Below are 62,903 nucleotides of genomic sequence, written 5' to 3'. Positions count from 1 at the left end.
GTTCTGTGGGTGAAAATGGCTTGTTAATGAGGGAAACTGGAAGAGAATGACTGGACTGATGCAGGCTGACAGGAAGGTGACAGTAACTCAAATAACCATGCATTACAATATTGGTGTGCAGATAAGCATCTCTGAATGCACAGCATGTTGCGTTTGAAGTGGATGGGCTACAGCTGCAGTAGACCACAAACATGCACTGAGAGCCGACTTTATTAGGGACAGGAAGTACCTACTGAAGTGGCCACCGAGTGTTGACATACTGTACTTTGATAATAAATTTAATTTGACTTTGACTTTTTCTTCAGGCATAATGATCAACTTTTGGGGAAAATACCCATGTAGAGTATTCAGGGCAAGTATACACAGAATCTCCTTACAAGCAATTGGATCATCAAAATTTCTCATGATCCAATAAAGATGGACTGAATTGTTCTACACATTGATTATTAACCTCTGAGCATCTTGAAATGTAATCAAGGATATGGTCACAGTTCGTCATTATCAGAGTCAGAGAGTATGCAGTGTGGAACCAGGGCCTTCAGCCCTATGTGCAGCAATTTTGCTGAGAATGCACTGGAAAATAAATAATGGTACTGAAAATTAATGCAGAGCCTTCAGAAATCTTCAGTAACAATCCTGTAAAATGACTTCTCTCCATTTCTTCCTTTAACTTTTTCAATAATTTTCAACAATATTGTTAAGGTTCGATGTAAGCATTTCTCTATGGCTTGTTTAACTTCTCTGTTCCAACTTCCCTTTTTTTATATTCTTTGGTTTACTAATGTTTCACTAAAATCAGGAATTTCCAACCTCACTCTGTGGCAAAGTGATTCTCTTGGGGTCAATAACTAAAAACTAAGCACAAGAGATTCTGCAGACGCTGGAAATTTTGAAAAGCACAGACAAAATGCTGGAGGAGCTCAGCAGGTCAGGCAGCATCTACGGAGGGAAATGAACGGTTGATGTTTTGGGCTGAGATTCTTCATCAGGCCTGGAAGGAATTAGAATCAGAATCAGGTTTATTATCATCGTCATGTGTTGTGAAATTTCTTAACTGAGCAGCAGCAGTTCAATGCAATACACAATATAGAAGAAGGAAAATATATATATATATAAATAAGTAAATCAATTACAGTATATGTATACTGAATAGATTAAAAATCGTGCAAAAACAGAAATAATATATATTTTAAAAATGAGGTAGTGTTCAAGGGTTCAATGTCCATTTAGGAATCAGATGGCAGAGGGGAAGAAGCTGTTCCTGAATCGTTGAGTGTGTGCCTTCAGGCTTCTGTATCTCCTACCTGATGGTAACAGTGAGAAAAGGGCATGCCCTGGGTGCTGGAGGTCCTTAATAATGGACACTGCCTTTCTGAGACACCACTTCCTGAAGATGTCCTGGGTACTTTGTAGGCTAGTATCCAAGATGGAGCCGACTAAATTTACAATCCTCTGTAGCTTCTTCCCGAAGGGGAAAGATGCCAGAATAGGAATATTGGCAGAGGGGAAGGAGTGGTTAGAGAGTAGGAGATATCACAGAAGGGGAGCATTGAAAGAGGGTCTCACTGAACTCCCATTGAAGAGAATATTTAAACTTTATCAGGGTGGGCATATCTCAAAGATACATCACAGTGGAGCATTGAAACATTAAAGTGTACTCTGATCTCCTCCCTTGACCAAACTCCCCTATAGTCCCCTCTGGAAAATTCACCTTTACATTAATATCAGTGGTTTGAGCTGCCATAATAAACACAGGAGTCCATGGAAACACACAGCACACTGGGAATGATCCGTGGAGAGAGGAACAGTTAAAGTTTCTCCTCCACGCACCCACCTTCCTCACTCACCTGGTCTCACCTATCACCTTCTAGCTTATCCTACTTCCCCTCCCTCCTCCTGATTCTGGCTTCTGCCCTCTTTCTTTCCAGTCCTGATGAGGGGTCTTGGCCTGAAACATTAACTATTCACTCCTCTCCATAGATGCAGCCTGACATGTTGAGTTCCTCCAGCATTTTATGTGTTACTCTAGAGCAGGGGTGGGCAAACTTTTTGACTTGTGGGCCACAAAGGGTTCTAAAATTTGACAGGGGGGCCAGACCAGGAGCAGATGGACGGAGTGTTTTGGTAATACACCTCATAAGAGAAAATAAAATATCATGGGATATGTAGAAAACATGTGCTTTAATTTCAATTGAAAATGAACAAATGCATTACAACAAAATATCTGTCTTTGAAGTCCCATGGTATTTAGCTATTTATTGAAATGACTTTTAAAACACTGAAAATTAAATGAATAAAATACAGCTTTTTTAAATAGTAACAGTTATTATTTTAAAGCACTGAAAATTCTGTTATCCTTCAAGATATTATCATCATCACTCTCCTCCTGACTGTCTTTATTTCAAAAACGGTAGGAGATGCAGGTCTACTTGTCCTGCTCCTTCTTATTCAATTGTCCCCTGTGCCAAAACTCAACAACGACCAGCAGAAGGACAGAACAGTGACAGCGAGCCAGTATGCGGAGCGCGTTATTTGATCTGGAGCGCATTTTTTATTTTGAGAACGTACGTGCACCTGCGCACTACTCATGTCCATCACTTAACAGAAATGACATGTAACATGTAAGGCTTATTGAAAAAAATATTTTCAAATGCATTTTTTACATAACACAACGAAGGAACTTATTTTTAATTTCAGTGGGAGCAGTGTTGTTGGTCTCCCTTTTTAGCCAGCGCATCAAAGTCTGGATTTAGTTTTGTTGTGGCGATTCTCAGGATGGATCTGAGGTGTTAACAAGGTTTATTAATATAATTTCATTAAGTTCTGCGGGCCGGATTAAAAAGCTTAACGGGCCGCATATGGCCCGCGGGCCGTAGTTTGCCCATGCATGCTCTAGAGCAAACATCTATTCACCACCATTCTGCCACACAAACTGGACCACTTAAGGCTTATCTACAGTTGATGTTTCGCATTTCGTTCTCAGCTACAGGCTCCATTTTTGTTTTTGTGTCTGCTGCGGACTTGTTTATCTTTCACCTATGTTTAAATTTGGATGGTATCTCTACCAGAGGATGTGTAAGGCGCACCTCCCTTCCATTAACCTGCAGGTCACCCTTGGGCAAGATGGAGCTGCTTAGCACCCCCTCCCCACCCCGATTAGGGACACCTGAAGCCATGTGAGCAGATGGTGGATGGTCGTATGAGCAGCTGGTGCATAACCCAAGTCCTGGATATGCAACCACTGACGCCAGGTAGACTACCTCTGAAGAGGATTGAAAATGGCCAGGGTCGCCCATCTTGTAAAGACACTGCCCACAAGAAGACAATGGCAAACCACTTCTATAGAAAAATTCTAATCTTGATAAAGTTCTATTCGTTTAATTATATTTCAACTGTTAAATATCCTTAACCAAGTAGTTTAAAGCTGCAATGATAAAAAAGCTTTAAATTAGTTACCTCAGCCTCACAGACAACTGGTTAAGAAACTAGAACCAGTTCACTAAAGTCAGCTGACACTTGGGTGCTGACACTCCGGAAACTAAATTGGTGGTACCAGCAAAAAGCTCAATGTCTTTCTAGCACAGCAACCCGAGAGGACAGTTTTCATGGAATGTAGTTTTTGCTGACGGGACAGAATTAATTAAGTTTTATATAACTAAACAGGTTTACATAAGTATTATATAAGCATTTGAAGGCAGGCTTGCAGGGCAAATTGTATGTTATTAGAAGGCAATTTGAATAAGGATTATGGGAGTCATTGCAATTGTACAGGACTTGGGGAAACCACAGCTGGAGTACTGTGTGAGGATTTGGATTCCATACCTGCCATTAGAAAGAATGCTGCAGATGTTCACTTGATTGGTTTCAGCAATAGCAGACTGAGCAGAGTTGGGTTAGGCTCTCTCTGAATCCTATGGCTCAGAACCAGGCCCTTCAGCCCAACCCATCCATTCTACCCTAGATGCCAATCTATAAGCTGGTCCCATTTGCCGACTTTTGGCCCGTGTCAGAATCAGAATCAGATTTAATATCACCAGCATAAATCGTTAACTTTGTTAATTTTGTCCCTCTCAATCTTTCCTATTAACGTACCTGTCCAAGTACCTTTTAAATGTTGTTAATACACCTGCCTCAGCCACTTCCTCTGGCAAATCATTCAATATTCTCCAGGTTAAAACAATAGCTCTCAGTTCCTAGTATGTTTATCCCCTCTCATCTTAACCCTAAGCTTACGGTTTTTGATGTTCCCACCCTGGGAAAAAGCAATGTATTAACACTATTAATGATAGTCATGACTTTATGCACCTCCATCAGATCATCCCTCATTCTCGCTTGCTCCATTGAGTAATGTCCTCACCTCTCTACAACTCAGTCACTCAAGTTCTGGCAACATCCTCATTAGTCATTCTGCTTAATGGCATCTTTCCTACAGCAGGGTGACCACAATAGACAATAGACAATAGACAGTAGGTGCAGGAGTAGGCCATTCAGCCCTTCTAGCCAGCACAGCCATTCACTGTGATCATACACAATCAGTACCCCGTTCCTGCCCTCTCCCCATATCCCTTGACCCCGCAATCTATGAGCTCTATCTAACTCTCTCTTGAATGCATCCAAGAGACTTGGCCTCCACTGCCTTCTGGGGCAGAGCATTCCACATATCCACCACTCTCTGGGTGAAAAAGTTTTTCTGCATCTCTATTCTAAATGGCCTACCCCTTATTCTTAAACTGTGGCCTCTAATTCTGAACTTACCCATCAGCAGGAACATGCTTCCTGCCTCCAGTGTGTCCAACCCCTTAATAATCTTATATGTTTCAATCAGATCCCCTCTCATCCTTCTAAATTCCAGTGTATACAAGCCCAGTCGCTCCAATCTTTCAACATATGACAGTCCCGCCATTCCGGGAATTAACCTTGTGAACCTACGCTGCACTCCCTCAATAGCAAGAATGTCCTTCCTCAAATTTGGAGACCAAAACTGCACACAATACTCCAGGTGGGATCTCACCAGGGCCCTGTACAGCTTTACTCCTATACTCAATTCCTCTTGTTATAAAGGCCAGCATGCCATTAGCTTTCTTCACTGTACCTACCTCTGCAACTAGATTCCTGACTTCTTCACTGAAGTCCATAGCCTGTGCAAATCAGAAATAACATCACCTTGCTAATAATCAACACTGGGGCACCTCAAGGATGTGTGCTTAGCCCACTGGTCTACTCTCTTAACACTCATGACTGTGTGGCTAGGCAGAGCTCAAATGATATCTATAAATCTGCTGTTGACATGACTGCTGTTGGCAGAATTTCAAATGGTGACGAGAAGGCGTACAGGAGCGAGATAGATCAGCTGGTTGAGTGGTGTCGCAGCAACAACTTTGCACTCAATGATGTGCAAAGAATTGATTGTGGACTTCAGAAAGGGTAAGATGTGGGAACACACACCAGTCCTCATAGAGAGACCAGAAGCGAGCAATTTCTAGTTCCTGGGTGTTAACATCACTGAGGATCTATCCTGGGCTCAACATATCGATGCAGTTGCAGTGGCTATATTTCATTAGGAGTCTGAGGAGATTTGGTATGTCACCAAAGGCACTCACAAATTTGTACAGACGTACCATGGAGAGCATTCTAACTGGCTGCATCACCCTCTGGTATGGGGGGGGGGGGGAGAACTTGTAACAGAAACTTGTAACCTCTGTCAACTCCATCATGGATGCTAGCCTCCCCAACATCCAGGACATCTTCAAGGAGCGATGCTCAAAAAGGCGGCTTCCATCATTAAGGACCGCCATCGTCCAGGACATGCCCTCTTCTCATTGCTACCATCAGGGAGGAGGTACAGGAGCCTGAAAACACACACTCAATGGTCCTGGAATAGCTTCCACCCTTTCCCATCCAATTTCTGAATGGATATTGAACACACGAACACTACCAGACTAATTTTTTTTCTCTTTTTGTACTACTTATTTAACTTTAAAGAAGTTCATACTTGTTACTGTAATTTAGTTTTTTATTATGTATTGCACTCTACTGCTGCAACATAAATTTCACAACATGTCTATAATATTAAATCTGATATTACAAAGTCTATTTTTTTAATTTCATAGTGTCATCCATCCTATTTATAGTGCTTTTTTTGTTAATTAATTCCAGACATAAGGCACTGTTGTGACCTTTGAACAAATCAACCTTCGAGTGTTTATGGGCCTGCTCCGGCTCTTGTGCTGACTTCAGACTGCAATCTTCTTCACCACGACCCCCTTGGGCTGACTTGCACCAAGTATGTCCCTCAGCCCGCACACCTGCAGCCAGGAATGTGCCGTGTCGGCATTCACTCATGGACAGCTGGAAGACCAGCAAGAATCGAGAAGCCAACCGAGCGTCAGCCACCAATTTTCAGCAGCACTGCCAGCACCTGCAGATTTTCTCGTGTTTGTGTTTTGCATTTTAATTTAAAATGTGTTCACCGTTGCATCCCTGCAAAGCCCTTTCCAACTGTGAAAATGTTGATTATTTTGCATAATTATTATTTTTTCGTCTGCTCTGCATCTAGAGGCTAGATCAGTGAACGTTTCAAAGGGAATGATAAATTGTATTCTTTCTGCTGGATTTCTAACGGTTTCAACACACATCTGCTCCAACAACTATCTCCACCTTTTTGCTATCGCGCAAACAAAAGTGCCCAATTGTTACTGAGCGGGGACGCCACCGAGATCGGACTACAAAATGGTTTCAGGTTCTTGACCAATCACAGCCCTCTCTTTGTGAGATCAGAGGAGTGGTGAAGCCTAATTGGAGGAAATGATGTAAAGGCGTTCCATGCCAACTGGTGATTGACAAGCTGGGTCTTTACGGACGAGTGCTGAAAGCCCCAAGTACAGATTACACGAGCATCGTAGTCAAAGCGCAAGGCAGCGTTAAGTGATCGCGGTCCCACGGAAGCAAAGCGCACGGTAAGGATGCAACAAGTATAGTCCAATGCTATATTGCAGCTACGCCCAGGTATGGTCATTTTTTAACGGTACTTAACGTGCGCCTATTGATAAAAACAAGGGATCGTGTTTGCAGATGGTCCGTCTTTATGCCAGTAGAGTTTAACGCCTTCATCTGGACAAGATGCACTGTTTGCAGCGGGTTATATATGTTCTCTACATTTTAAGTGAGCGGTCAACCATTGTGGGGGTGGAGTTGGCTTGGACAGACCATGTATGCCCCCTCCCTTCGGGGCTGGACCGCGTTTAATCAGCGATGCGAAAGAGGGGAAGGGTTATAGAGAAGTATGTCATCAGGAGCATTGCTGCTGAAACCTTCCCTCTCCCCGTCCCCCAGCGGGAAATCGCGCTTCGGATTTAAGCCTTTGGCGAGAAGGTTTCCGTTTTAACATCGCGATGAAGACTAGTTCCAGAGGAGGATCTGCGGTAAATAAAACCGTCCATTTAAAAGCGTGGTTTAGAGCGGATCCTAGCCAACAGTTTCATTAAGCCCATGGGCATTTTGCTTCTAGATTTTAAAAAAAAAGTTACTCCCGAGGCAAGACAATGGATTTGTTTTTGGACTAGCAAATAAAAATCCTCAATAAAAATTCAGCCGAGGAAGCTATGGAATGTACAAAGCCAGTTATAAAAGTGAGGTCACTTTTAGTGTGATTGAAAAATAATCCTTCATTTCCTCAGAATGTCGCCCTTACTTCAAAATACCAGCAGCCTGGTTGACTCTTGAGAAGTCCTGCGAATGGCTGTGTGGGGGACTGGGATCAACTGGATGGCTCTTTCATCCAGAGCAACCCACACAAAATGCTGGAGGAACTCAGCACGGGGAATTTACAGTCGACGTTTCATGCCGAGACTCTCCATCGGAGCTTTTTCATCAAGTCTGTGTGGACCCAGTGGGTCAAATGGCCTCTTTTTCTGTTTTGTGATTCTGTGCTGGCTTATGTCCAGTCTGTTAGGGAGTGGAACTAGATCTTGCATCAAGTCGGTATGGCCTTTTTGAGCCAAATGGCCTCTCCTGTGGCTGTGATAGGTGGTTGTTGAGACCTTTTTGCAGCCGCCGCTTGTTCTCTGCGGCACAGCGGGCTTTTGAACAGATTTCCTCCAGGTTATCTATTGACTGCAGTGTTTAGATGGAGTTGGTGCACACAGTTGAAGTGGCTACCACCTTGTAAGGTTTTATTGTGTGCTTTGAGTCTTTATGGATCACTGGTTTGCTTTCACACTGATAATGATCTTGATTTGATTTTATAACTAATTTGCTGACTAATTTGACTAATTTCCACTTGGCAGTATTTACCTATTATTATTTAATTATTTATGGATTTATATTGCTATATTTCTACACTATTCTTGGTTGGTGCATTTGTAATGAAACCCAATTTCCCTCGGGATCAATAAAGTATGTCTGTCTGTATATTTGGTCTCAGCGTCTGATCATGTACTGATTGACATTGAAGGCCAGACCATCATCACTTCAGTATTGGGAGAAACTTTTTCTGCCATTTGTTACCTGAACAACACTCAGAGCAGAAGCTAGTTTGTGTTGGAGCCACACTGTAGTGAAACCAACTCGTACCTCTTGATACAGGGTTTACTGCTTACAAAAGAACGCTTTCTGGGCAATTTCTCAAAACGCAGAGAGTGATAACCAAGCAGTTTTAACTGCGTTCATAAAGGAGAGAAAATCTGCAGATGCTGGAAATCTGAGCAATCTGGCCTGCTGAGGTCCTCCAGCATTTTGTGTGTTTAACTGCCAGTGTGCTGGTGTGGTATACTGTGTCCGGTGCTCCTGGTGTGGCCTTTTATATATTGGTGAGACTGGGATACCATTTCGCTGAACACCTACGCTCTGTCCGCCAGAGAAAGCAGGATCTCCCAGTGGCCACACATTTTAATTCCATGTCCCATTCCCATTTTGATGAGTCTACCCATGGCCACCTCTACTGTCAAGGTGAATCCACACTCAGGTTGGAGGAACAACACCTTATATTCCGTTTGGGTAGCTTCCAACTTGATGGCGTGAACATTGATTTCTCTAACTTCCATTTTTGCCCCCTCCCCTTCTTACGCCATCCCTAATTTTTAATTTTTGATGATTTTTTTCTCTTTCCCTCTCACAATAACTCCTTATCTGTTCTCCATCTTCCTCTGGTACTCCCCTCCCCCTTTCTTTCTTCCAAGGCCTTCTGTCCTGTGATACTCCCCCTTCTCTAGCCTTGTATCCCTTTTGCCAATCAACTGTCCAGCTCTTAGCTTCATCCCTCCCCCTCCTGTCTCCTCCTATCATTTCGGGTCTCCACCTCCCCCTCCCACTTTCATATCTCATACTATCTCTTCTTTCAGTCAGTCCTGACGAAGTTGTCTCGGCCCGAAACATCGACTGTACTTCTTCCTATAGATGCTGTCTGGCCTGCTACGTTCCAACAGCATTTTGTGTGCGTTGCTTGAATTTCCAGCATCTGTAGATTTTTTCGTGTTTGCATTACCGAGATAAAGCAGCTGGATTCTCCTTTTAAAAAAATTCCTTTTTATGTATTGCACTGTACTGCTGCCAGAAAACAAGCTTCACATATATGTCAGCGATATTTATTGATTGATGCAGCATGGTAACAGGCCCGTCCAGCCTAATAAGCCCAATTACACCCATGTGACCAATCAGCTGACTAGCCCATATATCTTTGGAATGTGGGAGGAAACCAGGGCACCTGGAGGAATCTCACATGGTCACAGGGAGAACATACAAACTCCTTACAGACAGCGGTGGGAATTGATCCTGTGTCGCTGGCGCGGTATTGGCGTTATGCTAAGCACTACGCTACCATGCCACCCTCCCCGATTCTGATAAAATTATTTATTTTTATTCTGAAAATGATCCCTTTGGTCATCTCCATGAATTTCTTTAATTTTATTGCCAGAGAGTAGTGAATTTGTACGATCTTTCTTTCCAGTCCTGATGAAGGGCCTCTGCCTGAAATGTCAACTGTTTATTCATTTCTGTTGAGGCTGCCTGGCCTGCTGAGGTCCTCCAGCATTTTGTGTGTATTGCTTTAGATTTCCTGCACTTGCAGATTTTCTTGTTAGTGAATCTGTTGAATTTATTGCCACAGGCAGTTGTGGAGGCCAGCCTTATACATATATTTAAGGCAGAGATTGATAGATTCTTAAGTAGTCAGGACATGAAGGGATTTGGGGAGAAGGCGCTGAGAGGGAAATGGATCAGCCATGATCCATGATCCATGAAGACCATGGAGCGGCTGATAATACAGAATCTGAGGCCACAAACCAGGCACGCCCAGGATCCTCTTCAGTTTGCATATAAGGAGAAGGTGGGAGTGGAGGATGCTATCACGTATTTGCTGCACAAATCACTCTCTCACCTAGAGGGGGTCAGTTGTGCTGTGAGGATTACATTCCTTGACTTCTCCAGTGCCTTTAACACCATCCAGCCCAAGATCTTAAGGCACAAACTAACGGAGATGGGAGTAGACTCTCACATGGTGGATTGGATAGTGGACTACTTGACAGATAGACTTCAGTATGTGCGGTTGGGAGACTGTAGGTCTGACACGGTGGTCAGCAGCACAGGGGCGCCGCAGGGAACCGTACTCTCTCCGGTCCTGTTCACCCTGTACACATCAGACTTCCAATATAACTCAGAGTCCTGCCATGTGCAGAAGTTCGCTGATGACACGGCCATAGTGGGGTGTGTCAGGAATGGACAGGAGGAGGAGTATAGGAAACTGATACAGGACTTTGTGATATGGTGCAACTCAAACTACCTGCGTCTCAATATCACCAAGACCAAGGAGATGGTGGTGGACTTTAGGAGATCTAGGCCTCATATGGAGCCAGTGATCATTAATGGAGAATGTGTGGAGCAGGTTAAGACCTACAAGTATCTGGGAGTACAGTTAGACGAGAAGCTAGACTGGACTGCCAACACAGATGCCTTGTGCAGGAAGGCACAGAGTCGACTGTACTTCCTAAGAAGGTTGGCGTCATTCAATGTCTGTAGTGAGATGCTGAAGATGTTCTATAGGTCAGTTGTGGAGAGCGCCCTCTTCTTTGTGGTGGCGTGTTGGGGAGGAAGCATTAAGAAGAAGGACGCCTCACGTCTTAATAAGCTGGTAAGGAAGGCGGGCTCTGTCGTGGGCAAAGTACTGGAGAGTTTAACATTGGTAGCTGAGCGAAGGGCGCTGAGTAGGCTACGGTCAATTATGGATAACTCTGAACATCCTCTACATAGCACCATCCAGAGACAGAGAAGCAGTTTCAGCGACAGGTTACTATCGATGCAATGCTCCTCAGACAGGATGAAGAGGTCAATACTCCCCAATGCCATTAGGCTTTACAATTCTACCGCCAGGACTTAAGAACTTTTTAAAAGCTATTATTAATGCTTTTTGAGATAGTGATTTAGATGCATATCATATTTTTTACTGAGTTAAGTATTGTATGTAATTAGTTTTGCTACAACAAGTGTATGGGACATTGGAAAAAAAGTTGAATTTCCCCATGGGGATGAATAAAGTATCTATCTATCTATCTATCTAAAATGGCGGAGCAGACTCAATGGACCAAATGGCCTAATTCTACTCCTATATCTTATGGACTTGTAGTCTTATTGGTTAATTACTGAAGAACAGGTTTTACAATATGGTCTCCAAATATTGAAAGTTATACAACACCATTGAAAGGTTACAACATAAGTTGTTTACCATTTGAGTCATCAAGTCCATACAAGCTCAATGCAATTAATTCCAGGTCTCAATCACCTTTTATAATTGCTTTGTTTCTCTTTCAAGTATTTACACAGCTAACACGTGACCATGATTGAATTTACTTCCACTGCTACCTTGGTCGTGTATTCTAGACCCAATTTTAACCCTAAAGATGAAAAAAATTTAGCTTCAGCTTTCACATGCACGTTGCAACATGCAGTCCTGATGAAGGGTCTCGGCCCGAAACATCGACTGTTTATTCATTTCCATGGATGCTGCCTGCTGAATTCCCCGAGCACTTTGTGTGTGTTGCTTGGATTTCCAGCAGCAGCAGACCTTCTGGTGTTTATGATATGATATACCGGTATGTCAAATCAGATCAGCGAAGATTGTGCTGGTGAGTAAGTGTCACCACATGTCCAGCGCTAACAGAGCATCTCCATTCTTGTGGGCAGGTTTACTAGAGTTGCTGGGAGTGTTTTAAACTAATATGGCAGGGGGATGGGAACCAGTATGATAGAGCTGAGGGTGAGTCAGCAGGTTTACAAGTAATTGATGGATGTAACATGAACGTAAGAGAGTTCAAGCCAATGATTGGATACAAATGCGGACAGTGCAGAGTTCAATTGTATCACGGGCAAAATTCAAAAAGGCGAAGAATGCAGGACTGAAGGTGCTGTATTTAAATCTGCGTAGCATTTTGGAATAAGGTGGATGAACTCGCGGTGCAATTGGAGATTGGTCGGTATGATGTTGTGGGCATCACTGAGTCGTGGCTGAAAGAAGGCTAAACAGTAGTTGGGAGCTTGACATCAAAGGATGTACTTTGTATTGAAAGGACAGGCAGGAACACATAGATGGTGGTGTGGCTGTGTTGGTAAGAGATGGAATTAGATCTGTAGAAAGAGGTGACATAGGATCAGAGAATGTTGAATCTTTGTGGGTAGAGTTAAGAAACTGCAAAGGTAACAAAATCATTATGGGAATATATATATATATATAGGCTGCAACTCATAGGATGTGGGATTGAGATTGGGATTGAAAAGACATGTATTAATGGTAATAACACAATTGTAATGGGGGTGTTATGAGTGATGAATAGACTTGATGGACAATGGGGTACAGAGTTAACCATTCCCCTCCTGAGAAACACGAACTATTACTGTTGCTATGCTGACCATGAGAAAGAGAGACGGAAAAACAAGCAAGAACATCGGCGACAGGTAAGAGAGAGGAGGAGATTGCTGATTAACCGTATTGTGACTCCTTTTTGAATTATTTACTGTTTCGCTGCAAGGACAATAGTTTGCTCATAAACATTCCTCAGTGGATTGAAGGAGTGGCCTTATTTGATGGATACAGTCATTCAGGAGTGATGGATAGCTGAGTCCCCCGTTAGTCGGGATAAAAAGACAGGTCTGGAGAGATACCCTCCAGACACGCCAGTGGACACTGACTGAGTGTTGGAACCCACAAAAGAAGGTGGGGGCTTCGGAGACCGAACCAGGAGGTCGGTCATTAAGGCTATCAGTGTAAAAGCAGGCCCGGTGGGGACTTGTGTGTGTGTCCACTCATGCCAGAGTGACGAGTCCACCACAGAAGAACGGTATGGCTGAAGACCAGAGGGGGCATAACTGAATGACCACAAAGATAAGACGGTTTAAGAAAGCAAAGGAAGGTTTGGCTGCTGTAGCTGTTACATCTCTCTCTCTCTCTCTCTCTCTCTCTCTCTCTCTCTCTCTCTCTCTCTCTCTCTCTCTCTCTCTCTCTCCCTCTCTCCCTCTCTCCCTCTCTCCCTCTCTCCCTCTCTCCCTCTCTCCCTCTCTCCCTCTCTCCCTCTCTCCCTCTCTCTCTCCCCCTCTCCCTCTCCCCCCTCTCCCTCTCCCCCCTCTCCCTCTCCCCCCTCTCCCTCTCCCCCCCTCTCCCTCTCCCCCCCCTCTCTCTCCCCCCCTCTCTCTCCCCCCCCCTCTCTCTCCCCCCCCCTCTCTCCCCCCCCTCTCTCCCCCCCCTCTCTCCCCCCCCTCTCTCCCCCCCCTCTCCCTCCCCCCTCTCTCTCCCCCCCTCTCTCTCTCCCCCCTCTCTCTCTCTCCCCCCCCTCTCCCCCTCTCCCTCTCCCTTTCCAACAAGTACAATACAACAACTATATCTACATCAGCACTCATAAACTGAACTGAACTTTATACTTTTCTATGACAATTTATTTACCCCTAGACATCGATAGTGCTTGTTTATTATTGATTATTATTATTCCTACACTTTTAGGTTTATTACTGCTAACTTGTTTTATATGTATATTTGCATTATTGATATGGTTTTGCTTATTTTTTATTAATAAACACCTTTAGTATAGTACCACCAGACTCCAACAAATTCTGCTTTCTCTGCTGGTTAGACACCCAGTTACGGGGTACATAACAGGGGACTTTAATATGTAAGGGGATTGGAAAAATCAGGTCGGTGTCGGATTACAAGATAGGGAATTTGTTGAATGCCTACAAGGTGGCTTTTTAGAGCAGCTTGTGCTTGAGCCTACTCGGGGAAAGGTCATCTTAGATTGGGTGTTGTGTAATAAACTAGATTTTATTAGGGAGCTTAATGTAAATGAACCCTTAAGAGGCAGTGTTCATAAAACAGGCAGTCTCAGGGTTACGAACGAGTTCCGTTCCTGAGTCTGTTTTTAAGTCGGATTTGTACGTAAGTCGGAACAGGTACATCTGGTATTATTTAGCGTCAGTTAGTCAAATGGTTGAGTATATAGTATAATTTTATCTTTCTATGCATATAAAACACTTAAGAAACATATGTATTTCCATAATTAAACCACTGCGTTGCTTAGTAATAATTGTAGCTTTCATCAGGGCAGGGCCTTTCAGATGCTCCATCATTCTCACTTTATCTGTTACCTGTATCCTTTAAAGTTGTTTCGATCATTGATTGACTGTAGCCTAAAGCTTTTCCAATGACCAATGGCGTTTCACCTCTTTCCAATCGCTTTATTATTCCCACCTTATTTTCAATGGCAATTGTTTGGAACAGAAAACTGTGGATTTTATGTTCTATCACTGAGCAGCTGTGAACTGTGATTGGCCTGTCAGAGTTCTCTTTGGGAACTGGTTGACTTGGATCAGCATTTCTGATCTGGCTATTGTTCACGATCGCACTTAATTAAAAAAGTACAGCAGCAGCCACGGGTGACAGGTCTTGTGCTGCTCTGGGGCCTAAAGTCCACCTGCACTGAGACAGGTTAAATGGGACAAGTGGGGGTGGTGCTGACTGGAAAGGGGGGGGGGGGTCAGGATGAATCTTGCTAAGAAATATTTAAGCCAAATACAGGCAGTCCCCTGGTTATGTACAAATTCCGTTCCTGAGTCCGTCTTTAAGTCGGATTTGTATGTAAGTCAGAACAAGTACATCCGGTATTATTTAGCGTCAGTCAAACGTTTGTCTTAGTATATAGTATATATTTTACCTTTCTATGCATATGAAACACTTAAGAAACGTATGTATTCTGTTATGCCTGCAGCCCCCTCCTTTGTGAGAATTGCAAAATCACTGTTGGGTTGGGTCAGGGGGCCCAGGAAATGAGAGAGAGACGTGCAGAATGTCTCATTCCCCGGTGATGTAAAGCTACGGGACATACAAATTTGTGGATTGAGATACTATGCTACGTGAACGCCCTCAGGCAAAGTGGGCTGGTTGAGGGAGAGATTGCATCACCCCAACCTGATTGACATCTACGACCATGCGAGTCAGGATAAAAGAGGGTCTGTAGGAACAGCTTCCTCAGACGCACCAGAAGAAACGCTAGCGATCCCATAATAGCGGGAAGCCATTTGAAGGAGGCCACGTGCATTCAGTTCCGTTGCCTGGGACTGGTGGCTGGAACCACGGAAAACGGCTTTTAGCTAACAACGGGGAAACCAACTCCCCCGACTCAAAGGATTGGCATCATAAAAGACCTGGGCAAGTTTAAACCGTCTCTCTCTTAAACCCAAAACGCTGCAGCTTGAACGAACTAACAGTGACTGTTATATTTCCATCGGACAATACATCATCCCCTAGACAACGATAGAGCTTATTTCTTATTGATTATTATTATACCCGCACCTTTAGATTTAGTATTGACAACGTATATTATCTGTATGTTTGCATTGATATTATTTTTGTGAATCTTTACTAATAAATACTGTTAAAATTAGTACCATCAGACTTCAACGGACCTCTCTATCTTTGCTGGTAAGTGTCCCAGTTACGGGGTACGTAACAAATTGGGGTTCTCGTCTCAAGATTTGATTCCAAATTGGGGAGCCAGTGATCTGGTTACGCGGGTAGCCAGATGGGAAACGAGCAAAGATGGACGTGGGTGAATTTATAGAAAACCCGACTCTGGAGGCGCTAGAGGCGGCCACCAAATCAGACTTGATAAATTTGGCGAAGGGGTTAAACCTCACAGAGGTGAGGTTGTCAATGAAAAAGCGGGAGGTGCGAAGGGCAATAACTCAGTATTATATTGGGAAGAATGTGTTTGCAGCTGAGGTATTGGAAAATATCCCTGAAAAGGTACCAGCTAGTGGGACGGCTCAGTTAGAGTTGGAGAAATTAAGGTTGGAACATGCAATTAAGTTAAAGCAGCTGAGAAGGAGAATGAAAGAGCCGACAGACAAAGGGAGCATGAGCTCCAGCTAAAGGAGAAAGAAAGGGAGCATGCGCTCCAGCTAAAGGAGTTAGAGGTGAAACGGGAGCAGGAAAGAGCTGAGAAACAAAGAGAGCACGAAATTCAGTTAAAACAGCTGGAAGCAGCTGAGAAGGAGAAAGACAGAGCTGAGAAAGAGAAGGAAAGGGCCGAGAAGGAGAGGGAGGCAGAGAAACAGAGGAAACATGACTTGGAGATGGAGAAGTTAAGGCAAGAGCAACGAGTTCAGGGGTCAGACCGAGAGGAGCGGTTTAATGTTAGTCGGGAGTTGAGGGTGGTACCTCCGTTCGAGGAGACGGATGTTGATAGTTATTTCTTGCTTTTTGAAAAGGTGGCCGTGAATCAGAAGTGGCCCAGAGAACAGTGGATGGCGTTGTTACAAAGTGTGTTAAAAGGGAAGGCACAGCGGGCATATATGGCGTTGTCCATGGAGGAGGAAGAGGAGAGTTATGACAAAGTAAAGGCGGCCATTCTCCGGAGTTATGAGCTAATACCTGAAGCGTATAGACAAAAGTTCAGAAATTTAAAGAAAGGGTGGAATCAGACGTATACCGAGTTTGCCTATGAGAAGGGTGTGCTCTTGGACCGTTGGTGCACCGCAGAAATAGTGGACAAGGATTATTGGCATCTCAGGGAGTTAATTCTGATTGAGGAATTTAAAGGTTGTGTTTCGGAGGATATCCGGATGTATTTGAATGAGAAGTCGAATAAGTCCATCTCAGAATTTGCTAGATTCGCAGATGAATATGCCCTAACCCATAAGACAAAGTTTTCCTCGAATAAAAGTTCCCAGAGAGACCGTGGGAACGATCGAGAAAGTCCGCCGTCTGAGGCAGAGGTCCCGCCGGGAGCTAGTGGTAAAGTTGAGGGGGAAAGGCCAGACAGCCAGAGATTTCCGGGCTTGACCTGTTTTAATTGTGGAAAGGGGGGGCATATTGCATCTCGGTGCTTTGCTCCGAGGAAAGAGCCAGGAAAAGGGAAGCAGCAGTCCCTATCGGATGTGCCATGGTAATCAGTAAATCGACAAGAGAGCCCCGGGTAGACAGAGTACGAGAAGGGTCTGAGACTTGTCTGTCACACGGAACCGTGTCTGTGAGGGAGGGAGACACACCAGTTCCCGTACGGATCTGGCGAGACATGGGGGCTGAGCTGTCGTTGATCAGCAGTAAGGTACTAGAGTTTGGTCGCAAGACGAGAATGGTAGCTGTGAAGGGAATAAGTAAAGGGACAGAAATGGTGCCCTTACATAAGGTCATTATGGATTGTGAGCTGGTGTCTGGACCAGTTGAAATAGGGGTGCGATCAGAATTCCCGAGAACTGACGCGAACGTCCTTCTCGGTAACGATTTAGCCGGCAGTAAGGTTTGGTCGGCAATGACGCTGACAAAACAGCCTGTGAGTGTTGAGGCTCCGCCCCTAGATTCCAAGATCTATCCCGCGTGCGCGGTCACTCGCAGCATGTCGAGAAAGACAGCTGAGAACGAGAGCAGTTTAAATCTGGCCAGTATCGATTTGGCCGAGACGTTTTTACCGACTCTACACCACGAGGGTTTGGAGGGTGGTAAAAGAGGGTAGTAAAGTGAAAGAGAGTAAGGGAGAGGAGATAGACCTGCCCTTAGCGAGGAATGGAGTGCTAGAGACACAAAATGGAGATGAGGAACAGGTAAAGCTGTTAAAAGGTCCAGAGGTGGACATGGATGATCTGTCTGGTTTGGCAGAACTGTTTGAAGAAGTTGAAAATTCTAAAGGTGTTCCCGATAATGAAATGAGGGCAGTCCTAGATGAAAAGGGTGCCCTTGCCTTGAAGAAGTCTGCTGGGTTGGCAGATGAGGTTGTTTCAGCCCGCGGGGTTGAGTTTACTCCGGAAGGGAGTTGCCCAGAGATTAACTGGGAGGATCGGGGGAACTTAGAATTTGAAAAGGGTACGGGTATTGAAAGCCTGGAAGAGGCCAATGTCCCGTTTGAGTGTGTCCAAGATGGGGATGCACATGGTACTGAACCTAGTAACGGAGCTCAGAACAAGTCTGAGGTATTTGATTCAGTTGAACGAGACGGCCGTCCTTGTGGGTCAGATAGACTTGGTTCAGTGAAGAAAGGGTTAACCTTGGTAATAGTGGGAAGTGAGAGTTCCCAGGTGTTTGTGCTCGAAGGTGTGTTAAAAGTTAATGCAGAGCTCAAAAATGGGGAGATAAATATTACTATTGAAGGAAACGGGAAATATGTCGTTCCCAAATCGAATGAAGAAATTTAAAACCCTGCGGATCGCTTACAGATTAAGCCAGGAGATGACGGGGCCCCCCGTGCTATTGTTATTTCAGAGTGTGGTGTGAAAAGGCAGAATTTGAAATGCTGCTTGAGCAAAGAGTTCGAACTGAAAACACATAGCCTGAAGGGTCCTGACGAGAAGGCTAGCCACCTGTGTAAAATTAAAGAATTGGGTGGAAATTCAGAAGATGGTCTAAGTTTGGGACACGGTGTTGATAAAATAACCCCTATGAAAGAGGCGGGCGAGAGTTTACCTCGCCAAAGTACCCAAGCTCCCCACGTGGGAACTCACCGGAAAAGAGGCGACGGTTAAGGGGGACGCCATTTTTAAATAGCAAAGCCGGTTGTACGGGATTTCGACAAAGCATGTGAATAATAAAGACAACCCCATGGAAGCCTGCCTGTTAAGTTTGAAAACGACTGAAAGATTAGTATTTACATAAACTTTTGTAGATGCACGTAAGCTAAGATCCCAACTCCTTAGTTTTGTTGCTGAGGGGAGGAAATAAAAATAGGTGGTTATTAAATTGAAGTCTGATGCTATAAGACTTTAGTAAGGTACAAGATGTTAAGATATTAAAGGAAGTGATAATGTGCTCGCGGACTGTTTATCTAGATGCTGAATTGAATGTATAACTGTATTACTCTGCAGTGAAAAGAAAAGCTTTTGTATTGTGTTAGATTCCACAATCCTGTAAGACTCTGTACTACTTCATTTTAACCGCTGGTAAAAACGCATTGAAGAAAGGGGGTGTTATGCCTGCAGCCCCCTCCTTTGTGAGAATCGCAAGATCACTGTTGGGTTGGGTCAGGGGGCCCAGGAAATGAGAGAGAGACGTGCGGAATGTCTCGTTCCCCGGCGATGTAAAGCTACGGGACATGGCCATTGTCTTTTGGAGACAAATTTGTGGATTGAGATACTGTGCTACGTGAACGCCCTCAGGCAAAGTGGGCTGGTTGAGGGAGAGATTGCATCACCCCAACCTGATTGACATCTACGACCCTGCGAGTCAGGATAAAAGAGGGTCTGTAGGAACAGCCCCTCAGACGCACCAGAAGAAACGCTAGCGATCCCGTAATAGCGGGAAGCCATTTGAAGGAGGCCACGTGCGTTCAGTTCCGTTGCCTGGGACTGGTGGCTGGTACCACGGAAAACGGCTTTTAGCTAACAACGGGGAAACCAACTCCCCCGACTCAAAGGATTGGCATCATAAAAGACCTGGGCAAGTTTAAACCGTCTCTCTTAAACCCAAAATGCTGCAGCTTGAACGAACTAACAGTGACTGTTAAATTTCCATCGGACAATACATTATCCCCTAGACAACGATAGAGCTTATTTCTTATTGATTATTATTATACCCGCACCTTTAGATTTAGTATTGACAACGTATATTATCTGTATGTTTGCATTGATATTATTTTTGTGAATCTTTACTAATAAATACTGTTAAAAATAGTACCATCAGACTTCAACGGACCTCTCTATCTTTGCTGGTAAGTGACCCAGTTACGGGGTATGTAACAATTCCAATAATTAAACCACTGCGTTGCTTAGTAATAATTGTAGCTTTCATCGGGGCAGGGCCTTTCAAATGCTCTATTATTCTCACTTAATCTTTTAAAATTGTTCTGATCCTTGATCGACTGTGGCCTAAGGCTTTTCCAATAACTAATGGCGTTTCACCTCTTTCCAAACGCTTTATTATTTCCACTTTATTTTCAATCGTGATTGTTTCCCATCAATGGAACAGAAACACTGTGGGCGGCGGGTCCTGACCTGCGCTGGCTCCCGAGGTCCGCTGGGTCCTAAGGACCACCGCACTGAGACAGGCTAAATGGGACAAGTGGGGGCTGTGCTGGGTTTGGGTATTTGATCCTCCACGATATTCCACGTGGGAATTTAAACTGGAGGTGGCTGTGTTTTTTTTACAAGGTCGAGTTGAGAGCTTGAAATCAACCCGGCACAGATGGTACGGGAGTCACTGGATCGACATCAACCCGGCACGGGAGCAGTCTGTCACTGTATCGAACTCAAGCCTGGCATTGATCTCACTGCGCCACCAGCCGACCGGATCGGGGGGAGGGGGGGGAGGGGTGAATCTTACTAAGAACAATTTAAGCCAAATACAAAGTTAAACACTCAACACAGTGTCAACGGTAATGACTTAAAATGGCAGACGGCATTCTCCATCCTCGGTTCGTAAGTACGAGTTGTCCGTAAGTTGGACATTCGTAACTCGGGGACTGCCTGTACAAAGTTACACATTCAACACAGTGTTAACGGCAACGACTTAAAATGGCGGACAGCATCGTGATCCGTCTTCAAATGGCGGACAGCGTTCTCCTCCCTCCGTTCCTAAGTCGGACGTTCGTAACTTGGGGACTGCCTGTATGATTGAATTCATGCTGAAATTTGAGAGGGAGAAGCATAAGTCACATGTATCACTATTGCAATGGAATAAAGGGAATTACGGAGGCATGAGAGAGGAGCTTGCCCAGGTGGATTGGAGGAGGATACTGGCAGGGATGACGGCAGAGCAGAGGTGGCTGAAATTTCTGGGAATAGTTCACAAGGTGCAGGATAGATATGTTCAACAGAAGAAGTAGTTCTCAAGTGGTCGGGGTAGGCAACCATGGCTGACAAAGGAAGTTAAAGACTGAATAAAAGCCAAGGAAAGTGCATAGAAGTAGCAAAAGTGAGTGGGAAGTTGGATGATTGGGAAGCTTTTAAAATCCAACAAAAGGCAACTGAAAAAGCTATAAGAATGGAAAAGATTAAATACAAGGGCAGACTAGCCAATAATATAAGTATTTTTGGTTATGTAAAGAGTGAAAGGGATGTGAGAGTTGATATTGGACCACTGGAAAATGATGCTGGTGAGGTAGTAATGGGGGTCAAAGAAATGGCAGATGAACTTAATGGGTACTTCGCATCTGTCTTCACTGTGGAAGACTCTAGCAGTGTGCCAGAGGTCTGAGTGTCAGCGAGCAGGGTTGAGTGCCATTGCTACTATAAATGAAAAGTGCTAGGTAAATTCAAAGGTCTCAAGGTGGATAAGTCACCTGGACCAGATGGACTGAGAGTCCTGAGAGAGGTTGCTGAAGAGATAACGGATGCATTGGTCATGATCTTTCAAGAATTACTTGATTCTGGTATGGTACCCGAACACCGGAAGATTGCAAATGTCACTCCACTCTTTAAGAAGGGAGGAAGGCAAAATAAAGGAAATTATAGGCCAGTTAGCCTAACCTCAGTGGTTGGGAAAGTGTTGGAGTCTATTATTAAGGATGAGATTTTGGTGTACTTGGAGACTAATGATAAAATAAGTTAAAGTCAGCATGGTTTCTGTAAAGGGGAATCTTGTTTGACAAATTAGTTAGAGTTCTTCAAGGAGGTAACAAGCAGGATGGACAAAGGAGAGGCAGTGGATATCATTTACTTGGATTTTCTGAAGGCATTTGTTAAGGTGCCACACATGAGGCTGCTTAGCAAAATAAAGTCTTCTGGCCTTTCAGAAAAGATACTGGCATGGATAGAGGAAAGGATGACAGGCAGGAGGCAGCGAGTGGGAATAAAAGGGACCTTTTCTGGTAGGCTGCCAGTGACTAGTGGTATTCCTCAGGGATCAGTGTTGGGACCACAACTTCTCACATTGTTTGCCAGTGATTGAGGTAATGGAATTGATGGCTTTGTGGCAAAGTTTGCGGATGATACGAAGATAGGCGGAGGGGTAGGTAGTGCTGAGGAAGCAATGCGATTGCAGCAGGACTTAGACAAATTGGAAGAATGGACTAAAATGGTAGATGGAATGCAGTGTTGGGAAATGATGATACATTTTGGTAAAAAGAAGAAACGTGCGGACTTATCTAAATGGGGAGGAGGTTCAAACATCAGCAGTGCGGAGGGACTTGGGAGTCCTCATGCAAGACGCCCAGAAGGTTAATTTACAGGTTGAGTCTGTGGCAAAGAAGGCAAATGCAATATTGGAATTTATTTCAAGGGTGAATAGAACATAAAAAGCAAGGAGATAATGCTGAGTCTGTATAAGACACTAGTCAGGCCACACTTGGAGTATTGTCAACAGTTTTAGGCCCCATATCTCAGAAAGGATGTGTTGCCGTTGGAGAGGGTTTGGAGGAGGTTCACGAGGATGATTCCAGGAATGAAGGGGTTAACATATGAGCATTTGGCGGCTTTGGGCCTGTATTTACTGGAATTTAGACTGCGTGGGGATCTCATTGAAATTTACTGAATGTTGAAAGGATTAGATAGGGTGGATGTGGAGAGGATGTTTCCTATAGTGGGGGTATCCAGAACTAGAGGGCACACCCTCAAAATTGAGGGGCGACGTTTAAGAACAGAGTTAAGGAGGAATCATTTTTTAGCCAGGGAGCAGTGAATCTGTGGAATGCTCTGTCACAGACTGCAGTGGAGGTCAAGTCAGGAATTTTTTTTTAGCCGGAGGGTAGTGAATCTGTGGTATACTCTGCCACGGATTGCAATGGAGGCCAAGTCCATGTATATATTTAAGGTGGAAGTTGATCATTTCCTGATCGGTCAGGGCATCAAAAGATAAGGTGCAGATGTATGGGGTTGAGTGGGATCTGGGATCAGCCATGATGGAATGGCAGAGCAGACCGGATGACCAATTCTGCTCCTATGTAATGATCTAAACCTTTCTGTGTCTTATTTAAAAGTCCATAAGATATGGAGGCAGAAAGGCCATTTGGCCCATCAAGTCTGCTCCATCATTCTCTCATGGCTGATTTATTATCTCTCTCTCAACCTCATTCTCCTGTCTTCTTGCCCTCTCCTTGTAAACCTTTGACACCCTTGCTAATCAAGTACATGTCAACCTCCACTTCAGATATACCCAGTGACTTGGCCTCTGCAGTCATCTTTAGATCGTATGTGATTTTCAGTTTTAATCACTTTTTTTCCCACAACTTGCCCCATTATTTCAAATGATCCTTGCAGATGTACCCTGGGATCTGTCGTCATCCCATTTAGAATTGCGTTCTCATGTTTATATTGCTTCACTTTCCCGTCCTTTCAGAAAATACCACTTCATTTCTCTGCTTTGAATTACACCTGCCATCTATCTGACTATAGTAGTAGATTTCAGAATTTCTGAAGGCTGGAGGAATAGTCACATGAAATGTTAACCAGTCATTCTAAGGTGAGTGTGAGGCCTCCGTCGGTCCAGGTTGACCATGGATAGTGCATCCTCGCTATCTAGGTCTGAAAGCCGGGGTAGTACAATGTGGGCAGCAAGCTGTTGCCCACGTAGCAAGCGCCCTCTGCACGCAGCTGATAAACCCAAAGCAACAGCAGAGACTGATACCGTTTGGCATTGAACTCCATGAAGGACTGCCTTAGGGGATCCAGCTTCGAATTTTTTTTCCCTCGGGGTTTACTCCCGAGGCCTTCCCTATGGGTGGGTACAGCCGCAAGGCAGCAGAGGTTTGAGATCGGAGTTTTCCTTCTCCTAGATGAGCTGCCAGCCAGGGCTGACGAACCCCATCTGCCCGAAGTGATTGGTTTTAAGGTGCCAATATCCCACCATTGCCCCTTCTACTGTCAGTAGAAAAGATTCCGCTGGGCTTAGTAGCTAATCCACACGTGAAGGCCAGGAGCTGGACTTGGTTGTCAGAGGCTACTTGAGGTGCACACCATTGCGAGCATTTAATTGTTAGTGGGAACTTGGATCCCCACTGTCACCCCCCTTCTATAACAACATTGAGGAACCATCCACTCTAAGGTATAAATGTCAGACTGGTAATAAATCATTACTGTTGCAATTAAAGTCTCTTGGTACCAACTAAATCTATCGAGTTACCTGAGTGGATGTTAACCTTACACTCTGTGGCATGTATTGCTAAAGTTATAATCTTGTAATATAGAACAATACAGCACTATAACAGGCCCTTCAGCCCACAATGTCTGTGCTGAGCATAATGCAGAATTAAACTAAATCTCTTTAACCTGTATATGTCCTATATCCCTGTAAAGTCATGCCTTTATCTTACAGCCAATGTCAGATCTGCTTCGGCCACCGTCCCGGCAGCTTATTCCAGAAACCTACCACTCCCTATAGATAAATAATACCAAAAATTTGTCCTGCATATATCCTTTAAACTTTTTCCCCATCTCACCTTAAGTGCACACCCTCTAGTATTTGGCATTCCTACTCTGACTCTCTATCCTGTCTCCCATAATCTTTGAAACTTCTTTCAAGTCTTCCCTCATCTTCTGACGCTCCAAGGGAAACAACTCCAGCTTGTCCAACCCCTCCTTGTAGCTCATGCTCTCTAATCCAGGCAGCATCCTGGAAAACCTCTTCGGCACCTTCTCCAAAACCTCCACATCCTTCCTATAACTGGCGGGGGGGGGGGGGGGAGGTGAGTGCAGAATTGGACACAGGATTTCAAGACTGGCCAAGCCTAAGTTTTATATGGCTGTTACATGAATGTTGAGTTTTGTTCTGTGTCCAAGAGCGTGGCTGCGTAGAGGTGCTGATATTTCCTGTGAGGTTTGTAGCTGTTTAGTTGGTGGAGATGTATGCCACATGCTGTGGTAGTGACTCACATCTTGCTTATTTTGTGCATTTGTTCCATTCATTAAGTACACTGAGAAAGACACAACCTATATAATATCCCTGACTAGAATTGTGAACTATCTGGATTGATACTGATCTAACATCTGGGTAGAAAAATCAAAAATACTAGAAATACTTAGCAAGTTGGGCAGCATACACATGGGGAAAAAAAAATCAGTAAATGTTACAGGTTGGACTCTTCAAAATATGGCCCTGCCAACACTTTCTTAAACTTAACATTTACCTTTTTATAATCTCCATCCCAATTCTGATCAAGGCTCTCTGACTTGAAATGTTGATTCTGTTTCATGCTCCATAGATGCTGCCTCACTTACTAAACATTTTGTTTGTCGTTCAGAGTCCTAAGATGTACAGCTTCTTTGATTGCCAGATCTGTGTTGCATGATTCATCTTTTAGTCACGAGATTTGACAAAACACTTGGCAATGAGTTACCAGTTTTAATCTGACAATACGTGTAAAGGTATGGCATTGGAAACAGCGTTGATAAGTTGATCTAGCCCTACTGCTAATCTTATCTCTTGGTGTTTTTGAAGATGAATACTCTTCTAAATTGTAGAACAAAACTTTTGTTCATGAAGATAGACATGTTGGTTGATTTGTTGGAAGAAAGTAATGACATTATAATCTGAGCTACAAGTACAAACAGGTGCCATGTGTCAAGAGTACAAGCTGATTTTGAGCCAATAGATAACCATGATAGCAATGGCACCTATGGACTTGACTATTTTTAATAATCTTATTGAGATACAGCACGGAATTGGCCTTATGAGCCATGTCGCCCAGCACACACGTTTGTAAGTGGAAAACAAGCAGCCATCTTTCCAAGCTTCAGACCTTCCCAAAGTCTGTGAAGTACTTTTAAAGTGTAGTCAGTGATGTAACTTGCTATATTTTACACTTTTGTACATTCTGACCTTGTTCAGATTCAAGGGTGCTGTTAATACCCCTTAAGGCCTTAAGGGGTTTAAAATGCAAAATTCCACCCCTCCACAATCCCTGGAAGCCCCTGTCCCATCACCCCATCACTGTTCAAAGTGTGCGGGAATCATTGCTTACCTCAAGTTCATGGAAGCCTTGATTAATGGCATCGAGGCTGTAACAGCTGACAGATCATGTACTTGCCTGCCTTCCCAAGCACTTGCTGTCCATCTGTAGTAGAATGTGCAGGGTTGACGTTGATCGTTACCACAGAGCCAGAATGGGAGGAAATTACCTTTGATCCTGAGCAGCAATCTTGAGAAAAATTTATTAGTTCCTTGTTAGTATAATGCACAACACAATACTGCACAATGCAGACGCTTTGGCCCATAAAGTTGTGCCGAACATGTCCTTACCTTAGAAATTACCCAGGGTTACCCATAGCCCTCTATTTTTCTAAGCTGCATGTACCTATCCAAGACCCTATTGTATCCGCCTCCACTGGCAGCCCATTCCATGCACTCACCACTCTTAACAAGATGATACTAAGCTGGGTGGCAGTGTGACATGTGATGAGGATGTTAGGAGAATTCAGGGTGACTTGGATAGGCTGGGTGAGTGGGCAGATACTTGGCAGATGACGTTTAATGTGAATAAGTGTGAGGTTATCCACTTTGGGAGTAAGAACAGGAAGGCTGATTATTATCTGAACGGTGTAGAGTTAGGTAAGAGAGAAATACAAAGAGATCTAGGAGTCCTTGTTCATCAGTCACTGAAGATGAATGAGCAAGTGCAGCAGGCAGTGAAGAAGGCTAATGAAATGTTGGCCTTTATTACAAAGGGAATTGAGTACATGAGCAAGGAAATCCTTTTGCATTTGTACAGGGCCCTGGTGAGACCACACCTGGAGTATTGTGTGCAGTTTTGGTCTCCAGGGTTAAGGAAGGACATCCTGGCTATAGAGGAAGTGCAGCGTAGATTCACAAGGTTAATTCCTGGGATGTCCAGATTGTCTTACGCAGGGAGGTTAGAGAGACTGGGCTTGTACACGCTGGAATTAAGGAGATTGAGAGGGGATCTGATTTAAACATGTAAGATTATTAAGGGATTGGACAAGATAGAGGCAGGAAATATGTTCCAGATGCTGGGAGAGTCCAGTACCAGAGTGCATGGTTTGAGAATAAGGGGTAGGTCATTTAGGACAGTGTTAAGGAAAAACTTCTTCTCCCAGAGAGTTGTGGGGGTCTGGAATGCACTGCCTCGGAAGGCAGTGGAGGCCAATTCTCTGGATGCTTTCAAGAAGGAGCTAGATAGGTATCTTATGGATAGGGGAATCAAGGGATATGGGGACAAGGCAGGGACCAGGTATTGATAGTAGATGATCAGCCATGATCTCAGAATGGCGGTGCAGGCTCAAAGGGCCGAATGGTCTACTTCTGCACCTATTGTCTATTGTCACTCTGTGTAAAAAAAAAAACTTACCCCTGACTTCTGTGTACCTCATTCCAAGCACCTTAAAACTGTGCCCTCTTGTGCTAGCCATTTCAGCCCTCTGACTATCTACTGTTATGACCCTTCGCACTTCCTGCTTTTTCATTGATGACCTCACCTCTGTGAGGTCTAACTCCTTTGCCAGATTTACCAAGTCTAATTTGGTAGCCGCCCCTAGCGCTTCTACAGTCGGATTTCTCATAAATTCATCCACATCCATCTTTGCTGGTTTCCTGTCTGGCTACCTGCGTAACCAGATTTAAGTTTGGACTTACAGCCCGATTCACTGACCCTCCCCTTTGGTTTCAAATCCCGGACGAGCCCCCACTTGTTACGTTCCCAGTAACCGGGTGACTTACCAGCAAAGATAGAGAGGTCCGCTGAAGTCTGATGGTGCTATTTTCAAACGTTTTTTATTTATAAAGGGGCACAAACGTATGGTTAATACAAAACATTCAGATCATATACATCGTCAAAACTCAATCTAAAGCACAGGTATAGTAATAATCAATCAGAAATAAGCTCTATCGTTGTCTAGGGGATAATACTGAGTCCAATGGAATATAAGAGTCACTCAAAATCTGCAGGCTTTCCCGTTTTGGGAACCACTGGCATTTCACGTGTTGGTGAGAGAGAGTGGTGAGAAAGAAGGAACACTTGCCCGTCGTCTTTGCGAAGCAAATCCCTGTTGTTAGTTAAAACGGTTTTCCTTTGGTTTCAGCCACAGACTCCTGATCCGGAATCTAACGCACGTGGCTTCCTTCAAAATGGCTTCCCGCTCCGACGGGAAGCGCTATCGCGTCTTCTTCGTGTGTCTCCTTGGTGCGTCTGAGGCCCCGCCTCAGCAGTCCACCTTTTATCTGGACTGGCAGGGTTGTAGATGTCAATCAGGGTGGGGGGGTGAGGCAATCTTTCCCCATCACCCAGCCCACGTTGCCCTGAGGGTTTGCACGTAGTCCAGTCCCTTATTCCACAAAGGTGTCTCCAAAGACAATGGCCATGTCCGTGGCTTTTGTCTGGCTGAGAGGCCAGACCACATTCCAAACCCTAAGGCTGCTCTCTCTCTCTTGCGATTCTCACCAAGCAGGGGGCTGGGGGTCATAACACAACACAATCAATGCCTCTCATCATCTTATACACCTCTGTCAGGTCACCTTTCATCCTCCATTGCTCCAAGGAGAAAAGCCCGAGTTCACTCAACCTATTCTCATAAGGCATGCTCCCAATCCAGGCAACATCCTTGTAAATCTCCTCTGCACCTTTTCTGTGGTTTTCACATCCTTCCTGTCGTGAGGCAACCGGAACTGAGCACAGTACTCCAAGTGGGGTCTGTGGGAGACCAGGGTTCAGTTCTCCCATGTGGAGGTGGTGTGTGGGGCAGACTTGATGGGCCATATGGCCTAATTCTGTTCCTATACTTGAAGGTGCGGGGTTGATGGACTAGGCAGAATAATAGTTTTGCACAGTCTAGGTGGGCCGAAGGGTACTGTATGCTGTCTCTATGTGCCTCCTTGATCATCATCAAAATCGATCACTCACCACCAGTGGTGAGTAGCACCCTCAGGGCATCAGCTTTCAGACAAAATGCTGAAGCAAATCTTACTCTGTTCTCAAGTTTTCATTCAAAACAAGCTGAAAGTAGAGTTGAAAAACAGGGTAATGACCCAAGATGAAAGAGTTCCATTTAACCCTGACTAAACTCATCTTGTTTCTGTTAATGGGAGCCTGCTGTTCACAAATCACATGCTGCTTCCTACCTTAATGACAGCTCATGCACTTCAAACAACTTCTAGTGCTGTCTTCCAGTTTGGAGCGTCCACCAAAAGCAGAACGTTTTAATTCCAGTTCCCATTCCCGTTCTGACATGTCGGTGCATGGCTGCCTCTTGTGCCAAGATGAGGCCTCCGTCAGGGTGGAAGTGCAGCACCTGATGTTCTGTCTAGCTGACCTCCAGGTGGATGGCATGTATATCAATTTCTCTTTCCAGTTAAAAAATTATTTTCCCTCCCCCTCCCCTCTTCTTCTGTTCCCCACTCCAGCCTCTTACCCCTTCTCGTGTGCCTTTCACCTCCCCCTGGGTTCCCTTTTCCTTCCCTTTCTCCCATGGTCCACTCTCCTCTCCTATCAGATCCCTTCATCGCCAGCCCTTGACCTTTTACCTGGCTTCACCTATAACCTAGCTATCTTCCTTCCCCTTCTCTCCCCCCCCCCCCCCCCCCCACTTTTTTATTCTGGCATCTTCTCCCTTCCTTTCCAGTCGTGAAGAAGGGTCTTGGCCCAAAGTATCGACTGTTTATTCATTTCCATAGATGCTGCTTGACCTGCTGAGTAACTCCAGCTTTTTGTGGGTTAGTTTTGAGCACGTTATAAAGCTGATATAAATGCAAATCTATTCCTTATCCTTCTGTTCAATAATTTGTTCTTGCTTACTATTTCCTTTTACCATGGTTATTTTAAGCAATTCCTGATGAATGAAGACAGAACACAAAGAACCAAGCAAAGATTAAAGATGGGATGAAGATTAGTTTTATTTGTCACATGTACATCGAAACATAGAGTGAAATGCATCCTTCCACCTCAATGGCCGACACAATCCGACTATTGTGCTGGGGACAATCTACAAATGCCACCACAATTCCATTGCCCAGAACTTACTAACCCTAACCCATACGTCTTTTGGGAGGAAACCAGAGTACACGGAGGAACTCTGGAGAGAAGGCAAGAGGATGGGGTTGAGAGGGATAATAAATCAGCCATGATGGAATGGCAGAGCAGACTTGATGGGCTGAATGGCCTCATTCTGCTCCTGTGTCTTATGGTCTTAAACCAACACAGTCACGTGGAGAAAGTGTAATCACCTTACAGACAGGAGGTGTAAGGTGTACTTTACACTGTAAAGTGTTGTGCTAACCACAACGCTACCGGGCTTTCCAAACTAAAGTGGCAAAGTCCCACCTTTTCTCAACTCATACCACACCACTTGAGTCACTCATTCTTTCCTGCTTTAGCTTTTGTTTGTTCTGCCGCCCACCCCCCTCCTCTGAAACAGACTAATGAAAGGTTCGTTGAGGAGTGTTGTGATATAATCACGTAACTCTAGATATTAATTCAAGCAAAAGCCAGTTTTCAGTTGTTATTATAAACTGCAAGCAGTAAATTGAAATTAAACTGGCCCACACACTAAGAGATACGGTTTGCAAAAGCCTGCATGTGTGACAGACAGTGGGGTTGTGTTATTTGCCCCATAGCAATCCTGGCAACTATGGATTTTAGGTAATTTGCACCATTGCAAGTGAGTTCAGGGAAGCTTGCTATTAGCAAAGGTATTTGAACATTGAGGTTTCTCCCAGTGTAAATATGTAATTCAAAGGAAGCATTGTCAACGCAAAATATTAAATAGTATCATTGTTTATTGAAACTGTAGTGAGTCACCTTTGATATTAAGGGTATAAAAATGTGATGTATTTTTGGGTTTGTGAGCCTCTACCAAGAGCGTCTTCAGAATGATGTCTGCTCGTTGTGCTGAATCAAGACTCGTACGTATAAATCACCAACTCCAGCATCTCTCCAGTGACCTCAGTCACTGTCAAACAAGGTTACCAGTGTTAACTATTAACTCTTATTTCTTTCTCCACGTACCGTGCTTCACTTGCTGAGCACATTTACCATTTCTATTTTTTGGTAGTTATTTCAGATTCTTCAGTTATGTGCTTTTGTGGTACAATACTTTGGCATGACATCACTTGTTGAGCCAAAAAGCCACTCAAACAGGGTAAGGACTTGCTTTGGGTACAAAGTGTCCCCCCTGACTGGGAGTTTGAAGAGATTTGATGTATCACCAACGACTCTAGCAAATTCCTACTCATGCACCAAGGTTGTCAAACCGAGGAGTGGTAGTGGGGACATGCTCCCACTACCTAAAAGGGCACCTCAAATAGCCTCTGACAACCAAGTCCAACTCCTGGCCTTCTCGCGTGGCTTAGCCTGTAAGCCTGGCGGAACTGTTTCTACTGACAGGAAAAGAAGCGAAGGCGGGTCCTGGCGCCTTAAGACCAGTGCTTTGGGTAGATAGAGCTCGTCAGCCTGGGAAGGCAGTCCACCTAAGAGAGGGAAAACTCTGATTTCAAACTTACGCTGCCTTGCGGCCATTCCCACTCATGGGAAAGGCTTCGGGAGTAAACCCTGAGGACAAATCCAGAGCTGGAGTCCCTGAGGCAGTCTGACGTTGTCTTCAACCTCGTTCTGGCAACTCCTGCGACGTCACTGGTGCCAAGCTGTGTCGGCCCTTGTCCTTCCCTTGAACAACATTGGTGGCGTGAAAAGGGGAGACTTGCTGCTTGGGCAACAGCCAGTCTTCCATACAGCCTTGCCCAGGCCCGTTGCCTCACCACAACACAGACTGAAGCAAGACTTTTCATGCGCAGATCCATGGTCTTGCGAGACTAACAGATGCCATCACATCATCACTATGATCTATGCACTTAGTGTCTGTGAGCTTTGTGACGATTTGCCCATGATATGATGATCTGAGACTGAGGCTTTGGGCCTACTCTAGCTGCTCCAGGATTCAGATCTGTGGACACAATTTGGTTCAGATTGCTGTTGTTGCTTCTATTATTTGCATGATTTGTGTTTTTTTTTCTCTTTCTCTATCGGGTGTTGGTCTTTTTTTTAAAAAATTGGATTCCTTCTGGTTTCTTGCTTTGTGGCTGCCTGGAAGCAGACGAATCTCAAGGTTGTATTATTTACACATACTTTGATAATAAATATACTTTGAACCCTTTGAGAACATTCTAACTGGTTGCATTACCATCTAATGTACAGGATTGGAAAAAGCTGCAGAGAGTTGTAAACTCAGGCAGGTCCATCATGGGCACTAGCCTCCCCACCAATGAGGACATCAGCAAAAGGCAATGCCCTACCACACAGGGTATGTCTCCTGTCATTGCTACCATCGGGGAAGAGATACAGAAGCCTGAAGGCCCACACTCAGAGTTTTAGGAACAGCTTCTTCTCTACAATCAAATTTCTGAATGGTCCATGAACACTATCTATCTCACAGTTTTACTCACTTTTGAACTGCTTATTTTTTTCAATATATTTCTTATTGTAAATTAAAGTATTTTATGTACTGCTGTGCAAAAGAACAAATTTCATGACATGTTAGTGATAATAAACCTGATTTTTGATTCTGTTTGTTGTTTTCCATTTACTTTAGGGATATTGACAAATATAATTATTTATCCGTCCTTAATTGCCACTGAACTAGGGGGCTCTTAACAGTCAGGTATGTTGGTGGGTCTGCTGTTGCATCATAGCCTGAAGGATGTTGGTGTACCAGATAATTTTTATTATGGAAATCCAATCATTAACAAGAATAACGTTTTTTTTTTAATTCTGAAGTAAATTACTGACATGAATTAATTTAAATACTTCACTTGCCATGATGGGATTTAAGCTCCTCTCCAGAAAATAGTCCAATTTTTTTTGTTGCTTGTCCAATAACTAATCCTCTGCCCAACCATGAAGATACAAATGTCTACAGATGCAAAAATGTGGAACAAAAAAATACAAAATATTGCAGGAACTACAGTAAGTGGGTCAGGCAGTGATTGTGAAAGCAGAAGAACAATTGACGAATTGGGCTGAGACCCTACGCTGGGCCCTGAAACCATCCTTTGGTCTCCACAGACGCAACCTAACCCACTGGGATCCTTCAGCAGTTTGGCTTTCACTCTACTCAACCATACTGCTCAATATCTCCCATAATAGGTTGTCCACACCACCCTACCTCCCTCTGTTGATACTGCCAGCTGGTCATCCAGCTAATGACCGCAGTCCCATCTTCTTCTCTACCATACCCCACATGGCAATTGTTTCCCCAAAGCGCCCCGTCCTACAATTTTCTCCTCGATCCCAACCCGGTCAGTTCTCAAGCTGAACTTCCAGAGCCATTTGATCTTCTCCTCAGCTGTCGCCACTTTCTGCAGCAGTGTGGAGCTGTGAAGGAAAGGCTTCATAGTGCAGGGTGCTAAGGACCTGGTGCTTCTCAGATTATTTGTGTCTTCCCCTTCGGGAGTGGATCAGGCAAGATTTGCAATCCTCAGTGTACTGTGTAATGAATTGATCTGTGTGAACAGTATGCAAGGCAGGTTGTTCACTGTGCATCGGACAGTAATTCAGATAGTTGTATTTATAACGTCTAGATTTTAGGATTTAAAGATAAGATTTATTTGTCACATATGCATCCAAGCATAAGGTGAAATGTGTGGTTTGCACCAGCGAGGTTCGTGCTAGGCGGCCAGCAGGTGTCGTCACGCTTCCAGCACCAACATCGCATGCCCGCAACTCACTAATCCTATGTGGGAGAAAACCGGAGCACCCAGAGGAAACACACACAGTCACGGGGGGAGAACGTACAAACTCCTTACAGACAGTGGCAGGAATTCAACCCTGATCTTACAGCTGGCGCTGTAGTTGTCTTGCGCTAACCACTATGCTGCAATGACATCAATTATAGATTAAGTTCAACTGAGCATTATGTTGCAATGTGTCTCAGGCTGGTCTTCCACTGAATTCCTCTTACATATCAAATTAGCGATCACAATGACCTGTTTATGCAACAAGCTTCTGAAGTTGTTGTGAATAATAACTGTTTCCACACAAGCCAACCTTCAGCTCTCTGTCCTTCTTTAACAGGCACCATGATAACTACAGAGTCTTCAGCTGCTGTGAAAAGGCAAAGGAAGGATTCAGGAAATGGAGGTGATCCCGATGAGAAGAAACACCTGGGGCAATGGGGCAGGGCCTGGTAAGAAAATGTATATAATAGTCAAGCATGCAGGAAATTGGCAGCTGTCGTTCTAGGCTGGGTGTAAATGGTAATATTAAACGGACTTTACTGTGAATTTTCCCTTAATTGAATTTGGAAGTATTTTGTACTTCAAGTAGTGGTTTGGTGTTTTAAGAGTTTTTATTTCCATTGGACCTTTCCTGTATATCGCAGGAGGCCCAAAAGGCCAATCCGGAGGAGGCTAAATGGAGAGTTAGAGTTAATTGAGGTGTATGAAGTTTTCAAAGGCGTGGTGAAGATGAAAGGAGACCTGTTTCCATTATCAGAAAGATCAGTAATTGAGGAAGGAGGGTTAAATTGGGTTAGAGAGGAACTGAAGACAAATCTTCCCTGCTATTGGAGAGTAGGAGCATGAGAAACGGCTGAGGCAGAAACTCTTGCAACATTTAATGGGTACTCACCGTTACGGATACGGATCAAAGCTGGAAAGGGGCTACCTTTTGAGATACAAATTTCAAAGATCCTGTAGGCAGACTGGTGGACACATCAGAACTGATAATCGGAGATACTGGATAAAGTCACAGATAGGAAGGAAAGGAGCAATAAGGAAGGGCAAAAAAAACAGAATGATGAGAAATCTCTCTTCACTACTGAGGCAGCGGCTGCATGCTTCAAGTGAAATGTGACCACAAAGACTGAGATATTTTTAACTTAATGAAGGGTTATCTGAATTGAAGCCCCCTTTAAGTCAAAGCACTAGTAGCTTTACACATAGGACCAAAAGACATAGGAGCAGAATGAGTCCATTTTGGCCCATCGAGTCTGCTCTACTGTTCGATCACGGCTGATTTGTATGCCCTCTCCTGCCTTCTCCATGTAATCTTTGACACCCTGACTATTCAAGAGCCTATCAACCTCCAGTTTAAATATACCCTGCAACTTGACTTCCATATCCATCTGTGGCAATGAATTCCACAGATTCATCACACTCTGCCTGAAGAAATTCCAACTCATCTCTGTTCTAAAGGGATGGCCTTCTATTCTGAGACTGTGCTCCCTGGTTATACACTCTCTCACTATCAAATTCATCCTCTCTACGTCTTCTCCATCCAGACCTTTCAACCGTTGCCTCCAGACCAGTGACACAATATGTAGAAGGAGATGCGTTATTAACTTCAAACTTTCTGCACAATCACTCAAAGAGTTGACCTGCTTGTGCATGTAACGAGAGATGTGTAATAACTCATCTCCTTCTACCTTAGGCCACGAACTTATCAATCACCCATCTGTGGACACTTTCTGGAGGTCCAAGATCCGTATGCTCCACGACCGCTGGACTAAGTGTGTAAATGTAGGAGGGGACTATGTTGAAAAATAAATGTGCTAGGTTTTCTAAAATTGACTCCTTCTACCTTAGGCCACAAACATATCAATCACCCCTCGTAATTTCTCCTTCTGGTTTAAAAAAAATCTCTCCTCATACCCTCTTGTTCTATTCCCCACTCTGCCCCTTATCTTTCTTCTCACCTGCCTGTCACCTCTCCCTGGGTACCCTTTCTCCTATGGTCCATTCTCCTCTCCTATCAGATTCCTTCCTCTCCAGCCCTTTTATCTTTCCTACCCACCTGGCTTCATCTATCATCTTCTAGCTATCCTCCTTCCCTTCCGTCACCTTTTTATTCTGTCGTCTTCCCCCTTCCTTCCCCGTCCTGAAGGGCCGAGTGTTTTTTTTCATAGCTGCTGCCTGCCTGCTGAGTTCCAGCATCTCGTGTGTGGTGCTTTCAATATTCGATGACTGGAAGTACAGGCCCAGAGCTATCAAACACTCCTCAGATGTTAACCCTTTCATCCTTGGGATCATTCTTGTAAACTTCCCCTGAACCCTGTCCAACCCAAGACTCTGCTAATACTCAGGTGTTTTATTGTCGGAACTAAGCACTTCGAATATAGCCTCAGGCCTTGTCCAGTGTTTCTTTTTTTTTGGTATCATTGCTGTCCAGCAAGCAAACTGTTGTTTGAAAGTTAACCTCACAAATGTAATGAGGAATGAAGTGTGAAATGAGTTTGATATAGTCAGCAAACAGAAATGATCAATCTATTTCAGCTCGTCCATATTCCAGTGGTAGTGTTTTTGAAAACCCTACGGACAACAAAACGGATGTTGCTGGAACTGGAGGGCCTGAGGAAATACTGAAATTGTGTAAGACGTTGGTTAGGCCAAATTTGGAGCATTGTGTCCAGTTCTGGTCACCTACCTACAGGAAAGATGTAAATAAGATTGAAAAACTGCAGAGAAAATTTGCAAGGGATGTTGTCAGGACTTGAGTTATAAGGAAAAGCTGAATAGGTTAGGACTTTATTCCCCAGAACTTAGAAAGCTGATTTAATAGAGGTGTACAAAATTGAGGGGTAGAGATAGGATAAATGCAAACAGGCTTTTTCCACTAAGGTTAGGTTTGACTAGAACTAGAGGTCATGGGTTAAGGGTGAAAGGTGAACTGTTTAAGGGGAGCTTTGTCACTCAGAGATTAGTGAGAGTGTGGAACGAGCTGCCTGTGGAAGTGGTAGATAAGGGGTCATTTAAGATAGGTACGTGGATGGGACAAGTATTGAGGACAATGGTCTGGTATAGGTTGGTGGAACTAAGCGATGGATGGAACTAGAATGGATCGGCACAGATTAGAAGGGCCAAAGAGCCTGTTTCTGTGTTGTAGTGTTCTACAACTCTATAGTAGGTCCTTCATTCCCTCAGTCCTATGCTAGAAACGTTCACGTCTGCTTGAGAGAACATTTGGGACCTCGGTTTGCTGGAGGAACTCAAAAAGTTAGGCAGCATTTATAGAGGGGAATAAACAGACTGTTTACTCTCCCCCACCCCTATCTGGATGTATCCTGACTTGCTGAGTGGCTCCAGCATTTTGTGCGTGTTGCTCAGGATTTCTTTCTGCTGAAGCTCTTGTGTTTGGGACCTTAAATTAACACCTTACCCAAAAGATGACACCTATGTGTTGCAGCACTTCCTCAAAATGGTGCACGTTAGTTACTGCCTGTTACACTGCTGGGCAGAAGTGAAGATCTTCCATCTCCCTGTCCTTGTCCACGCAGGTATAATGTTCCTCATTGCTGTTCCACAATTTATTTTTGAACATGCAGGGTTGTCAGCCCTGAGCTGAACTCCCAAGCCTGGAGAATCTGTGGATTGGTGGCCTCTATCCTTTGACCTGTTTGGCATGGGTGACCCTACTAAGAGTCAAAACACAAGGTCCTGACTCCAGCCAATGTAGCTTTTTGAGACTTCTCCTTTTGAAGATGTCCACAATGCTGGTGCACATGATGAGAGGTGGCCTTTCGTAGATGCCCATGATCGCGTGGAGAGCTGAACCCAAGATGGGACTGGCTGAGTCCATCAATCCCTGCAGCCTTCTGTGTCCCTACGCGTTGAAATGCCCATCCCGGCCCACGAGGCAACCGGCTTTCCACGGTACATCTGGAGAAGTTTGTCAGAGTCATTGACGACATGCCGGATCTCCTTAAACTTTAAGAAAGTAGAGGCACTGGGTCACCTCCTGTTGCATGTCACTGCTGGGCCCAGGATAGACCCTCCCAAGATGTTGACACCCAGGAACATGAAGACACTCACACATTCATTCCACCGCAGCCCCTTCTACTCAGGGGGTGGTATGGTAGTGTTGCGGTTAGTGTAACACGATTACAGTGCCAGCGATATGATCGGGGCACAAATGACCAACCACTCAAAGCGTTTCATCACTGTAGATGTGAGTGCTGCCGGGCGATGGTCATTAAGGCAGCTCACGTTATTCTTCTTAGGCACTGGTGTAATTGTTGGAATAATGTTTAATTAGTACATTAGGCAGCACAAGCTTGTTGGGCCAGAAGGACCTGGTCTATAGTTTTCATGACTCTGTGATTCTAAAATTTTGATTATCACATCAAAATTTTTGAGAAAATGGATAATAATCATTTCCAGTCTTATTGGACCATAAGATATAGGAGCAGGGTCAGGCTTTTTGGCCCATCAAGTCTATTCACCATTTCATCATGGATGATCTATTTTCCTTCTCAGCCCCAACCTCCTGCCTTCTCCCCATATCCCTTCATGCCCCGACTAATCAAGAATCCATCAAACTCTGTCTTAAATATACCCAAATACTTGGCCTCCACAGCCATCTGTGGCAACAAATTCCACAGGTTCACCACTCTGCCCCAAGAATTTCCTCCTCATCTCCATTCTAAAATGATGTTCCTTTATTCTGAGGCTATGTCCTCTGGTCTTAGATTTCCCCCACTGCAGAAAACATCCTTTCCACAACCACTCTGTCAAGGCCTTTCAACATTCGATAGGGTTCAATTGCGTCACCTCTCAATCTTGTGAATTCCAGTGAATAGAAGCCCAGAGCTAACAAACGCTCTTCATATGATAAGCCTTTCAATCCTGGAATCATTTTCATGAGCCTTCTTTGAACGCTCTCTGATGTCAGCACATCCTTTCTTTGATATAGGGTCCAAAACTGCTCATAGTACTCCAAGTGAGGTCTCACCAGTCCTTTATAAACCCTCATTACATCCTTGATTTTATATTCTAGTCATATTCATTGAGGAGTACTCTTTTGGCAGAAAACTAGCGAGAATTCCCTTTCACTTCATTAGCCTTCATAAGACCTGTTCTGCCCATTTTGATTTGTAGAATAAGTACAACTAAACACTTGTGTAACTGTGATTACACTGTGTAACTAATCAGGTAACTGTCCAGGCTGGATAGACAGGACTTTAATTTTAATATCTCATTAAACAATAATGCCTCCGACAGCAAGGTAGATTCTCATTGCTGGATGGGAGTTGGGATCAATCAGTTCTGTAGTTAATCTTAAAAAAAAACAACATTTTCTAGTTCAAGTGAGCCAAAAAGTTCCCCAAACTATGAACAACGTATTCATAAATATAAAGTTTTGTTTTAAAGTTGATATCTTCAAACAAATAATATTACTTAATCCTGCTCAAATTATCAGTGTTATCAGTCTGCATCCTTAGCAGTGTATTTAACTAGTACATTCCTATTCTTTAAGCCATACACTATCTTTTACTATTGTTTAAGCAATGCAGCGGTCCTGATGAAGGGTCTCAACCCAAAATGTGGATTATCCATTTTTGTAACTCATGAGATTCTGCAGATGCAAAAATTCCAGAATAGCACACAAAAGTGCTGGAGGAACTCAGCGGGTCAGGCAACATCTGTGAAAAGGAACATAGCGTTGGTGTTTTGGGCCAGGACCCTTCAGGGGTCTGTTGCTGAGTTCCTCCAGATATTTTAGTGTGTTGTTCTAGATTTCCACCACATCTTCCATCACCATAATGTTACCATTGATTTAACTGTTTCTTCTGTATAAGTGTCGAGCTAGTTTTTTTTTAAGTAAGATTTTCCAAACAAAGCAATAGCTAAGGAGTTTTATAGTTTTGTCCTGTGGTCACATAACTTCAGCCTGTGGGACTGGAATCCTCTTTTTACCCTAACAAGTGTACACTCTGTACACAGGTGTGTACATAAATAAATAGATAGATAGATAGATAAATAAGAAATTATCATGAACATTTATCAAAACAGCAATACGACAGTACAAAATAAAACTCAAACTGGCTGAATGTTCAGTTTAATCTTCAGATAGGTTTTTTTTTATCTTTTCTACAGCTGCTATCAGAGTTTGAAGTTTGCATTGTAAATACTTCAAGGCACTGAAAAAATGTCATGGTTCTTTGTAATGTACTTTGATTATCTTGCCAACCAGTGCTTCTCGTTTTCACTACAGTTCATTCATGCTTCCTTTTGGATCCGTGTTTTATTGCTGCATGTTACGAGTTTGGAGGGCTTGAGTCACAAGGAGAGGCTGGACAGTCTGAGGTCTTCCCCTCCTCCCCTCCCCCCAGAGCATAAGAGGCTGAGGGGTGACCCTAGAGAGGCACCTAAAGATGATCACCTAGCATTGGAGAAGGTCGAGAGGAAGTTCGTCATCGAATAGAGCACGACAGTACAGAAACAGGCCCTTTGAACTACGTAGTCTATGCCAAACTGCTGATCTGCTTAGTCCAATCAACCTGCACCCTCCAGACCCCTCCCGCTCTGTTGGTTTCTTTCCTGTAGATAGGTGACCAGAACTGCACACACAAATTGGATCTCACCACAATACTCCAAATTGGAACTCAGCACCAACATCTTTTTAGCTTCAGCATAATGTCCCAATTCGTGTCCTCAGGAGTTGATTTGATTTATGAAGGCCAGTGTGCCAAAAGCTTTCTTTATTACCCTTTGTGTCCAGGAGGTATTTACTACCGAGTCCCCTTTTTTTTGGGACAGGTTTGTGATAAACACACAACTGTCGGGTAAACGGTACTTCGTGTTGTTTGACTGCAGGTCATGGCCTCTTTTTGGGGCTTTGCAGTTACTTGGTGGGTGGCGGGCGTGGACGCTTTTTTGCTGAAACGGGGAGGGAGGAGTGTGATGTCTTCCTGGGGCTTTCAATGGGGGAGAGGGGGCTTTGGGGTTCTAACGTTTTTCTGGTGTTCATTCTTTGGGGTTCTGTTTCCTGTGGATGTCTGCGAAGGCAGAGTATTTCAGGTTCTATACTGTATACATTTTCTGATAATAAATGGAACCATTGAACAACTGGATATAACTTCGCCCTCTGTTATTGATACATAACACACTTTGTACACTGTCATGGCAAAGCGATCACTATTCAGTTCTTTTGTATCTCAGGTTTCACAGACCCCAGTGAAATCCATATGTTGACCCAGTCCTCCTTCCCCATTTCCCTTGGCTATTTAGTCTTTAATTTATTTTGTTTCATTGTGTTTTATTGGGAGCAGGAGTGCAGCCTTGGTCCCAGGTGAGAGAGAGATTGCTTACCTTCAAGCCAACTGGAATACTGAACAAGCAACCAGTGTACTGTCACCCACGAAATACTACAGAACTGTTGCTTTGGGGAGGACGATGAAAGAGATCAAAATCACTCGTATCTTTGTAATTCCACTATTAAAGTGACAAATATTTTTATTTGCTGCGCACGCACACACAAAATGCTGGAGGAACTCAGCAGGTCAGGCAGCGTCTATGGAAATGAATCGGCGGTTGATGTTTTGGGCCAAGAACCTCCTTCGAGACTGGGAAGGAAAGGGGAAGACGCCAGAATGAGAAGGTGGGGGCAGGGGGCTAGAAGGTGATAGGTGAAGCCAGGTGGGTGGGAAAGGTAAAGGGCCGAAGAGGAGAGGAAGGAATCTGATGGGGGGGTGGGGGGGAAGAGGGTGAACCGTAGGAGAAAGGGAAGGAGGGGATCCAGGGAGAACTGATAGGCAGGTGAGGAGAGGTAACAGACCAGAGTGGGGAAATAGAAGAAGGGGGAGGAGTGGTGAGTTGGGAAAAATCCTCTTACTGGAAGGAGAAATTGATATTCATGCCATCAGGTTGGAGGCTACCCAGATGGAATATAAGGTGTTGCTTCTCCAACCTGAGGTTTGCTTCATCTTGGCACAAGAAGCTTTTTTTTTACTGTACAGCACACTACAGACCCTTTAGCTCACAATCTTCCTTTAACCCACTCGAAGATCAATCTAACAGCCCTCCACTTTTCTTTCATCCATGTGCCTATTAAGGGTCTCTTAAATGTTCTTAATGCATCTGCCTCTATCACTACCCTGGCAGTGTGTTCCACACACCCACCGCCTTCTGTGTAACAAGTCTCCTCTGAGAATCCCCTGTACTTTCCCCCAATCACCTTAAAATTATGCCATTTCCGTCCTGGAAAAAAGTCTCTGGCTGTCCACTCTGTCCTCTTATCCTCTTGTACACCTCTGTCAAGTCACTCCTCATCTTCCTTCACTCAAAGAGAAAAGCCCTAACTCACTGAACTTGTCCTCATAAGCAATGTTCCCTCTAATTTTTGTTTTAACAGCTGCGCAGACCAACTGTTGCTCTGAGCAAGAAATTTTTACTGAAAAATGCACGGCACTTCAATAAAACATTATATAAAGGAAAATTCAAGCTGCAAGACAACAAGGGTTATGTACTGTGCAACCCCGTACCTGTGCACTTTGGAGAGAACAATGCTTGTAAGCTATGCCCTCTAATCCAGGTAGCATGCTGGTAAATCTCCTGCACTTCTCTAAAGCTTCCGCATCCTTCCTATAATGAGAGACCAGAATGGCACACAGTATTCCAAGTGTGGTCTGACCATTTTTTTATGGAGCTGCAACATTACCTGGCAACTCTTGAGCTCAGTGCCAGTTGGTGGCGTAGTGCCATCAGCGCTGGACTTTGGGACGGAAGGTCCCGAGTTCGAATCCAGCCGGCTCCCGTGCACGCTTTCCATCTGTGCTGGGTTGAATGTCGAGCTAGCAACTCGACCTCGTAAAAAAGAAATTGCCTTCTACAGAAACATCAACAGCATAGATAGCCTATGCTCTCTCGTGAGTTGAAGGGCAATTCTTCTTCTTGAACTCAGTATTGTTGTGTGCTTAATATTTCAGTTACCTTTGAGTGACCGTGAGAGAGAGAGAGAGAGTGTGTGTGTGTGTAATCTAGTTTGATTAAGCATTCTTGTTTATGTAAATAATTACATGTTATATGTATGAAAATGACAATTGCATATATCATCACAGTACCACGTGATACATCCATGCATGGCTTAAAGATGAAGATGGACCTGTATTTCTGATTCCCGTGTCTTCCTTTGGAATACTTTAATGTTTTGAAGTTACAAAACAAAACAATGATGAAAGCCAACACACTGTACGCCTTCTTAATCTATAAAGTACATTTGCAACCGAGAATCCACCTTGCAGTCTCGTATCTGTGCTTTTGTTTCTGCAGGGAGGTCGACTGGTTTTCTTTGGCATCTGTAGTCTTCCTGCTCCTGTGCGCTCCGTTGATTGTATTCTACTTCGTGATGTCTTGCGACCAGTTCCAGTGTGCTCTGTCCGGTCCTCTTCTCAGTGTGTACTCGGGCAAAACCAGCATCAGTGACATCTGGGATCGAGCACCATCCTTCAGCTGGACGGCTGCTAAAATCTATACCCTCTGGATATGCTTTCAAGTAAGATTCTGGGTGTTGGGCCTGCAGGCTCTTAAAGCTTTGTGAAAATATGTTAGGTACAAATTATGTACCGTACTGCACAAAGTCTTAGGCACATGTATATAGCTAGAGTACCAAGCTGTTAGCACGGTACTGTAGTCATTTTATGTATTGCACTGTACTGCTGCCACAAAGAAAGCAATTTCATGATGTGAGTGATGGTAAACCTGATTCTGATATGGGTCTCTATTGTGGACTGAGAATGGGGAGAGGAAAATCATGGTTGGGAAAAGGTGATGGGAGAGGGGAGGCAGTGGGTTACACCAGGGACATTCTGACGTTCAGTAATGAGCAATAAACCAGTTGTTTGAATGCCCTTGCCTGGTATCTCAGGGCTACGTGTGTGTGCACCTGCACTATACCCTGCCCCTGGCACTGCTTCTCTGTCACGTGTCTCGTACACCTCCCAGGGTGCTCCACCCTCGCCGTTCCTATCCCTTGCTTCCGGCAGATTTACAGGCTCCCCTGCAATTGTCAAATACAGTACTGTGTGAAGTCAGGTACCCTAGCTATCTATGTGCCTAAGATTTCTGCACAATACAGTGTATTGCTGCATTGACAGATGCTGCTATCATTTCTTTATCATCTTTATCTTATGCATCAGTGAGATTAGAACTGGAGGCCATGGGTTAACTTATTTATTTATTGAGCTACAGTACAGAATAGGCTCTTCTGGCCATTTGAGCCATGCCACCCAGCAATCCCCTGATTTAATCTGAGCCTAATCACAAGACAATTTTACAATGACCAATTAACCTACCAACCAGTCTGTCTTTGGCCTGTGGGAGGAAACCGGAGCACCCGGAGGAAACCCACGCAGTCACAGGGAGAACGTACAAACTCCTTACAGGCAGTGGCGGGAATTGAACCCCGGTCACCTGTACTGTAAAGCATTGTGATAACCACTACTCTACCATACCGCCCCAGGGATTAAGGGTGAAGGGTGGAAAGTTTAAGGAGAGCACGAGGGAGAATGTCTTCACTCGAGGGTGGTGAGAGTGTAACAAGCCATCAGCAGAAGTGGTGGATGCTGGTTTGATTTCAACATTTAAGAGAAGTTCGGATAAGCCCATGGATGGGAGGGGTATGGGTCTTGGTGCCGGTCAATAGGACTGTGCAGATTAATAGTTCAGCACATACTTGATGGGCTGAAGAGCCTGTTTTACTGCTACAGTGTTGTAAAAGTTCTTTAAGGAGGAAGGTTTAATTCATATACTTATTTCCATGCCTATTCAGGAGGGCAAAGTGCTTTTGAAATATAAGAAACGCAGTGAGTGACGTGGATGGTAAGATCCCACAAACAGCAATCTTAAAGATGAGCTTTATTTGTCACACGTGCAGCGAAGCGTATAGTGGAGAGCACCGTTTGTGTCAATGACCAGCACATCGTGCTGGGGGCAGCCCACAAGAGTTGCCACGCTTTCAGCACCAACACAACTTGGCCACAACTTACTAGCGTTAACATTGGACTGTGGGAGGAAACCAGAGCACCCGGAGGAAACCCACACAGTCACAGGGAGAAAGTACAGACTCTTTCCAGACACTGGCAGGAATTGAACGTTGGTCACTGGTACTGTCAACTGATACTCTAATTGCTGTCCCTGTTTCAATGACAGCAATCTGGTAAGGATGAACAAAAATGCTTTGTTTGTGTCAAAACAAACCAGTGAGGACAATACTGGGCAGCCCGCAAGTGCTTCCAATAATGATAACATTCTGATAACAGTGACAGAAATGCGATGGTGTGCTGTTAATGAAAAGGTATAGATACAGAACTGCAAAGGTCTCAGGCACATACATATAGCGAGGGTACCTAAGACTTTTGCACAGTACTGTAGTGCAGGGAGGTCATTTGTGATCAATGGTCCCCCTAATTTGTAATGATGGGTGTGCGCAAAAATCTTGTGCTGTGTCATTTGACAACAACATGTGCGCACTGAATAATTTTGTCCATAAAAACGATATAAATGAGCCAGTTCTAAAACCTGCAGACAGATCGCCACAACGTTGTTAATGCTGTCCGCATCAGAAACTGGAAAAGGAAATGCGGTTGCGTAGGAGCGTGAAATATATTTCACATGCCAGCGGGGTAGAGGGTGACAGCCTTTTACGCGCAGTTTAAATTCCTTTGTGCGCTAGTAGCAAAAGATGAGTGTGCACACCTTAGAGGGAACATTGTTTGTGACCCATTTCAGACAGCAGGCAGTGCATTTGTTTTAATCTCAGTTGAAATACTGCACTTATCTGCTGCTGGATTGGAAACATCCATGGCTTCTGTGGTCAGACCCTGGCAACATAACCTGAACCAACGACCTTTAAGCCGCTTTCATTTTCTGTGCCAAGTCAATGGAGTGTGGTCATCCCTTTGAGGGCAGAGGAGGTGTGGGGGGGGGGGTGAAGAGAGAATTCTTCTTCACTTAACCAGGTTTACGGTATGTTTAATTACAGAGCAATGGCAGCAGAGTGCAACTTCAAAGGAAAGAAGCTTGTATTTAACAAAAGCCCTGGATTGTATGCAAACAATTGACAGAGAGGATTGCTAGCAGGATGTTTACATATCCATGTGAAGCAGTTTTTAAAGTTCATCAGTAAATAAGTATTTTAAATGAGAAGAAATTTTATATTCTGACATTTTGTTATGGTGTAGCAGTTAACACATTGTATTGCAGTGCCAGTGGTCACAGAGAGGGGTTCAATTCCTGCTGCTGCCTGTAAGTGTCCGTACCTTTTCCCCATGAGCTCTGGGTTTCCTCCACATGCTCCAGTTTCCCTTCACGTTCCAAAGTTGGAGCGGTTAATGTTAGTGAATCTTGGGTATGCTGTGTTGGCGGCAGAGGCATGGCTAACAACAACTAAGTCATAAACACAAGAGGTTCTTCAGATGTTGAAATCCAGAGTAACACACACAAAATGCTGGAGGAACTCAGCCGGTCAGGCGGCGTCTAAGCAGAAGAATAAAGAGTCAACATTTCGGATGAGACCATCATCAGAAGCTGAACTGGAGGGTTGTTTAGGTATGAAGGGTTAGATTAATCTTGGAGTAGGTCAAAAGGTCAACACAACATTGTGGGTCAAAGAGCAAATATGGTGCTGTAGTGTTCTTTGTTCTATGAATTTCCAGTGTCAATCAGCAAGCTAGAAGAGTCTCTTGGAATTGGTATTGTAGATGTTCCCAATTACTAGGGACCCAGGAAGGTCTTTGGGAAGCACATTCTTTTGATTCAAGTTCCTGTGTGTCATCATCTCTGAAGATCTATCCTAAACCCAACGTATTGATGGAATTGCAAAGAGGTCACATCAGTGGCTATATTTCATTAGGAGTTTGAGGAGATTTTGGTATGTCACCAAGAACTCGCAAATTTCTGCAAATGTACAATAGAGGGCATTCTAACTGGTTGAATCACTGAGTGGACAGGATCATGAAAAACTGCAGAGGGTTGCAAACTCAGCCAGCTCTATCGTGGACACTAGCCTCCCCAACAACAAGGGCATCTTCTAAAGGCAATGCCCCAAGAAGGCAGCATTTGTCATTAAGGACTGCCATCACAAGGGACTACAGGAGGAATGGAGACAGGCTAACCCCTATTGACATCAATAGATCTGGGGTTGAGATGGTGAACAACTTTAAGTTCTTCGGCATACACATCACCGAGGATCTCACGCGGTCCGTACATACTGGCTGTGCAGTGAAAAAGGCACAACAATGCCTCTTTCACCTCAGACGGTTGAAGAAGTTTGGTATGGGCCCCCCCCCCCCCCCCGATCCTAAGATTTTGTACAGGAGCACAATTGAGCATCCTGACTGGCTGCATCACTGCCTGGTATTGGAACTGTACTTCCCTCAATCTCGAGACTGCAGAAAGTGGTGCAGACAGCCCAGCACATCTGTAGATGTGAACTTCCCACTATACAGGACATTTACAAAGACAGGTGTGTAAAAAGGGCCTGAAGGATCATTGGGAACCCGAGTCACCCCAACCACGAACTGTTCCAGCTGCTACCATCCGGGCAACGGTACAACAGCATAAAAGCCAAGACCAGCAGGCTCCACCAGGCCATCAGACTGTAAATTTGTGCTGACACAACTGTATTTCTGTGTTATATTGACTGTCCTGTTGTACAGACTATTTATTATAAATTACTATAAATTGCACCTTTAGACAGAGACATAACAAAGATTTTTATTCCTCATGTATATGAAGGATGTAAGTAATAAAGCTAATTCAATTCAGTTCATTGTTACCATCAAGGAGGACATACAAGAGCTTACAGATGCACACTTAGGAACAGCTTCTTCCTTGTCTGCCATGAACATTACCTCACTACCTGTTTATTTATGCCTCTTTTTACAATATTTAATTAGTGTTTGTGTTTATATGATGGATTCTGGTTATGTGGGACACATTAGGGCTGGTACATCTTGGCCCAATTAAGCAGCTGCCCCACTTCTTTCAAGTTTCATGGAAATCGTTAAATGGTATAAAAATGACAAACTACAGTTCAACTGAGTAACGATTTATGAATTTAAATGAAATACAGAACATGTTAGAACAGTACCAATACCTCTATAATACTATAAAACTATTAGTTCCTACCAGTTATCAAAGGAGGAATTCTGGTGTGTTCTTTTAATTAACTGTAAATGAAGAAAATCAGTGCAGACACGTAGCGCAGATAGTGGACTGCCCTTGATTGCATCCTCATCTTAACGTTCAAGATGATTAATTTGTTGAAGTAGTGAAATTGTTAAATTTTCTAGCAACTCCAAGCCTGGATGTTTGAAACCATAGTGAGCAAAACAGTTCCAAATTGTCTTACGGCTTATTTCTCACCAACTATCAGGTTCAAAAATCACTGCTTTTGAACACACACGCAGCAGACACCATTTAAAAACTGACCGCTCTAAGCATGGTGCAGTGTCTAATGTCACGCAAGTATATTCGACTGACGCTAGTTAGAAACTGTTTGGCACCAGTCTCCTGCCCAAAATAAGCGCCATATTGTCTCAAATAAATGAAGGGAATCCTGGATATTTTCTCAATTTAGCTTTTGTTCTTTAAGAGTCGTCCCAAATAAACGGCTCCCTAATTAACCAATGTCCCAATTAACCGGAATCCACTGTATATTTCTATTGTAATTTATATATGTTTTTTATTATGTGTTGCAATGTACTGCTGCAGCATAACAAGAAATTTTACGACATATGCCAGTGATATTAAGCTTGAATCTGGTTCTGGTGTGTGGCTGTGGAGCTCGTTATAGTACTGCCTGAAGTGTTATCATTCCTTACTGTGTTGTGGAAATTGGGATGGTATGCAGTACGTGAGCTGTGTTGTGACTACATTTTTGTCTGCAGTTTAAACATGACTTTACCGTTCTGACATTCTGGTGCCTTGGGTACAAAAGGCAAGATGCCTGTAGGCTGCCTTAACCCTTCCGTTTGTTTCAATGATCTAATCCACATCTCTCAGTATTTTAAAATTTGAATATATTGCTACATACTTTCATACCATCCACCTTTCCCTGTTCAATTACTTGTATGGATAGTTAGATAAGTTATTGATCCCAACGGAAATTACTGTGCCACAGTAGCATTACAAGTGCACAGGTATACAAATATTAGAAGAGAAATAAGAAAGAGTAGAAAATAAGTTACCTCAAACAATCTAACAGGAGGGGGTCATCACTTCCCCAGCTGTATTATAGAGCTTAATAGCCGAGGGTAAGAATTATCTCATTTAGTGCTCTTTGGAGCAGTGCTGTTGTCTTAGTCTGTTACTAAAAGTGCTCCTCTGTTCAGCCAAGGTGGCATGCAGAGGGTGAGAAACATTGTCCAGAATTGCCAGGATTTTCCGTAGGGTCCTTTGTTCTACCACAAAGTGACCAGCTTGACTCCTACAACAGAGCCAGCCTTTCATCAGTTTATTGAGCCATCACCCGTGTTGTTGCCATTGCCCCAGCACAGCACCATGTAGAAGTTTGTACTGGTGACAACAGATATCATAAAATGGTTACCACCCCATGCAGAATCAAGCAAAGCTATCCCATCACCGTGGGGTGGGCAGCATGGTATTGTAACGATTAGCGTAATGCTGTTACAGCGCCGCTGTCTGTCTGAGGTTTGTACATTCTCCCCGTCACTGTGTAGGTTTCCTCCTGTTTTCTTCCACATTCCAAAGACGTTCAGTTAGGGCTAGTGAGTTGTGGGCAGGTAATGTTGGCGCCAGAAGTATGGCGACACTTGCAGGCTGCCCAGCACAATTCCCACTGATTTAATCTGATGCAGACGATGCATTATACTGTCTGTTTTGATGTACTGCATATGTGACAAGTAAAGCTAATGGAATCGAATCTAATCTAACCTCTGGATTTCTTCTCCCTGACTCTCTCATTTCTCTGCAACCAAGAATCTCTTAAGTTTTCTGCAAATCTGGAATTGTTTTCCTGCTGTTTTTGTTGAGATACGGTGAAAGGTAGGCCCTTCGAGCCACCCTGCCCAGCAATCCTCCAGTTTAATCTGAGCCTAATCACGGGACAATTTACAATGACCAATTAACCTACCAGCTGGTACGTCTTTGGACCGTGGGAAGAAACTGGAGCACCCAGAGAAAACCCATGCGGTCACAGGGAGAATGTACAAACTCCTTGCAGGCAGCGGTATCTTCACATGTACTGCTTCAGTGCTTCGAACATTTTAACTTCGAAGCCTTCTGCGGTATTTTGCTTTTGGGCTAGAGAGAAACTAATGAGGCTTAAAACTGGAGGAGACCCCATCTGATGATTCCAATTACTTGTTTGCGAATGCCTGCACATCATTAAAACCTCCCCGTTTTTCCACGAGTGATTCTCAAAGAAACCAAGTGAAGTACAATTCTTAAAAATGTGTGCAAAATAGCTTAATGCTAATTACTAAAATGTTATTTTCTGTAAATTAATTCCAGGTGTTTTTGTACATTTGTGTGCCTGACGTTTGCCATAAGTTGTTTCCTGGCTATATTGGCGGTATTCAAAATGGTGCATACACTCCTGCAGGTAAGAACAACCTCTTTATTTTAGCCAGCAATATATCAAAAAGAATTTTACCGGTTCTGTTGTGATTGGTTGGATGTACGGTAATGTCGACACATAACAGTGAACGCATCAATGACCAGCGCAGTCGGAGGATGTGCTGCAGGCAGCTCTCGAGTATTACCGTGCTCCTGGCACCAACATAGTGTGCCCACGATTCATGTACCTAACCGATACGTACATGGCCACAATCATCATGAGAAATCATTGGAGGTGGATTGGGGGCACTTAATGAGGAGGGAGGCCAACTCCATCATCAGACAGCACTTCATTGGACCATGGAATGGGAGAGGAAACGGGAGAAACCAAAGTCAACTTGGCGCCGTGGAGGCAGAAAGAGGACCCTGAATCTCACCTGGGGCACAGTAGAGAAGATGCCAAGGACAGACAGAGATGGAGGACCTTCATTGCTGCCCTAAGTGCCAGTGGCGTAGCGGGCAGTAGGTGAGTAGCCTGAAACACAAACAAGAGGAAGTCTGCAGACGCCGGAAATCCAAGCAACACACTCAAAAATGCTGGAGGAACTCAGCAGGCCAGGCAGCATTTATGGGGGATAAAAGTTCAGTCGATGTTTCGGGCCGAAACCTGCCGACGCATTTTGTGCGTGTTGCGAGTAAGTAACCTGTACATCCTTGGAATGTAGGAGGAAACCGGAGCTCCTGGAGGAAACGCAAGCAGTGACAGGGAGAACGTACAAACTCCTTACCAACAGCAGTGGGATGAATCCTAATCATTGGTGCTATAAAGCACTGAGTTAACTGCTATGCTACAGTCCTGCCTCCATATATTGCAACAAAGGCACAAGACATTCTGCCGTCAGTGTGAAAAAAAGACAGTGCACTCAGCATTGGTACTTCAGGATTAATTAAAAGTAAAAATCTACATTTTGACTATATTAAATGTGTAGCTCCGCTTGGTCCATCACTCCTGTATTGTTTTTTGTTCATAATTGTAAATCATTTGAACATGAAACTAAATGTTTAATTTCTCAAGCAAACACTGAAGATAACTTTAGATATTGAATTCATAAAGTACGTTCATACTTTTACCTTTGCTTCAACTGCAAGAAGGGTGAGTTGATAGTTCCAGGTTTATATTTTTAAAACAAAACTTGAATTAATATGAATTCATATTGCATCGTGCATATTTCTTTCATGGTGTCCCAAAGATTTGTACAGGCAGTGAAGTGTGGTTATTATTCTCAACAGCTTTGCTCACAGCAGTCTCCTTAAGCATCTCAACCTCCGTAACGTTCTTCTCATTAAACTTTCCCATTTGGCCAACTGCTCTTGTGGTTCAGTGTCAAATTCAGCTGATGGAGTGTTTTATTGCATTAAAAGCATACACATGTAAACAACACGACATTCTGTAGATGCTGGAAATCTTGAACAACACACACAAAGTGCTGGAGGAACTCTGGGGTTCTAACATTTTTCTATCATTCATTCTTCGGGTTTTATTTTCTCTGTTTTGTGGATGTCTGTGAAGAGTAAGTATTTCAGGTTATATACTGTATAAATTGAGCCATTGAACTCAGAGTCAGATAGCATCTATGGACAGGAGTGCTACAATGAGACCAAACTTGGGTTGGATGAGGAATGTCTCATATTCTCTCTGGGTGGCCTCCAACCTGACAGCGTGAACATCAATTTCTCTAACTTCCAGTAATTACTACTCCCTCCCCTTCTCTTGTTTTCCCCATTCCTCTTTCTGGTTACTCTCTCATCCCTTCTCCTCACTTGCCTATCATCTCCCTCTGGTTCCCTTCCCCCCCCCCACCACTTGCCTTTCTCCATGGCCCCTCCCTGTTATATTCCGATATTCTTCAACGCTTTACCTCTTCCACCCAACACCTCCCAGCTTCTTACTTCATTCCTCCTCTGCACCCACCCACCTTCCCCCTCACTGTTTTTTCACCAATCACCTGCCAGCTTGTACCCCTTCCCATTCCCCATCATCTTATTCCGGTTTTTCTCCCCTTCCTTTCCATTCCTGATGAAGGGTCTCTGCCTGGAACACCGACTGTTTATTCCTCTCCATAGATGCTGCCTGACTTGTTGAGTTCCTCCACCATTTTGTGTGAGTTGCTCATTCAACACATGCAAGTTATAGGGGATGGGAGTGAGGGTGAGATTATTGCAATGTTTTAGAACACAATTTATTGTTTTCTTTTTTAGATTTAGAGATACAGCTTAATAGACATTGGCTTTGTGGGGGAAGCCAGGGAGTGATAGTAGATGGTTGCCTCTCTGACTAGAGCCCTGTGACTAATGGTGTGCTGCAGGGGTCGTTGCCGGGGCCGCTGTTTGCCATCTATATCAGTGTTCTGGATGATAATGTGGTGAACTAGATCAGCAGTTTTGCAGATGACACCAAGTTTGGGGTGTAGTGGACAATGAGGAGAGCTGTCAAGGCTTGCAGGGGGATCCTGGACCAGCTGGAAGAATGGACTGTAAAATGGTGGGAGGAACTTAGTGCAGGAAGTGTGAGGTTTTGCACCGTAGGACCAACAAGGGCAGATCTTACACAGTAAACGGTTGGGCACTGAGGAGTGTGGTAGAACAAAGGGATCTGGGAATACAGGTCCATAATTCATTGAAAGTGATGACACAGGCAGATAGGGTTGTAAAGAAAGCACATTAGCCTTCATAAATCAATGTATTGAGTACAGGATTGTTGAAGTTGTATAAGACATTTGTGAGGTCTAATTTGGATTATTGTGTGCAGTTTTGGTCACTGGCCTACAAGAGAGATGTAAGTAAGGTTGAAAGAATACTGAGAAAATTTACAAGGATGTTGCTGGGTCTGGCAGACATGAGTTTATTAGGAAAGATTGAATGGGTTGGGACTTTATTCCTTGGAATGTAGAAGATTGAGAGAAGACTTGATTGAATTATGCAAAATTATGAGCGGTATAGATAGGGTAAATGCAAGCAGGCTTTTTCCACTGAGGTTGGATGGGACAATAACCAGAGGTCATGGGTTAAGGTGTTTAAGGGGAACATGAGGGGAAACTTCTTCACTCAGGGGGTTGTGGGAGTGTGGATGCAAGCTCAATTTCAACGTTTAAGAGAAGTTTGGATATGTACATGGATGGTAGGGATGTGGAGGGCTCTGGTCCTGGTGCAGGTCGATGGGACTAGGCAGTTTAAATTCTTCTGTAGATCAGCCACAGGGCCTATTTCTGGGCTGTACTTTTCTATGACTGTATAATAACAGGCCCTTTTGCCCAGTAAACCCTCACTGCCTCAAAACCGAGTCATACGGAAGCTGTAACTGGGAAGTCTAAAAGTCTTTATTCATTCAGTGAAGCTGCCAGAGAGAGTCCAGGAGAATCTCACTCTCCTGACACGATGGTGTATACTTCCTCAACACAAAGATCACAGTAAATGTTTACATTCCAATTGCTGTAGTCACCTACTTCACCATTTTGAATATAGTCAGGTAAATTTTCATATTCACTTTATTTTAACTTCAACCATTTGAAGATAGTCAGGTAAATTTACAGAATTGCATACTTAGAAACCCTTCCAGCCCATCCCCAATAACAGAACTCCTTTGAACGTTCAATACCGGTCGGTCTGTTCCAAAATCCAGACACACAAAACATCCCTCTTTAGTTACAGTGTTCATGGATGGAGAATGAATATACAACCCTCCGAAAGGTTAAATGACAAGACAGATCTGTGCATCTGTTGCAGCAAGTGGCAGCAAACACCTTTAACATTGTGTTAATTACAGTAACATTCATCTTTTGTCTTCTCCTACAGAGGAAGATGCCTTTTTTGTTTCAGTGTTAGGGGATGGCTTCATGAATATGTAAATCACCAGAAGGTTGTGTGACATAATAGACTTGTGCATTAATTGGCAGGAAAGCAGTTTTAATAATATGCTAATGGCAGGAACATTCCCCCAGCATCTTGTGTGTGTGTGTTACTCAGTTCAATTATCATTTCACCACACATGAATACAGCCAAAACAGAAGAGTGTTTTTCTGGGGCCAAGGTACAAAATATACACAGCACAAGGCACATATAGTACATCTATGATAGCAAGTAAACATATAGTCACACAAAAAAAATATACATATATGTACTTGCTGTATAGCCCAAGTTCTGGAGTGACATGCCCTGTAAATTGATGGTGGTATCGGCAAGAGAGAGCCGTTCTCAGCAGACCACAGAAACTAATGTGTACACACATGTGCAATCAGGTTGTCATCCCACCAGTTGAACACTGGAGGGCAACACTGAGCAGAGCCACGGCACTACACCGCCTCCTGCTTTTCCCCTCCTGGACTGCAGCAACAGCTTGGGGCCTAGTCCTCACTACAACAGAGGCCTCACAGCTTCCCGCCGTCGTCGTGCCAATAAACAAGAGAAATGGACTTGCAGCATTTTACATTATCGGTGTCCAACAGGGTCTTGCGCCCGCAAGAGAAACATCCAGTGTAATCACTTGCTGTAGACTGTACGCTCCCTTCGTGCACCAACTCCGATGCCTTCGGTACCTTCCTGTAGCAGGCAGTAACACGGTCCACACCAAGTCCAGCCCCTCTGCCATCGAGCAGGTGGGGGAGAAAAGGACAAAAACACCTTTGGTTTGCTCCCCAGAGGCTGCTGCACCTGAACACACCGCCATCTAACTGGAAGTCAGGAAGCGTTGATCAAATGGCTTCCTCTATGTAGAATCAGAATGTCTCATTAAATTGTAAACAGGTTTTATTTCTTGGAGGCTGATTCTTTTTATTTAATCCTTAATTATGCTACCCATATGTCATAATCTAGAATGATCCCTAACGAGTGTCTTTACACCTGCAGGGCTGATCAATAAATATGAGATCAATGGATTACAGGCCTGGATTATCACCCATAGTCTCTGGTTTGCCAATGCCAACTATCTGCACTGGTTCTCCGCCACCATCATATTTGATCATTGGATTCCTCTCCTGTGGTGTGCCAACATCCTGGGCTACGCAGTGGCAATATTTGCAATGTTGAAGGCATATTTCTTCCCCACCAATGCAAATGATTGGTAAGAATTTAATCTGCAGTCTGCTTTGAAGTGCCTTTCAGGTGATGACTTGTTACTATCAATGGTTGTCCTTCAAACAGCCTATAGTAAACACTCAGCATGCAGACTTATTGAATCATTTCATGAAGTAAGAATGAACTGACAATTGGGGGGGGGGGGGGGGTTGGTTTATTTTGAACATAACCTGTCTAACAGTAACCTGTGGCTACACTGGTTGATGGGTAACATTTGCATTCTTTAATAATAAATTTACTTTGAACTTTGAGTCGATGTATATGACTCCTGCAGGCTTGGGGGCAGCAGGCTAGAACTACTGTGACCCAGCGCTTAACATAACAATGTTAACCACAGGTATGTTGCCTTTTAACCATCTGTTCGAACTAAAGACTTTTTAAACTTGTCTAATCCTCTTCCTCAGCAAATTCACTGGCAATTTTTTCTACGACTTCATGATGGGGATTGAATTTAATCCACGCCTAGGGAAGTGGTTTGACTTCAAGCTTTTCTTCAATGGCCGACCTGGTATTGTTGCATGGACTCTGATCAACCTCTCCTTCGCTGCTAAACAGCAAGAGTTGTATGGCCAAGTGACCAATTCTATGATCTTAGTAAATGTGTTGCAGGTAGAGGATATTTCAGTTTCTTAAATAAATATTTCAGTCTGTTTTAATTTGGAAGATGCATTTATTCTCTGTAATGCAATTGATTTATTATACTCTTAGGCAGTTTATGTGCTGGATTTCTTCTGGAATGAAACTTGGTATCTAAAGACGATTGATATCTGCCACGATCATTTTGGCTGGTACTTGGGTTGGGGAGACTGTGTGTGGCTTCCGTACCTTTACACTCTGCAGGTAAGGCAATTTAAGATATCTTTGCTTTCAGATTCCTTCACCTTGATGGAAAAGTGGCAGTAATATGTTTTATCTTAAGGATGGGTGGTGAAGTGGAGATATGTCTCTACCAAAGGAGGTGTAGGGCACTCCTTCCTTCCGCTAGCCTGCAGGTCAGCCCTGGGCAAAGTGTAGCTCCAGCTTATTCCCCCCCCCCCACCCCCGATCAGGGTCATGTGAAGTCATGGGAGCAGGTGGTGGATGGTCACATGAGCAGTTGGTGCATATCACGAGTCCTGGTGATGCAACCACTGATGCCAAGCAGGCGATCTCTGAAGTGTATTGATAATGGCTGGGGTTACCTATCTTGCAAAGACAATGCCCAGAAGAAGGCAATGGCAAACCACTTCCGTAGAAAAATTTGCCGAGAACAATCATGATCATGGAGGAGACCATGATTGCCCACATCAGTAACAGAATGTGGGGGTAGGCGGTGGCAATAAAATCCAACCTACCAAATATCGATGACTAGTCTGGGACCAGCACTTAAGTATCATCTCAAAGAAAGAACAGCACCTCTACCTTAGAGGTTTATGTAGATTTGGCAGGTCACTAGAAACTTTCACAAACCTCTACAGGTGCATGGTGGAGAGTATCCTAACTTGTTGCATCAGAGCCTAGTATAGAAACACCAAAAGCCCAGAAACAGAAAAGGCCGCTGAAAGTGGTGGAGACATCCCAGACCAACACAGACAAAGCCCTCTCCGCCACTCAGCACGTCTACAAGGAGCGGTGCCACAAGAAAGCAGCGTCCATCATTAAAGATCCACCACCATCCAGCCCAGGCACTTTCCTCACTAATACAATCAGGCAGGAGATACAGAAGCCTTGGGCCCTACACCACCAGTTTCAGGGACAGTTATTAGTACAGCTGTCAGGCTCCTGAACTGGTGTGGATAACTTCAGTCACCACTATGAACTGATTCTAGAACCTATAGACTTTGATTTTTTTTTCACTGTACATTGGGTGTTTTGACAGCCATTTTTAAAAAATAGGTTCTATTGTGTTCCTTTGTTTTGTAGCTGCCCGTAAGGAGACGAATCTCAAGGTTGTATGTAGTGTACATACTTTGATAATAAATGTACTTTACATTGAACAGTACACCACAGGAACCGGCCCTTCAGCCCACAATGTTGTGCCAAAGCACCTAAAAAGCAAATCACAAGCACTAATCCCTCCATCTTCCTCACATCCACGTGCCTATCTAAATGTCTCTTAAAAGCCTCTAATGGATTTGCCTCTGCCACCACACCAGACAACGCATTCCAGATAGCTACCACTCTCTGAGTGAAAAAACATCCCTCGCATCCTCTTTAAGCCTACCCCACTCAGCTTCAATACATATCCTCAGGCAGATTCAATAGACATTTCAACCCTGGGATGTAATGTTAAAATTGTACAAGGCATTGGTAAGGCCAAATTTGGAATATTGTATACAGTTCTGGTCACCGAATTATAGGAAAGATATCAATAAATTAGAGAGAGTGCAGAGATGATTTACTAGGATGTTACCTGGGTTTCAGCACTTAAATTACAGAGAAAGGTTGAACAAGTTAGGTCTCTATTCATTGGAGCGTAGAAGGTTGAGGGGGGATTTGATCGAGGTATTTAAATTTTTGAGAGGGATAGATAGAGTTGACGTGAATAGGCTGTTTCCATTGAGAGTAGGGGAGATTCAAACGAGAGGACATGATTTGAGAATTAGGGGGCAAAGGTTTAAGGGAAACACGAGGGGGTATTTCTTTACTCAGAGAGTGACAGCTGTGTGGAATGAGCTTCCTGTAGAAGTAGTAGAGACCAGTTCAGTTGTGTCATTTAAGGTAAAATTGGATAGGTATATGGACAGGAAAGGAGTGGAGGGTTATGGGCTGAGTGCGGGTAGGTGGGACTAGGTGAGATTAAGAGTTCGGCACGGACTAGGAGGGCCGAGATGGCCTGTTTCCGTGCTGTGATTGTTATATGTTATATGGTTAAACTGGTACACCCTGTCTACTCTATCTATGCCTCTCTCGATCTTGTAAACCTCCATCAGCTCTCCCCTCAGCCTTCACTGCTCCAGAGAAAACAGCCCAAGTTTATCCAGCGAGACTCTCATGCCCTCTGAACCAGGCAGCATCCTGGTAAACCTCTTCTGGACCCTCTCCAAAGCCCCAACATCCTTCCTGGAGTGGGGTGACCAGAACTTAACACAATATTTCAGATGTGGCGTAACCAGAGTTTTATAAAGTACTTTGAAATTTTGATGCCCTCATTTATAAGTTTGGAGCTAACGATCAGTTCTTCATCACAGGGTCTGTATCTCGTCTACAACCCAGTCCAGCTGTCAACTGGCACAGCAATTGCTGTTCTTCTCTTGGGGTTGGTTGGCTACTACATCTTCAGAATGGCCAACCACCAGAAGGATCTCTTCCGGCGCACAGGGGGCAACTGTGAGATATGGGGCAAGAAGCCCAAGTACATTGAATGCACCTACTTGTCCATCGATGGCACAACGCACCACAACAAACTGCTGATCTCCGGATTCTGGGGGTTGGCACGCCATCTTAACTACACTGGCGATCTTATGGGCTCCCTTTCTTACTGCCTGGCCTGTGGATTTGGACACCTCCTGCCATATTTCTACATTATTTACATGTCTATCTTGCTGGTCCACCGCTGTATCAGGGATGAACACCGATGCCTGAACAAATATGGCAAAGACTGGAGGCGTTATACAGATAAAGTGGCTTATCGTCTTTTACCTGGGGTATTTTAGGACTGTTTGCATCAACTGTCGTTTTCAGAGAGACTCATTTTCCTTTAAGCAAAGTAAGTTCACCAGTAGAAGCTCTGATCTTCAAGTACATTTTTACTCAAAGTAAAACCATGCCTTAAAAGTTCGAAATAAGAAGGAAAATACTGTGCATATTGAAGGTGGAAAAAATGCTGAAGAAATTTCACAAGAATTAACTGCCAGCTAAGGTCAATCAGCTTACATTCACATTGCACTTCCTTTAAGTACAAAATTGAGACATGCATCTTCAGTCAGAAGCATGCTGTTTTGGTTTTATGGTCTGTCGATGTCAGAGATTTTTACTGTTGTCGTTAGTTAAATTAATTTAATTTCTTCAAATTGATCGATGAAAGTCTCAAATGCTGTCATCCCTGCTGGGAATTGGAATTTGTGTGTGTTTGCTTACTGCTTGTTACGTCACTGGTGTTCGGGGCAGCAATGAAGGCCCTCCATCTCTTGCAATATTCAGGGCTTCCTTCGCCTGGCTTCCTCTGGGTTTTCACTACTGTCAGTCATGCAAGTCCCTGGAGGAGACTCAGGAATACCGTCACACTCAAATATAGAAGGATTCTTCGTTGCTGCTTCCTTAGCTGTTTTGTTTTACCAGTCAGGGTTGTTAGATAGATAGATAGATACTTTATTCATCCCCATGGGGAAATTCAACTTTTTTTCCAATGTCCCATACACTTGTTGTAGCAGAACTAATTACATACAATACTTAACTCAGTAAAAAAAAAATGATATACATCTAAATCTTATCTAAATCTAATCTTAACCCTGAGCTGAACCCCTAAACCTGGTGGACCGGTGGACCACTGTCTGGCCTCTACTCTTTGACCTGTTTGACGTGGATGACCCCACCAAGAGCCAAAGTGTAAAGCCCTGACTCCAGCCAGCATGGCTCTGTGGGTCCTTAAAACACACAAGCCTCCAAACCCAACGTCAAGGTTGTAGTGACATTTGATGAACAGTGAATGGCTAGACGTTATGAGCTTAAATATGCATTATAACTAGGCTTGGCAGAATTTATTTAATAATTTTGACATAAACATTACTTTGACACATTTGTTTTGAATGTAATTGATTTGAATTTTCATGATCGCATCAGATGCGAGCTGTGAGAAAAGACAATCTCAGCAGCTCCTTTTTTAATTTAAAATATAAAGAGCCTCAATATAAAGTAAATATCCACGGATTAGTCATACGAATCTTACCTCCTTTAAATCATTATGATTGTTTTATAGTTACATTCGCAAACAAAATGCAAAGCACAAGCATCTTCCTCAGGTTGTCTGCTTAATTTTAAAAGATTTCTCTGATCATCGTTTTGCATTACTAATTTCTTACTATAAATGAAAATTAACTATTTTCTCAGTGTGAGATGAAGTTGATAATTAGCATTAACAGATTAGGAAAAAAATCACATTCTGCCAGGACTGATTATAATTTAATTTATAAGTGGGTATTTTGGGTATCTTTCCCCAGATAGGACATTGGAATTTTCTTTTTTTTTCAAACTGTTGAAATAACTGTTTAAATGAGTTAATAGTTATGTTTGAGAGGAAAATGAGAAACCTTCATTGTTCTAGTGATAGAGAAAACAACAGATGCTGGAAAGCTCAAACAAACAGAAAACATGGAATTACTCAACAGTTCAGCTGCATTTGTGGGACAAGAAACAGTCAGTGTTTCCTATTGATGACCCATCATTGGAATAGAATGGAAACACAAGAAGCTTGTGAAGATGCAGTGGTGGAGCAGGAAGTCTTTGATAGGGTAAAACCTGAGTGAACATGGGGATAGAATATAAGTGAATAGGAGCATTTAGAGAGTGAGGACATACTGAAGAGCGTAGACCAGGGGACCCCGACCTTTCTCATGCCATGGACCAATGCCATTAGGCAAGGGTCCGTGAACCCCAGATTGGGAACCCTTGGCCTAGACAACAGAATATGGGAGTTGCAAAATGTAGAGCTGGGGGGCGTGCCTGGCAGATCAGGAACAGCACCTCCTCTACTTTTACTGTGTGAGGTGGGAGGGTAAGAAACAAAAGAGGGGGTAAAAATTAGGCTTATCAGAGACATCCACCCCCCCCCCCCCCCCTTTCAGTTTTACAAACTTCTGTCTGCATTCAAGTTCTGACAAAGGGTCACTGATCTGAAACATGAACTGTTCCTGTTCGATCTGACTTGCTGAGTATTTCCAGCATTTCCTGGTCCCATTTTGCATCTGTATATTTCATACCTTTCACAGCCTCGGGAGGTCTTGTTTACAATTAATTCACCACTTGTTCAACGCATGCTCTGGGAAAAATGTGGCAGCCTATTTTCAATGTAGCCAGTGATTTGAAGATCGGCAGATAACCTGTCTTTAGTAAGATTGAGGAGTGAAGGGCAGCACGGATAACTTTTCACCCTCTGAAGGATGCTAAACACCAAGGCAACAGTGCAGAGGAAGGTTTGCAATTAGCTATTCATTGAGGCAGCTGTTTGTAAGTAGCTGTCTTGATTCTCATTCAGTCTCGCTTTATCAGAGGTTTTTAACTTAGATATTGTAGACCAATCCAGGAGGAATGATGTATTTATACTTGAGACCATGTGTAATAGATTGGGTCCCTCGCTGTTTATGATGCCCGACTAGAAGTGGATTTGCATATTGGAGTTGCAGACATACTCAGCCACAAAAGGTGAAGTTACACTGGAACGACACTAAAGCTGTGGAAATACATCTTCGTAATAACCATTATAGTTGAATAATTTTTGAGTTGATGTATTGGTAGTGAAATTTTACAGCTGTTATCTATGTCAGTTATACCAATTGTGTTCCATTTTAGAAGTTTCCTTAAAAAATGAGTTTTTGGACAATAATGACACCAAAAATGCCAAGACGTCCAAAGTTTCTCTCTAAATCTGAAAATTCCATCTTTTCTTCTGTACTGCAAACAGTGTGCATTAAATCTGTATTTTTAAAAATACATATGTTTCTTCATGGTATGTAAACGTCACTGGCAACAATAGCATTTAAGGTCTATCTCCAATTGCCCGTGAATTGAGGAGGGAGTACAGAGCCAAACACATCGGTGGGTCTGGAGTTACACGGAGACAGAACCAAGTAAAGAGAGACCTTTCATCAGGACTTGACCCATAGCTCTGAATTTCCAGCATCTGCAGAGAGTAGATGTCCCTCCTTTAAGGCTGTTGGAGAACCAGATGTGTAACTATTTACAATGGGAAATCCAATTTAGTAAAATTTTGAGAAATAAAGTGAAAAAAAAATTTCTAAAGTGTTGTGTATTTTTGTTTTGACTTTATAAATGGAAAGGTATTTTGTGTGTCATTTTTTAACTCCTGGAAATTGTGGGTTTTGATTTTAAACTCTTCCAATTTTGAATGCAAATAAGTCAAGCTGACCCACTCAAAGTTTTAAGGCTGAAAAGGGAAAATCAAAGATTATAGATTTTTATGGACAGTACTAGGGCAAATTAATAAAGATGTAAT

General features: G+C 43.7%; 1 protein-coding gene across 2 annotated transcripts; it reads left to right on the top strand.

The window, feature by feature from the left end:
* Positions 1 to 6,813: 6,813 nt before the first annotated feature.
* On the top strand, positions 6,814 to 62,683 carry dhcr7 (7-dehydrocholesterol reductase). Of its 2 annotated transcripts, none has more exons than XM_073049772.1 (8): positions 6,814 to 6,956; positions 34,404 to 34,515; positions 43,376 to 43,598; positions 50,579 to 50,669; positions 55,526 to 55,739; positions 56,158 to 56,362; positions 56,462 to 56,593; positions 58,924 to 62,683. In XM_073049772.1, the coding sequence occupies exons 2-8, from the start codon at positions 34,409 to 34,411 to the stop codon at positions 59,386 to 59,388; spliced, it is 1,437 nt and encodes a 478-aa protein (XP_072905873.1). In that variant the 5' UTR covers positions 6,814 to 6,956; positions 34,404 to 34,408; the 3' UTR covers positions 59,389 to 62,683. The 2 variants fall into 2 exon arrangements, with proteins under 2 accessions (XP_072905873.1, XP_072905874.1); XM_073049773.1 differs by having other exon boundaries at positions 6,857 to 7,005.
* The last annotated feature ends 220 nt before the right edge of the window (positions 62,684 to 62,903 follow it).

This window comes from Hemitrygon akajei, chromosome 6, assembly GCF_048418815.1.
Source record: "Hemitrygon akajei chromosome 6, sHemAka1.3, whole genome shotgun sequence".
Lineage (NCBI taxonomy): Eukaryota > Metazoa > Chordata > Chondrichthyes > Myliobatiformes > Dasyatidae > Hemitrygon > Hemitrygon akajei.
This window is presented reverse-complemented; position numbering and strand designations above follow the sequence as displayed.

Coding starts and splice junctions, on each gene's coding strand:
- dhcr7 (XM_073049772.1), top strand. CDS start 34,409: ATGATAACTACAGAGTCTTCAGCTGCTGTGAAAAGGCAAAGGAAGGAT. Junction 50,670..55,525: donor TGGTGCATACACTCCTGCAG/GTAAGAACAACC, acceptor TTACACCTGCAG/GGCTGATCAATAAATATGAG. Junction 56,594..58,923: donor CGTACCTTTACACTCTGCAG/GTAAGGCAATTT, acceptor TCTTCATCACAG/GGTCTGTATCTCGTCTACAA.